At 40.5% G+C, this 55,992-nt stretch overlaps 1 protein-coding gene across 1 annotated transcript; it reads left to right on the top strand.

Moving 5' to 3' along the window:
• Window positions 1-799: 799 nt before the first annotated feature.
• On the top strand, window positions 800-55,460 carry LOC132540963 (uncharacterized). The gene is made up of 4 exons (XM_060200796.1): window positions 800-854; window positions 4,905-5,297; window positions 41,140-41,181; window positions 53,983-55,460. Exons 1-4 carry the CDS (start codon window positions 800-802, stop codon window positions 54,117-54,119), a joined length of 627 nt encoding a protein of 208 aa, XP_060056779.1. The 3' UTR covers window positions 54,120-55,460.
• The last annotated feature ends 532 nt before the right edge of the window (window positions 55,461-55,992 follow it).

Raw genomic sequence — 55,992 nt, 5'->3', positions numbered from 1 at the left:
ACCATCCCTTCATTTCTGGGGTCTTGGGTCTCATCACTCCACGAAAATGCCTTGTTGGGGGGCCTCTGGACTTCCTGTAACCCAAGCTAAGGTGGCAACTCTGCTCTCCCAGAACTGGCAGCCCCTGATCACACCTTCTCAGTTCTTCTCTCTCGGTTTTTTTTTCAGATTTCCTTTATAGTTCGTTGTGGGGGGGGGGAGGGTGAGGAAGAGGAACGCTTTTCTACAGGGCATTTGCCTCTGCACATCTTGGGGGGTTCAGAACCCCACTTTTTTTACTCTGTAGTATCCTTTCCCTTGAGACCAAGGAAGCTCCACCTGTGTATCTACTTGCCTGACTTCCCAAAACTGCTAAAAACAAACAAAAAACAAATAACCCAACAAGTTTCTGCCACCCCATCTTCACTTAACCTGAGCTCCCAAACATATGCCTTTCATTCACCCTTTCCCTTATTTTTCTTTACAGAATTTCACTCTATGAGTCTATCTGTTGGGTATGTCTCTTAATGTGGCTCATGCACTTCCCTTGAAAGAGAGAATAAGGCCACCAGTGCACATAGTTGTCCCTCCCCAGAAACGGCTGGGTCTGTGCTCTGAAAGTGTGGTCCCTCAGCCAGCAGCCTCATCCTTTCGTGGGACTGGATTTTCTGTCCGTGCCCCACTTCAAGAAAAACAAATTTTGATACTCTGAGTAGGACCCTGTCATGTTTAAACAAGTCTTCCAGGGTTTTATGGTTAGATAACCACTGGCTCAGCTCAAGGTCAGCTGCCCCAGTACTCTCAGCTGGTTTAAAGAATCATGTGCAGTTGGTGTTTAGCACAAATTAGCTTCTTTGAACAAGGAGAGTTCAGTGGTAAGAGCATATGCATTGTATGTATGAAGTCCTGGGTCCCATCTCCAGCTTCTTTTGTAGCTGGAAATCCCCTGAGGAAACATCAGAATGAGGGCTGAAGCAATGTAAAAACAAATGTGTGTGAATAGACACAAATCAGTGTAGTGAATAAGGATTGCTTATTCTTTTTTTTTTTTTTAAGATTGATATTATTTATTAATGAGAGAGAAACACCCAAGCATCACTGGCACATGTGATGTCAGGAATTGAACAAGAGACTGCTCGTTTCAGAGTCCAGTGTTTTATTCAATGCATAACTTGTTGCATCACAAGGCTTACTTTTTCATTGAATACTTTATTGCCTCTTATGAATCTGTAACATGTGTTCTACTTATTCTAATAGTAGACAAAATATCCTCAAAACAAACAGAACTTGATGGGGAGCATTCTATTTCCCTAGGCAGCCTGACTGGTTCCTTCAGTTTGGACCCTGGAATAGTGACTAGAGAACACTGTCCCCTGCTGATTGTTTCTTTGCAGGAGCCCAGGGTCTTCTCTGATTCTCCCTTCTGTTGGTCTCTCTACCCTTATTCTTCCTCAGCATGCTCAGTATGGCTCCTCTCAGTTCCAGTTTGGCCCCAGGACCTTTGCGCATGCTGTTCTTGCACCAGAAACCCTCCATTTCTGTCCAGGTGATGCACTCCAACTCATCCTTTCCATATTATTTTAATGTTCCTTATCCCAAAAATCTTCCATCAGTATTCCAATCCTAATGAGCCCTGCCACACTTGTCAAAACATCAGGAGAACCTTGGTATCTTCCCACTGTAGCATTTATGTGCAATTGTGGGTCTGAGTGTTTGCTTTGATTAGTTCTGAGATAGCGTCTAAAATTATAAAAACCTTTACAAGCATCTCAGTTTGTCTACTGCCATCAGTTATGGTCTAACCCAAATTTGTGCTGAGAAAGAAAGATCAATTAATTAAAATCAAACATCAAACCAAGCAAACACATGGTAGCATGTAGAGGCTGGGGTCCTGCCCAAATTCAGCCTCCCTGATTCTGTGTTTCTTCCCCTATTACATAGGTCCCTCAGTCCAGCCAGGTGGTCAGGTCTTCCTGAAAGTCACATGATGAAAAGCCAGGTGTTCCTTTGTTATTTACCCAGGAGACTTGGGACTCTGCTATTCAGGTGCTGAGGTTGGTTTAGGCCGTTTTTTGTAAATGTCTGATTTCCTATCCTGCTGGAAGTTTGTTTATAGTCTTTTCCTAACAATTTCTTCTTCCTTAAAATGTAGAGGTACAAGTCAAAACAAAATCTTTCTCCCTAACAATTACTTCTTCCTTTCCTGTTCTGTTATAGTACTTTGTTCTTAGCTGTATCTTGGTCTGGTCTATGGCCTCAGGATTCCTGAGATTATGCCTCCTTACATTCCTTTCTAGCTTTTCTGTTGTAACTCCTGCTGCTGGTGAGAGAGTCTTTTCTCAGTTGTCTTTCTGAGCCTAACTATTTGTAAACTGGGGGAGTGTGCTAACTTCTTGGGACTTGGGGGGCCAGTGTAGTGTAGAGATTGGTCCCATTGTTACTGGAACCTGTATGTTTATGACAGTGGCTGGGGTTTCAGAAGGGTGGTAACTAGGACTTTGAACCACTCTTTTAAAAATCTTAGGTTTAGGGAGTTGACACAATGGTAATGCACATGTCTTGCATACAGGAGGTCCCAGGTTTGATCCTTGGCACCAACAACAGCCAGAGTTAAAAAACAAAACAAACAACAACAAAAAAACACTCCCCATTTGTAACAGTTCCCATTTACTGGGTCAGACTTAGAATAATTGCCTTGCATGCACTGCTTTAATTTTCTTAATAATTCTATGAGGTAGAAACTATCATTATTGTCTTTCCCCACTCAGAAGCCTGGACTTTGTGGTTCAGGACTAGCAAGCTCGAATCAGTTATTAAGTAGAAAAATCGGTTGTGGATAAGCATTGGACTGTCAAGCATGAGGTCCCAAGTTCGATCCCTGGCTGCACATGTACCAGAGTGATGTCTGTTTTTTTTCTCCCTCCTCCTATCTTTCTCATTAAACATAAACATTTAAAAAAAAATTACATAAAACTATCATCATTAAAAAGTCTGTTGTGTTTTATTCATTCTTTTACCCTTTTGGCAATTATTTATCATCTACTACATCCAGGTCCTGGAATCAGCAGTTGGGGCTATAATGGTGACAGTAAGAATAAAGGGATTTAACTAGTCAGGTAGGCCTGTTGGGAGGATATTACAGCAGAGCTGGAGCCTGAAGGATGAGGAATCTAATTCAAAGGTTGAACATTTGGCTGAGTTCTTGTTGCCTTTGAAGGTTAACCTAGAATCTCCATCCTCTGAAGTCTGGGAGATTTCTGCAGTGTCACTTAGTCCCTAGGGAAGGCAGTACTTCCAGAAGCTATTGACAGAAAGGGAAGTTTTGGCTTCAGGAAGGCCACTAGAGACATTTTAGAAGCTAGAACTGAGTATATAGATGGGAAGACCCATCTCTCCTCTTCTACACCCCCACCCCCAACACACACTCTTTGGCCAGGAGAATTATAGTGGGAAACAATTACATAAGTTTTCAGAGCCCTAGGGAACACAGAGGGGGATCTCGATGTTCCCTGGTGGGAGATATTAGGGAAATTGTCCTTGCAATGAGAATAGGATCTTAAGAGATGAACAGAAGTCTGGGAGCGGGGTGGGTGAAATCAGTGGCAATCCAGCCAAGGGTTAGGTTCTGGTGTCTGGTCAAGAGATCGGATATCTCCATGACTGCTGGGTGGTGACTTCATCAGTGTGTGACAGGGACAATATTAGAGTCACCCCAGAAAGCGGGTGTGTGATCTAGACAACATAGTGTCAGTGGAAATCTCAGAACGGTGTAAGGCACAGAGGAAGAGAGCATCAGAGGATTAATCGATGTCAGTAATGAACCTTCAAGCGGAGGGAAGCTTTATAGTGTTTGGGCACCAAGGGCCAGGGAAAGAGTGAGATGAGAAATGTGGGTAGGGAGCAAATTAGATAGGAATTCCAAACCAGTTTGAGGAGCAGGCAGAGGATTGGTGAGGTGGGGAATGACTAGCCAGCCAGGAAACTGCTGCACGAAAAAAAGCAAAGCTCCAGTGTTCTTTGTCTTCAAACAGGCAAGGTAGGGCTCCGACTCAGGCAGCAGTTGAATGAATCCTTTCCGGAAGGGTTACTGAAGGACACCTGGGAGGCCCCGAGGCTGGAGAACGCGCGCCACCTCGTGGCCACAGGAGTTGGATTCTGCCAGCTGTAGCGGATATTTTGCAAAACCCGGGATTTTGCCCCGGGAAACTGAGGCGGGAAGAGAGCAGGGTGTGGCTGAAGATTTACCAATTGAACTTCGCCCTTATTTTAACTTCATTTTCGATAAGGGGACTGAGAAGGGAAAATACACCAGAGTGGATAAGGAGCCGTTTGTAAATGAGGTATCAAAACCACGGGGATCTAGAATCTGAAGGTTTCTTTACCTTTAAAGAATGGCTTGGAGTTTAGATTGCCATTCGGTTCTTTGGGCGGGGAGGGGGGGGGTGAAGATAATGAAAAAAAAGGAAGGTAAACTCTAGTTTTTCCCGCCCACCCGGAGGTACAGGCTTTAATGAATGCTCCGGAAAGCAGAGTTTTATAGATTCCATTTGCATACGAACGCAGTCACCTCGAGTTAAACTCCGGTCCTTTAATCTCGGGTCCAATTTGTCCCGAAGCCGCAAAGGAAGACCCTCGTGAATACCTCCAGGCTCCGCCCCCTCCAGCCCCGCCCCCAGGGCTGGACTTCATTGCACGTGCTCCTCCGGCTCGCCTGCTAGCCAGCCCCCTGGGAAGACCCACTGTCGGGTTGGGGGGGATACAAGGACTCGTGAGGGATGTTTACCAGGGATCACTCACAGTAGCGACAAAGTCCCGAGTCAATTTTTATTACTTCTTGTTGGAAGAATTTTTTCCGCAGGATTCGTGACATTGACAGGGCCTTGCCTTGCCCTTCCCAGGGCGACTTTTTCTTTTCTTCCCTGCAGTTGGTGCGGTCCTACGTGCCCGGCCTCTCCAGGTGGACTCAGATTCCCAGCATGCCTCGCTGGGCCGTGCGTGGCTGCGGCGCGTGACGTCGGGGAGGGAGCTGGCCAGTGCTGAGGGGGCGCGGCGCGGAGGGGCGCGGAGCCGGCGGCTCGGGGCCCTGAGAGCGCGGCGCCCGGGAGCCCGCCGGCCGCTGACAGCCCCCACTCCCCCCAGCGAACTGCGACGACCACGACGGCTAGGGTGCGGGTCATGGCGGAGCAGGGAACCCAGCGCAGGCCCTGAGCAGCACCGCATGGAGCGGGACGAACGGCCGCCCAGCGGAGGGGGAGGCGGCGGGGGCTCGGCGGGGTTCCTGGAGCCGCCCGCCGCGCTCCCTCCGCCGCCGCGCAACGGTGGGTGAGGGGCTTGCGGAGCCCGGGCCGGGCCGGAACGGGTCTCCTGTTCTCCACGCCAGGACGCCCGCTCCTCTCAGCCGCAGGGTCCCAGGAGCGTGGACGCGCCCCCTGCCCCGTCCCTCGCCCCGGACCTTTATTTCCCCCTCCTCCCCTCCCCCTCCGGCCTCCCCTCCCCCCGTTCCCTCTGCGGGAATCCCCCTACCCCCACCCGGGTTCTCTGCGCGGACCCCCCAGGCCTCCCTTCCGCCCCCTGCACCCCTTCTGCTCTCCCTCAGCTCCCAGCCTCCCCTGTCCTTCCCCACCCGGGGTCCCCTTGAGGAGCCTTTTCCCCGGAAGGGTTCTTGCTGCCCGGTGCCCTCCGGTTCCCCCTGAACCCCGCCTCCTTCGGGCGCTGTCCCGTGGGGTCTCCGAGGGGGGCGCCCCGTGTGCGCCCCACGCCACACCCGGTGCCCGGGTTCTCCGCCTTTCGCCTTCCCCGGCCGGCCCCGCGCTCCCCGCAGCCCCGCAGCACGCCCCGCAGCACACCCCACCCCCCGGAGCTGCCCCTTCCGTGCTCAGCACCCCGCTTTGCTTGGGGTTGGGGGGGCGACCACTTTGTGCCGGCACAGGCCGCCCGCCTCCTCCCTCCTCCCTCCTCCCGCCCGTCCCGGTGCTCCACCCGGACCCGGGGCCGGAGAATCACCTGGCGCGGCCCTTCACCCCCCCTCGCCCGCCGCCCCCCGCGGCCGGACGCGTCCTCGGGTTTCTCTTGGGATGGCTCGCCCCCTCCCCTGAGGGATGTTTTATTTGTATCTGTTTGATATTTCCCCTCCTCGGTGTTTGCGGCGGAATGTTTTTATTGGTAACGTGTAGGGAGCTTTTGTGAGGTCGTAAAAGGTGAACTTTTGAACTTGGAAAGCGCCCTGGAGCAATTAGCGCAGGCGATAGCCCCGGGAGGCCTGCATTACAAAGGGTGCTCGTCCAGGCAGGCAAACGCTCCTGTGGCAAACCCCATTTATTTATTTATTTGCCCTGCCTTCCACCTTTCACATCTCCTCATTTCCGAATAAAGGGCCGGCTTTTCGGAGATCGCTACCTCCTCCCCTCTGTGCGCCATAAACTCGCTATTCTCTGAAAAACGTAGGGACGAGCAGTGTCTAACAAGTAACAGATTTCAGATTGAATACAAACACCCGGGACAGTTAGGAGGCACTAAAAATTAATTGCTTCAGCAAGAAGTTTCTCAGTCAGGACAGTGACCTGGCAGGTGTAGGGAAAGGAACCTGAAAATATGTCATTGAGGCGCCCCCGTGCTGAATGAATTGTGGAAGGGGAGAGACCTGCGGATGGATGGACCAGCGCTTTAAATGTATTTATTAACCTATCAAACATTTACTGCCAGTTCAGTAGATTTTTTTTTTTTTAAATATACTAATCAAGGGAAAAGTCTGCCGGGAAGAGAGCCTGGTTAACTTCAGTTGATGTTTGCTGACCAAGTAGAGATGTATTTTTTAAAGCTCTTGTCCTTTTTAAAGATGTCTGTGATGCGGGTATCTAGGTGGTTGGCAGTCTCGAGGGATGCCTTTGTAGACTAATTTCTGAATGTGAACATGTTTGAGATCAATAAAATCCCGTTTCACAAAGGAGTCTGGAATGCAGTTAGGGTAGAAGGAGACAGTATCATACGAACAAAGGATTTCTTTATGGCTTTTGACTTTTTAAGCTTTTAAAGTGGAGATTTGGCTTGGTATTAATATGTGAACGTAGTAAATCATGGTCTAAGATTTACCATGCTTATTGTATACTCAACCCTAGATCTGTTTGAGAACCTGGATAAGTGTATTTTCATGATGTATGAATACTTCCTCTACCCACCTGTCTATAGATGAGTTTTTACTTTGTTATACTTGAGAATATTGTAAGGGAAGTCTTAAGAACTGCATTTGCAGTTATTTTTTCACTGGTTACATTTTAAAGAACTCACTTGTAATTTTAACTCCTAATCAAATTTCCCACTTACGGTCTCATTTGCTCAGTTGGTTGCAATCATTTAAACGAACATTGTCAGGGCTCAGATACTTTTGTTGATTCAATTTAGTTGCTACAAGGTTTTTTTTTTTTTTTTTTTTCTGGTTGTTGAAAATAAAGTTGGATTTTTGGCAATTGGATGATCTTCAAACAAAATAGGAAATATTCAACTGTTGTGGGGTATTTTATTTTTAAGTGTAAAAACACTAAGCATTGTGTACTGTTCCGTAGTTTATGTTCATTGTAACTTTATCATGTTTACAGAAGAATTACCAACACTCCCTCACCCCTCGAATTTTTGTCTTTGGGCTACTGGAGACATTTATTTTCTTTTACACTTCCTAATATTTTCCCCCCAAAAGTAATGAAACTTCTTGAGTTCTAAGCTGGAGAAATAAATTCTGCTGATTTCCATACCAGCAACTGATTTCCATTCCTGGTGAAATATTTGTAATAGATAGGTAGCTATTAGGTAGGAGGTCTTTTGATTTGCATCGTGGAGAAAAAAGCTGGAGATAGTTTTAGAAATGTTTTTTTCTGCTGAAAACATCATTGATCCTGAATTTACAGTCCTTTAAATGTTTTTATTATTCTATCAGAACAAGAGTTCCTAGCCTTTTGATGCACCCTTCCTGGAATTCCCTGTGCTGACTTCACAGATATTTTTCAGTCGTTGCTTGTATTTTTTCATAACAAACATGAGCTCTCATTCAGTGATAAGAGGATTGCTCCTGTTTGAGGTTCCAAAGAAATATAAATGAGTTAAGGAAGCGTATGCTAAATATTTCATTTGTTCTTTTTAAGAGTCAAGGAAAGACAAGTACTTCAAGTAAAGGAAGGTTGTAAGCCATTATCAGTGATTAAAAACATTTTATAGAAACAAATTTTAAAGGAGGAAATGGAAGGTTCACAAAGCAACATGTTTTTTCCCTGCAATGACTGCCATTCAGATGTTGATCTATGAAAATTAGTATTTATCCCCCACAACAATTTGGCTTTTCAGTTCTGAGACTTTAAGTTATTTCTGAGTCACCTCAATTTACTTCCTTTTTTTTTTAAAAAAAATGCATGCTGTAGTGCTGTTCTATGGTACAAACAAAACTCACTTTTAAAGTAGGTTCTGTGACCTTCAAAGAAAATTGAAAGAGGAATAGTGATAAAGATTCAGTGGGGATTTGGGCAGCAAAGATGTGAGATAACTGTATTTCCAATTCTAGATTTGCCATTAATCAATTTCTTAGATTTTTTGGTTTATGTAGTCAAAAGATGATCATTACATGCATTCTAGTCTGCAGATCATTGTGAATTCCCTAGCAAAAAAGTTGTTTGGGCTTGTGTAGCACTTAAAAGGTAGATAGATGGTCAGGGAGGAAAGGTAATGAAAAATAATGGTAAACGTAGTTAAAAAAAAAAAAAGTATTTCCACATTCTTAACATTCCCCCCCCCCCCCCCCCCGGGAGTTGTAGGGGCAAATAGAAAATAGATCAAAATACCTGGTTTCAGTTAATGGAGGATGTCGATTAAAATTGACAAATCTACAGCGTTACTGGTATTTCTGTTGAAGTTGACTTTAAATTGCTAATGATGCTTATTTTTTGAGGGTCTGGGATTGAGTTCCATCCTTTATTAAGACGCTACTTTGCTTTTTGTAACTTTGTACTTTGCTTTTTGTAACTGATTTGTGTTGATTAAATTGGTTCTTCATTAATTGTATTCAGAGGGCAGCTTCTGGCTTAAGAATTTTCAGTCTGCACAGTGCTGCCTTCTCTGTTACAATACTATTTTCAGCAGAGGCCTTGCCATAGTGCTGTTTCTTCCCTACCCTGCCACACACACATTTTGAAGCAGACCACAGGAGCTTCCTCCAGTGCTGTGCAGTAGGTTTGAACTAGGATAACTTTGTATGACAAGGCAGGAGTGCTATCTGGGTAAGCTATTTTGCTGGCTTTTTTTTTTTTTTAAACTTTTGGTGTTGATGTTTTTTCATGTGCATTTCAGCTATTGATAATTATATAATTAGCTTTAAAGTTAGAATTAGGAAGATGCCTTTTAGAGTAAAATTTTCATGTCCTGGGAGGTTCTTTGGTGGATAAAGCCTTGGATTTAAAGCATGTTATCCTGAGTTCAAACTCCTGGTGTTGGCATGTTGCCAGAGTGATGCATTGATTCTTTTCCTCACTTTCTTAGAAATAAATCTTTAAGATAAATTTTACAGTGTTGGTCATATCTATTCTTTGAAAGTAGGACTGCATGAGCAGTTATTTTGTGTGAATCAGTCCTTTCATAGCTCACAGTCAGAAAAATCCAAGTTCTGAATAAAAAACAAAAAACAGTTTGCATTTCATCAAGGGATTAGTGTCCTTGACACAATTTTAAAGAGATGGCTACTGAATGTACTCATACAGTAGTGATTTAATATGCCTGACCCTTGAATTAAAAACTGTAAGTTGTAAAAGGAAATATTTCCTTCCAGACTTTTTAAAAATTTTATTCTTAAGGGTATATGGAGATCTTTGATAACTAGGGTTCAGAAATGCTGGACTTAAGAAAAGTCAGAAAGAAATACTGAGCAGGTTATTCTTGGTGTCGTTCTTTATTTTTGGTGTCTTCAGTCCTAGGTTTAGTTTCACATTTTGCTCAGCTTATTTTAAAAATTGAAAACATCTCTGAATGGAACTGGTATATACAATTTTGTAGAATCAAACCCAGTCTGTTTTTCAACATTTGCGTCTTTTAAGAATCAAACAGATAATAGAACTGTCTACTGAGATGTTAAATCTGCTTTTCAGTATGGTTTTGAAGTGACTATAATAGAGAACTTTATTTGAAAGAATAAGTATTTCTTTATTCTTTCTTCCCATACCTGCTATTAAACACCTTGCATAGGATAGCTTCTCAAGGAAACAAATTTTTTTTTCTTGGTTTTGATTATTTAAATAAGATTTTACTATGTAACCTGGTAATTCTAATTAACAGTTGAGCTAATAAGGATTTCCTCAGCTGGTTGCTGGGGAGCTGGGGATCTGAATTGCTCCCCACCCCCCCAGCTGCACCAGATCTTTTGATCCCTAAGCTACAGTGGTTGTCATTTGAGAAAGCAAACTGAGAGAAAAGTCGGGAAAACAGGCTCCTTTGGAATTCTTCTTCTTAAAAACTTTTTTAAAGGCATAATTGAATCTTGAAAACTTGAAGAGCTCAAACTGACCAAAATATAAAACTCCTGGGTTTTGTTTGAAAAAATGTCTTTAAAAAATGTTAGAATGTTTTAATATTGGCAGTCACTATTTCAGAAGAGAGTTTAATTAGATTCACAGGCATGTATATGTTTTGAATTTTTTTTTTTGAGGAGTGTGAGGAAAACAAAAGCCCACTTTTATACAATGAAAAAAATTCAAGGTAGTTTATGGTTTCTGGCAGTAGTATGTGATAAGTTGAAATATAAACCCACAAATTCTTAGTCATGTACTAAATAAACCCTGCAGTTAATATTAAGAATTAACTTTCAAAATTGTCTTGAAATGATGAGGTCTTTGTATCTTAGTTGCAAATTGTAAACTCTTCAATTTGTTTACATCAGAGAAGCTACTCAAGCATAAACCACAGATGGCAGTAGCAGCATATCTTTATTTTCTAGAGCAACTCTTGCCTTTAAGTTGGTGTCATTTGTGTGGGCAGTGCTGATAAGTCAGATGGCAGGTGTAATGTTTCCAAAACCAACTCCCTAGGCAGCAAAATGTAATATATTTGGGAAACATATCCAGGCATTAGATTTGAAGATATACTCTGTGGGTGGTTTGAACCAGAATAATGACGTTGCTTTTATTGTGATGAATTATAAAGAGAATTTGGTAATAGTGATAGGAGGAATTGAGCAATAAAGTATGACACATTGGAACTGTAGAGGTAGTATAAAAAGGTAGAGGTAGCATTAGCAAGGATGGTACCTATCACAAATACTTATTTGAGCAACTTTTTATATTTGGCGATTATCTGTAATTAAAATATAACCTGGCCTGTCAAAATACCTCAGTTGGATAGTGCTCTTAATTTTGTCATGGGCATGATTCAGGTTTAAGCCCACTGCTGCCTGCCTCCCCCCCCCCCCCCCCCCCCACACACACACACTTACAGAAGAAGCTTTGGTCCTGTGGAGTGTGTGTTCTCCCCACACTCCCTCACCCCCCCCCCCACCCCCACCCCCGTTTTCTGTCTGAAAAAGTTGACCTGGAGTGGGGAAGCTACAGTGATGACCAGAGTGGGGGGATATAAAAGTTACGCAATTATTTTTTTTCTGTAACAAGGAAAAAAGAACAGGACACTTCTGTGAAAGCTTACTTTTCATCCTGCTTTATCATCTTACCTTATTTTTATGAATGATTAATGTAGTATGCAATTGAACTGTGTTTTCTGTCAGATTTACCTGTTGATTCCTTGAATTTAAGTTTTTAAACATTTATTCCCTTTTGTTGCCCTTGTTTTATTGTTGTAGTTAGTATTGTTGTCATTGTTGTTGGCTAGGACAGAGAGAAATGAAGAGAGGAGGGGAAGACAGAGGGGAAGAAAGATAGACACCTGCAGACCTGCTTCACTGCTTGTGACTCCCCCGAAGGTGGGGAGCTGAGGCTCCAACTCAGATCCTTAAACTGATACTTGTGCTTTATGCCACGTGTGCTTAACTCACTGCACTACTGCTCAACTCTGATTTCTTGAATTTATTACTGTAGTATCTAAACCAGTGACTTAAACATTTTAATTTTTTCCCTTTGTTGCCCTTGTTTATAGTCTTTGTTGTTGTTGTTATTATTATTGCTGTTGTGGTTGTTGGATAGGACAGAGAAATGGAGAGAGGAGGGAAAGACAGGGAGAGAAAGATAGATACTTGCAGACCTGCTTCACCGCCTGTGAAGCAAACTCCCTGCAAGTGGGGAGCCGGAGTCTCAAACCGGGATTCTTTTTCTTTTTGTTATATTGTTGTTGATGATATCGTTGTTAGATAGGACAGAGAGAAATGGAGAGAGAGAGAAAGATAGACAACTGCAGACCTACTTCACCGCCTTATTCTGGTCTCATTCCTTATTCTGGTTCTTGTGCTTTGCGCCACGTGCGCTTAACCTGCTGTGCTATGGCCCTGCTCCTTTTTTTTTTTTTAAACCAGAGCACTGTTCAGCTCTGGTTTATGGTGGTGCGGGGGATTGAACCTGGGACTTCGGAGCCTCAGGCATCAGAGTCTGTTTGCGTAACCATTATGCTATCTACCCTCCGCTCTCAAACCAGGATTCTTATGCAGGTCCTTGAGCTTTGCACTTAACCCACTGCACCACTGCCTGGCCCCCCAACCAGTGACTTAAAAAAAAGTTTATTAGTGACTTTATTGATTTACAGAATTATAACAGGTGTATAATTCTGCACCATTCCCACCACCAGAGTTCTGTATCCCCATTCTCTCCAGTGGAAACTTCAGTAGTTCTCCCAAAGTTGAAGACATGGGTTTACTAATCTTTACTTATATACATTTGCCTCTTCCCCCTACCCCCCATGGTCCTGTTTGCTCTTCCTTTCCTATTATTTTATCCTCATTCCTTTTCATTCTAAATATGATGGTCTCTTAGTGTCTTTAAGTCTGGTTTAATTCTGTTTGGGACCTTCTGAGCTTCTTGAAGTTTTATGTCTTTTATGTTGTCTAAAGTTAGGAAGTTCTCAACTATTATGTCCTGTAGAATGCTTCCTTTCCCTCCCTTTCTTCCTCTGGCAAGCCAATAATCCGTATATTACTTATTTTGAAGTCATCCCATATGTCTCTGTTATCAGTATCTCTTAGTCTTTTTTTTTTTTTTAGTATTTATTTATTCTCTTTTGTTGCCCTTGTTTTATTGTTAGTATTGTTGTTGTTGGATAGGACAGAGAAATGGAGAGAGTAGGGGAAGAGAGGGGTAGAGAAAGATAGACACCTGTAGACCTGCTTCACTGACTGTGAATCGACTTCACTGCAGGTGGGGAGCTGGGGGCTCAGCCGGGATTCTTAACCTGCTGTGCTACTTCCTGACTCCCCTCTCTTAGTCTTTTTTAAGATCCTCTTAGTTTTCTCTAATTCATCCTCAGTCTTGCGGATTGCTTTCTGCCTCACTTATTCTATTCTCTCTTCCTCCTGTTTTCTGTAGCTCAGCTATTTTCCTACCCTGTTGTAATACTGTATTAGTTTGTTCAGCTAGTTGTGCTCTTAGCTCAGCTATTTCAGCTCTCAGCTCTCTAATTATTACAAGATAGTGTTTTTTTTTCTCATTTGCTGTTTTTTTTTTTTTTTTTTTTTTGCCTATAGGGTTATTTCAGGGGTCCGATGCCTGCACTACGGAATCCATTGCTCCTGGAGGCCATTTTCCCCACTTTTGTTGCCTCTTATTGTTATTGCCATTGCTATTGTTGTTGCTGATAGGACAGAGAAATCGAGAGAGGGGAAGAGAAGGATAAACACCTGCAGACCTGCTTCTCCACTTGTGAAGCAGCCCTCCTGCAGGTGGAGAGCCGTGGCTTGAACCGGCATCCTTATATGCCAGTCCATATGCTTCGCTCCAGTGTGCTTAACCTGCTGCGCTATCACCAGCCCCCCTCATTTGCTGTTTCTCCCATTTCTGATGATCTTACTTTCAAACTCTTTACTCACTCCTGTGACTAATAACTCAATTAGTTTTTGGATCTTGCCCTTAAAACCCTTTGGGGGGTGTGTATGTCGGCTTTTGTCCTGGTTTATTTCTCCAGTGTTTCTTCTTGGTTTAACCCTTGTATGTGTTGTTATGAGGTCCCTCTCTCAGTACTATTCAGTCCACTAATCATACTTGCCTGAATTGACTTGTGTTTAAGTAAATTAACAGTTGTTTCAATGTTGTCTCAATCTTTGAGGTGAAGCAAGGTAGCTGTTAGACCCTCTTTTGTTCTTTATCTTCCCTGTAGGCTATGGGAGCCTGTGGACTGCTTAACTATAAATAGATTTTTTAGTTTATAATCACTCACTCCTGACCAAGAGATAAAACAGGGTGGGGGAGAGATAGCACAGTGGTTATGCAAAGAGACTCCATGACTCAAGGGTCCAAAGCCCAAGGCCTAATTCAGCTTCTTTGACAGCAACCAGAGCCAAGCACTCCTTGGCCCTGTGAGTTTCTAAACAAATCTTGTATGTACTCCATGGATTCTGAGGCAGTTATTCAGGGAGTCTCTGAATTCATGGGAAGAACAATATGGAAAGGCTTCCACTCTACAGCCCTACTTCCTGACCACTGGGAGTATGCCTTCTGAGTTCCTCAATCAGGTCTCTGCCCCCAATGTCAGCATAGGGCCTCCCCACTGCTCCAGTCTCCAAAGGACAGTAGCAATGGAAATTCACAGTTGGATTTGGTGAGTCTTAGGAGATCCTCTCCTGTCAGCAGTTTAGAAAACTCAAGATTGGAGGTGCTGCCCCACCAGGCAAACTGCCGGACTGTTAACAGGCCCCTCTCATCCACGAGTCACACGCGTTTGCACTCACCCGTGACTTGGTGGGTTCCCAAAGTATTGAGTCTTGTGTGCTCAGGTGATTTTCTTTGTTATTCTTAGTTGAGTAGGGAGAGGAGACACAGCTGCTGCTCTTCTGTAGCCCCACCTCTCATCTACACATCTATTACTATGTCTAAATGTCCTTCCTTTTTGCCTCCTTTCTCTTCCAGGTCCTGAAGTTGAAGTTCAGAGCCCAGCCCTCTGTGGTCATCTTCCCTTAACATTTCTCCCCCTTTGGGAGTATGGGCTGAAAATTCTTTCTGGGGTGCAGAAGGTGGGAGTTCTCACTTCTGTAATTGCTTTGCTGGACATGAGCATTGGCAGGTTGATCCATATTCCCAGTTTGTATTTTTCCCCAGTGGGTCAGGGCTCTGGAGAGGTGAGGTTCTGGCACACATTTGTGAGGTCAGCTGCCCAGGGAAGTCAGGATGGAATCATAATAGCATCTACAATTTGGTTGCTGAAAGGCAGTAAGATAAAAAGCAGGATAAAGTGTTCAATAAACAGGAACCAAAAAGTAGGAATAGAGCAGATGAGAATATAACCTTAGGGTGGAAAGATGCTGTGAGTCTAATTTAGGTATATTACTAGGGTATACCAGTGATTTTTTTTTTTTTTTCCAAAGTGTGATCCACCAACTTCTAGAGGCACCTGGAGAGCTTTTTAGAAAGTTCTTGAGGTCAAAGCTATTTATTTTTTTAAATTTCTTTATTATCTTTATTTATTGGATAGAGACTGCCAGAAATCGAGAGAGAATGGTGGGAGAGAGACACCTACAGCACTGCTTCCCCACTTGTGAAGCTCCGCAGGTGGGGACTGGGGACTCGAACCTGGGTCCTTGTTCATTGTAATGTGCGCTCAACCAGGTGCACCACCACCCAGCTCCGGTCAAAGCTATTTCTATAGTAATACTGACATTATTTGCTTTTTTTCTCTTTTTCCCACTGCGTTGACTTTTGCACTAATACTACAGAAACAATGCTGAATATCAGCTGTTGACTTCAAACTAGAACCATGCTAGTTTGAGTACAGTAGTCACTGTGAGCTTCACTTCCATGCTCTTATGTTAAAACAACAAACAGTCCCCATTTAAGAATGCCCTGAATGTAGCAGTAAAGATGATCAATTTTATTAAATCTCATCCATTGAGCCCATGTATGTGTTTTTGATATTTTATTTTAAAATATATATTTTTATTTTGACTTAGAAAAACAAGAACATTGCTCAGCTCTGGCTTATGGTGGAATTGGGAATTGTATCTGGGACCTTGGAGTCTCAGGCATGAAAGTTTTAAGTTTCACACTTAACCTTTTGAAGAAACCTCACTCACTGAGCTTTGGTGTAGTGTCATAGAAAAATAGCCCTGCTTTTAGTAAGGTAGTACTGCTTGAGGCCAGACTTCTGCATATATTTCAACCAAAACAATATATCACAGGCAGGGGCGATAGCGTAATGCTTATGCAAAAAGTATCTCATACTCAGGGTCCCAGGTTTAATCCCATACTACCATAAGCCAGAGCTGAAGAGTACTCTGGTTAAACAAGAACAAAAAAATCTGAATATTATATCACAGCATACTGAATTCAGAAGCACATCAGAGACTCTAGCTCCCAGAAGTCAGATGATAGACTCAAAAATATAGAACAGTGCTACCTAGCTTCCTGATTTGCTTTTAAAAATACGTTTTACATAAAAGTATGTTGACATAGGCTTATTGTTTTTTTTTTTTTTTTTTTGTCAACCACTGGGGCTTCACTGCTCTGGGCTGATATTTTCAGATAAAAATGTACAGAGGGAGTGAGAAAGATACTAAGGCACAGTGAGTTTCTATGGCAAATTGCAGGGCCAGGCTTGAACTTGGGTCTTGTACATGGCAAAGCTGGTACCCTTCCTAGGTGAGCTATCTTACTCTAGGTTTATTACTATTTTTAAATGAGTTAATAGGAGCCAGATGGTGGTGTGCCTGTAATAGCTTGAATTCTCTGGCCTCCACTTGTGAGGGCACTAGGGAAAGCTTTATGAGCAGTGGAGTGGTATTGCAAAGGTCTCAGTCTCTAACTCCCCTACTTCCCCTCCCAGTCTCTCAAAGAAAAAGTGGCCATACAGTGGATACAGTGGTGGAGTCCTGCAGGCACTGAGCCCCAGTGATAGCCTTGCTGACAAAAATACTTGTGTGTGCTTGGACACTTGTGTGTGTGTGTGTGTGTGTGTGTGTGTGTATTATATATAAACTTAAAATTTGAGCTTGGAGGTGGTGCACCTGCTTGAGTACATACTTTATGTATAAGGACCCAGGTTCAAGCTCCTGGTCCCTACCTGCAGGTATTTCCACCACAATCAGTGGAGCAGCATTGCAGGTGTCTTTCCTCATCTCTCTCTTCCTCATTCTCTATCAAAATAAAAACAAGAAAAGTGTCTTTGGGAGTGGTGCAGTTATAAAGGCATTAAATTCCAGTAATACCTTCTGGTGGTAAAAGTAACAAAAACTTGAGTTTTAGATTTAAAAAATTTTAAAAAATATTATTTATTCTCTTTATTACTTTTGTTGTTTTATTGTTGTAGTAGTAGTTATTGTTGGATAGGACAGAGAAATGGAGAGGGGAAGACAGGGGGAGAGAAAGATAAACACCTGCAGACCAGCTTTACCACTTGTGAAGTGACTCCCCTGCAGGTGGGGAGCCAGGGGCTCGAACCAGGATCCTTACTCTATACTTGTGCTTTGCGGTGCTACCGCCCGACTCCATATATATATATATATATATATATATATATATATATATATATATATATATATTTAATTTACCCTTTTGTTGCCCTTGTTCTTTTGTAGTTGTAGTTATTGTTGATGATGATGTTGTCATTGTTGGATAGGACAGAGAGAAATTGAGAGGAGGGGAAGATGGGGAGAGAAAGACAGACACCTGCAGAACTGCTTCACTGCCTGTGAAGTGACTTCCCCTGCAGGTGGGGAGCCGGGGGCTCAAACCGGGATCCTTACACGGATCCTTGTGCTTTGCAACAACGTGCGCTTAACCCGCTGTGCTGCTGCCCGACTCCCCTCCCTAGATATTTTTTACTATTAATTTTTTTGTCTCTAGGGTTATTGCTGGGGCTCGGTGCCTGCACTACGAATCCACTGCTCCTAGAGGCAATTTTTTCTCTTTTGTTGCCCTTGTTGTTTGTTGTTGTTATTACTATTGTTACTGCTGTCATTGTTGATGGATAGGACAGAAATTGAGAGAGGAGGGGAAGACAGGGAGAGAAAGATAGACACCTGCAGACCTCTTCACTGTCTGTGAAGTGACCCCCCTGCAGGTGGGGAGCCAGGGGCTCGAACCAGGATCCCCATGCCAGTCCTTGTGCTTTGCTGTGCTACCACCCACTCCCCCTTTTTACTTTATAATACAGCAAATATCAATAGATATGACCTTTATAGACATTAGCTCTTTTGGGTCCTTAGTAACTTCTAACTACAGAAGAGGTCTAAAGACCACTCATGGGTGAGGGAGACAGCATAATGATTATGCAAAAAGTCTTTCATATGAGAGACTCTAGAAGTCCTATGTTCAATCCCCAGCATTACCATAAGTCAGAATAGAGCAATGCTGGGGGCAGGGGGAAGACCACTCAGATCAAAACATGTGAGAGCACTTGTTCTAAATTACTGTGTAAATTAACATGTAAGAAAATAATGATGTGTTTGGCCTGGGAGGTGGCACAGTGGGTAAAGTGTTGGACCCTAAAGCATGAGGTTCGAGTTTGACACAGGCATTGCATATCTCAGAGTGATACTCTGAATCTCTTCCCCCCCTCCACTGATTACATCATTGGTATTTAATACTTGCTTTGAACTTCCCTCCTTCCCTTTTTCCTCTGCTGGATTGTGGCCATGTCACTATGCCACTGCTCTCCAAGGTTTTCCCCACTCCCCCTTTTCAATTTCAGATAGAAAATGACAGGACAAGAGATTGGAGAGGCACCATAGTACCATTCACTTTTTGTAGGCCTTTCCCTTGGTGTCATGTATGATGCTCCCATGTAGCCTCCAGGCTTGTTCATGGTGAAGTGTTGCTCTATTAGGTGAGCCATCTCTTGAATCCTTACCTAGGATTTTTCTTTTCCTCATCCATAATGGGACTTACCTTTTATTGAAAATGATTCATTCCATTTAAACTTTCTTGGCTCATGACTACATGTAATAAGTTGAAGTACACCTTCGGTATTACCTTAAACTTGATTTTAATGATCTCTCTTTTTTTGCCTTCAGGGATATCACTGGGGCTCCCACTGCTCCTGGCAGCCATTTCTTCCATTATTGTTGCAGTTGTTGGATAGGACAGAGAGAGATTGGGAGAGGAGGGGAGAGAAAGTGACTCCCCTGCAGGTGGGGAGTTGGGCTTGAGAGGTGTTCCTGCGCTTCACACTATGTGCAATATAATGAGAAAGAGAGAATGAGAGTATCACTCTGGCACATGCAGCGTAGGACTTTACACTCTAAAGTCCACTTCCTGGGCTGTGAATCCTGTTGTCTTGGTGGCAGAAATTTTCCAGTAGAACCTATTTTGAGGGGCCTGGTGATGGCTCACCTGATAAAATGCACACAATCCATTGTACAAGTACGGACTCTGGAAGTTCTTGGTCCCCAATCACAGATGGGAAGCTTTACCAGGGGTGAAGCAGAGTTGCAGGCTGGTTTTTTTCCCCTTCCCTCTCAATTTCTGTATCAGAGAGACAAGACAGACAGACATGGTGGCCCCACAGATAACCCTGGTGGCAGGCAATTCAAAAGAAAATAATCCCAGACCACAGGTTTGCCATTGTGGAAATAAATCTGACAACACAGATGTAATTTCTCCATAAGAGTCACTGCTATACAAATAACGAAGTATTTATGAGCTATAAATCATATCTTGAAGAAGTTTTCATGGGTCAGGGAGATAGCAAAATGGCTATGCAAAAAACTTTCATACTCCAGGCATCACCATAAACCAGAGCTGAGCAGTGCTGTGAGCCCCCCCTGCCCCTCAAATACAAACAAAACCATCCAGACTTCCTTGCTTTCAGTTGACATGTTTGGCTTTTGATTTTGACATTGTCATTTTATTTTAGTTTGCCTTCGAATGTTTTTCCTTGAAGGAAATGGTAATAAAGTCTGTGTAGTAAAGTATCTTTTGAGTATAGGAATACTCTCCCCTAGTAACATTTTAGTGTACGTCAATTTCTGTGTTAAAGTATTGGGTTTGTGGTCCGGGAGGTGGTGCAGTGGATAAAGCATTGGACTCTCAAGCATGAGGTCCTAAGTTTGATCCCCGGCAGCACATGTACCAGAGTGATGTCTGGTTCTTTATCTCTTTTCCTACCATTCTCATTGATAAATAAAATATTTTTAAAAAATTGTGATTTACTCCTCAGGCTAGTTGCTAGATAGATACCATTCTGTAGTGAGCTTGCCAGCCATGTCATATGTACATAACAAAAAGAAGTTATTGAATCAGAACTTCAGCTAAAGTTCCGGTGATGGAAAGAACAGAGATATTTGGACTTAGTTTCTGAGAGTTATATAGTTATCTTGAGCTTGGAGTTGAATGTAATGCGACTTCTAAAGCATTTCTGAGAGGATTGCAGCTTAGTTATAAGATACTTTTTTAGTGTTTGCATTAAAAATATATATTTTAAATACTTGCACTTCCAAATGAGGGGAAGAAAGTGGAGTTTAACTCAGGTCTTCTCATACATGTGTAGTATGTGCACTACCACATACTCAGCCCTAATGGTCAGACTTCATTTTATATCTCAGATTAAAAATTTTAAATGCACTGTCCGTCAATTGAGTTAAATCACTTTAATTGCTAAACTTAATAACAAACAGATTTGATTTTTTTTTTTTCTCCTTCCATATACTTCTCTTGGTCAGTTTCCCCGTCAGGAAACTTCCTTTCATGCTTTTCTCCAAAACGCCTTTTTAGCAGGATAATAAACCACCTGGGGTAAACCCCTACTGGCATCTATTTAGAATGCTTTGTTTTTTGAAAGTAGCTGTTAGTACTTAGCCTGGGAAGAAGGATTTTGGTTAGATGATGTGAGGGAAAGAACTTCCTGGAGTGTAGTAGGACAAAGATCAGTTACGAGATTTCGTTGCTTTTCTGGGCTTCAGTGTTCTCATTTAATATATTGCATACCATAAAATATTTCCAGATCACTTTATCCTCGTAATCCTTTGAGGTAGCTGTTCTATTACCTCTAGTTTTACAGATAGGAAAACTGAGTCCCACAGGGTTAAACCCCAGATTTTCCAGTTAATTACAGCATTAATAATTGCTCTCCTAGGTTGAGCCTCCTCCCTCACCCACTGTTAAAACATTTATGAAATTGACTAGAGGGATGTTAGGTTTAATGATAGGGTCTGTAAATTGCCGAGTGTAGAGTCTGCCCCAATGCAACGCATGTGAATCCAGGCCATTCATAATTATTCAGGTGAGGACTCAACTCCGTATAGAGTATCATAAAGACTATCTTTCATTTATCAAGTGACACCACAACTCTGGCTATTGGTGGTGCAGGAGACTGAGCCTGGACCTCTTGCATGCAAGTCCTGTATACTGCTGCTGGCCCTCAAAGACTCTGCAAATCTTTTCTTTCATGTTGGTTTAAAAAAAAGCCAGTCAGAAAATCAGGCAATTTTGGTGAATCCAAGGGGTACTAAGGAAAAGGGGTTTGAATTGTTCTGGGCAGGAATACCATATCTTAACTTTCTGTATCAACTGTACTAAACAAAAAATACCTCATGGTTATTGGATTAATGAAGAGTTGGACCAGAAATTTGTTACTTTCTTTTATCAGAATTCTTAAGGATTTACCAAAGGAAATTGCAAAACCTCTGAGTATAAGTCCTTTGCTAATAGTTGCAGAATACTTAGAATATAAGGCAAGGGAATATGCTTCACAGTTATTTTTAGAAAATTAAGCCAGTGTCTAGGTCAGTGTGTTGAAGTTAATCCAAGATTTTATAGGAGTGTATGAAACTAGATGATAGTTTCTTTTTAGAAATGTTGCACTCCTAATTAAAGTGACATACGTATAACATACACATAGACCAGGTTAAGATAATTTGGACAATAAACTCCTGTTGGCTCCACTGCATTGGAGTATGTAGGAAAAAGGTGGCCTTTAACCTTTAATACCTTTTATTTCTGCCATACAAGTCTACATGCAAAAGAACCAATCAAAGAAGGTTGACATGATCATTTGAAAAGGAGATATAAGAGCCAGTTTTTCTAAAGTCTGTAGAATAAAGCAAAATAAGAAATGTGGCTAATGTGGATTAACAGGTTAGGTAGCAATGTGATTTTCATAGAAAAGGATTTGTAAGAGGATGCTCAAACGCATATTTGTGAAGAGGCCCAGGTGATAATAGTGGATGGCCTAGGTCTTGCTTGAGTTTTGGTTCTAGCTGTTATGAAGGCATGTCCCAGTAGATCCACCTATAAAATACAGGAACTAAAAGTATTCAGTAGATAATCCACGAAGGGATTTTCCATCTTTATGAGGGGATGAATTAGGTAAAAAAGGAAGTTGCAATTTAGGAATGTCCTGGCTAAAGCCAACGACTCTGGCATACTTACAGGGTGATTTTTGATTTCTGATAGTATTCAGTCGTTCTTCTAAGAATGTTTACATTTACCATTCTGTTTCCCTGTTTTTGATTTTAGAACACCTAACTGCTTGAAAGTCTGTAGGACCACATAATATCCATGTAACTTTTATCTATTCACCTACTTTATAGAAATACTTGAAATTAGTGTTCTTATGTTATATAAAATTTTAACTTATAATTAAGTGTAGTTTTGTCTTTTTAACATGACTTGAATATAGGACCTCTCCATGCACATTTTCCCATTTGTAAGTATAGCTTCATTCATGTAAGTATAGTTTAATACATAGTTTAATACTTAGTTTAATACATAGTTTAATAGTTTAAGCTATACTTAGTTTAATTTCAGAATTTTCCCTTTTATAATCTTTCCTGCAAAACTCATTCATATTAATGTTTCTGCATTTGACAATGTGAATTCTTTAAGGAAAATTGCAAAACCTTCAGTGCTGTTGGTCTGTAAAAAAGAAAGAAAAAGAAAAAGGACTCAGCAGGAAAGGGGCTGTAATCATGGGGGGAAGGGTGAGGTTGGGGGGGGGAAGCTAGCAAGGGAGCTGTAGTTGAAATATTCATCAATCATTTTACTGGCACCAGGAAACCAATCAGCCTTTTAGAAGAGATGACTTAATCAATCACCTAATGTGGAAAATTAGAATTGCTTTTCTTTAAAAAAAAAAAAATTCCCTTACTTGCTGAAAGATCAAATCAGAAAGATAGTTGGGTTGATCAGAATTCAGAATTGAGTACTACTGTGATGAAGAAATGCATTTAACGCTTAAAACTCAAATTTCACATCTGCTGAAGAATATTTCACTGTAAGTTTACTTTTCATAAGGTGTGCCTGGTAGCAGAGATGTTACTCAGCATTCATGGGCAAATATGAAGTGTGTTAAATGCTTTAAATTTATTCTCTTAAACTAGTTTCAGGAGCAGTGTGAATGGGAGAATGGGACTCCTGACTGTATATACAGTGTTCCCAAGGCCTAGTGTGGGAAGTAATTTAGAGCATTGTTTCTAGGGATGCATCCAGGAGAACACAGTTGGAAGTGCTTGCATATAAACAAAAGCAGGCTGGATTTAATCTGTATTTAGATTTTAAATAGTGTTCTTTCTGAGCTTTTTGTTTAAATGGCCTGTGGTGCTTAAGTGTGTGAATGGCTTTAAAAATTAGAAATATGTGCCCTCTGTAGAAATAGGGAAAATTACCTGTACCCTTTGCTCCAAGCAACTTTTGTTACCATTTTCATATTTATTCTTTTAAGCTGTCTGCTTGATTTGACTATACAGTATATATAATGCTTTTTGCTTAATTTAAGCTTTATTTATCTTTATTAAGGTTTATTTATGAGAGAGAGGGAGGAAGTGTTACTTTGGCACATGCAGTGCTGGGGAATGAACTCCAGACATCATGCTTGAGATTCCAATGCTTTATCTACTGCACCACTTCTTGGGCCACAGTTTTGAATTTTTTGTTATAAACAGACATTCGACATGGATTTCTTAAAAAAAAAAATTAATAGCTGTATTATGTAGCCCATTGTATTTTTATTATAAATTATACGCTTAAATTTAAGTATATTTATTTTGGATAGACAGAAATTGAGAAGGGGGAGATAGGAAGAGGCACTGATTCACCACTTTTGAAGATTCCCTCCTGCAGGTGGGGTACCAAGGTCTTGAATGGTGCTTGTGCACTATATGTACATTCAGCCAGGTGTGCTACCTACCAGCTGGCCCCAGCCCATTGTATTTTATTGTTGAACATTTAGATAGTTTTTAGTTTCCTACAGTTAAAACAATACCACACAGATCATCTTGTGCTTTCTTTTATTATGTGTGTGTGTGTGTGTATTATTTGGGGGGGGATGTTTTTAAATATGCAACTTCACAAACAACTCATTTTAATTCATCTACGACATACTTTATATGGGACAGGGAGATAACTCACATGGCATAGTGCACACTTACCGTGAAGGGAGGTGAATTAACTAACTGTATGGTGTAAAGGAAGTTTCACTGGTAGTGAAACAGTGTTGTGGTCTCTTCTCTTCTTCCTCCTCCCCTCTGTATCTCTCTTCCTTTCTGTCACCCTTCCTTTATGTCTCCTTTTCTTCACCTCCTCTTAAACATTTTTTTTTAAAATCAGGAGCCATGGTATTATCCAGGTGCAGAACCTCAATGAAGAACTGATTGGAAAAGAAAAAAGATGGCCTTTTATATTTCTACAGCCATCAACCATGCTCCATGCTTATTTTTATTTAAATAATTGTTGATTGAGTTAGAATTGAGATACTGTCCTGGGCTGTTTGTACTTATCTTACTACTTTCGAGTCATTCCCAACACAGTTTTTCCCCTGAAGCTTAGATTATTTGGCACCAGGCCTCCCTACATTGTCTTCTGCCCCCAATGCAACCCCAGTCCTTCTAGTCTAGTCTGAGCAGTACTTAGTGACACTTCTGAAATTGCCTTTTCTTTTTCTCGTGGTATGGACTTGACTGTACCACTACGGAAGGAAAAAACAAACATATATATGGGAGGGGGTTCCAAAACACCAGATCTTTTCCCAGTGCTGTGAGGCCATTCCAGTTTCCATCTAGCACATGGCGAAGCAGTCAGTATCCCAGGTGAACTGTCTATCTCACTGGCCTTTTTCTTACAGAGAAACAATAGCCGCCTTTAGTCTAAAAACTTCAGGAGGATGAATTGGTGCATATATCTCCTAATAGAACTACAACCCCCTTTTCAAGGTATTGAATATATCTTGAAACTTACAACTGCATTTGATTATAAATTAGATGCATAGAGAAAGAAGTCAAACTTGGATTTTTTTTAAATGTTCATCTGCATCAACTCCTGGAACTGATTCTGCTTAGGGTTGATAGTAAACGAATCCAAATAAATGTTAAGCTCTATTTAAAAAAAATTTTTTTTAATTTTATTTATTTATTCCCTTTTGTTGCCCTTATTGTTTTATTGTTGTTGTCGTTGTTGGATAGGACAGAGAGAAATGGAGAGAGGAGGGGAAGACAGAGAGGAGGAGAGAAAGATAGACACCTGCAGACCTGCTTCACCGCCTGTGAAGCGTCTCCCCTGCAGGTGGGGAGCCGGGTTTCGAACCGGGATCCTTATGCCGGTCCTTGTGCTTTGCGCCACCTGCGCTTAACCCGCTGCGCTACAGCCTGACTTCCAATGTTAAGCTCTTTTGAAAGACATAGTTTTTAACAGGGCTGGTTAGCTTCCCAAAATATTTGTCTAAGTTTTAAATTAAAACAAATTAAACTTGCTGATGTTAAAATTAAAGATTAATCTAGTAATATTTAAAGTTTGTCAGTCGGACATAAACAAATATTTGGCGATCTTTTGCTCTGCTTCTTCATGCTCATCACTGATGGTTGAAGAGCTTACAATTTGCTGAGACTATACACATACGTGTAATTATTTTAAATACCAAAGCACTATTCAGTTCTGGTGCTGGGTATGGAATCCCAGTCATTGGAACCTCAGTCATTGCATTTCTTTCTAATAAGAAAGTGAATAAGGCCTTCAACTATACCACTTGGAAACTCCCTCAAATCTTGATTCAGTATTTAACCTTGAAATGACCTTAAATCTAACTGAGCAATCATAAAAGTTGTCTAGAGGATGACAAAGTAAATGACTTGGGGCTGGGGGTGGGGTGTTCTTTCAGGTCCTGGTGGAGGTGGACCTAGACTGGGGGTGAGAGTGTTTTGCAGAAAAGTTTTACAAATGTACCAACAACTGTATCCATTGTAAACCATTAATACCCCCAATTACATATGCATAACATTTGTATTATATATAACGCATTATAGATATATGCACTATCTTGAGGGCAGATGAAATATCTCACTTGGATATTGTGTTGCTTTGCCATGTGCATAGCCCAGATTCAAGCCTGACCACCACCACATTGAAGGAAGTTTTGGTACTGTGGTTTCTTTCACACACATACTGTCTCTGTGCCTCTATTTTAAAAACAAAAAACCTTCCTTGAATTAAATTTGTAACTTTTCTTGATTTCCAAAGAAGTTAGGTAGAATCACATTTTTTTTTTTTCACAGAAAACATTGCCATTTATTACCAAGTTTGTATTCTAGAATTATGTACAAATATTCAAACAGAATAAAATGTTATTGTATTTCTACTGCTTAGCAGTTCCTCATGCGAGACCCCTTCCTAGAATCACATTCTATTAGCTAGAACATTACTGGTAGTAACTGGGTGTGCATTGAAGATCAGAAATGAAGCAACTAGTAAAGTACATAAGATAAACTTGGAATGGACGTAACATTTAGTTGACATCTCTTTGTTGAACAATACATACTGGAATGGTTGGCTTATGATACGGTTGCATTTTTCTTTTTTTTATTTTTTATTTAAGAAAGGATTAATTAACAAAACCATAGGGTAGGAGGGGTACAACCCCACACAATTCCCACCGCCCAATCTCCATATCCCACCCCCTCCCTCGATAGCTTTCCCATTCTCTATCCCTCTGGGAGCATGGACCCAGGGTCATTGTGGGTTGCAGAAGGTAGAAGGTCTGGCTTCTGTCATTGCTTCCCCGCTGAACATGGGCGTTGACTGGTCGGTCCATACTCCCAGTCTGCCTCTCTCTTTCCCTAGTAGGGTGGGTCTCTGGGGAAGCTGAGCTCCAGGACATATTGGTGGGGTCTTCAATCCAGGGAAGTCTGGCCGGCATCCTGATGACACCTGGAACCTGGTGACTGAAAAGAGAGTTAACATACAAAGCCAAACAAATTGTTGAGCAATCATGGACCCAAAGCTTGGAAAAGTGGAGAGGAAGTATTAGGGAGGTATTCACTGCAAACTCTAGTGTACTTCTGCTTTCTTACTTTGGAGCCATACTCCAAACTCAGTCAATTTCTGCTTTGCGTTTCTACTTCTTTTTTTTTTTTTTTTACATGCATAACATTCCCCAGATTCCCATTTAACAATACAACCCCCACTATTTCATTCATCATTTTTCATGGACCTGTATTCTCCCCACCCAGGTTGCATTTTTCAAAGTGTTTGAGGTATTTGGATTTCCTGGAAAGATCTTTTTTCCATCTTAACACTAAAGAAATTTTTGGATCCAGCTGGGAATCAAAATAAGTGTTAATTACCTTTTAAAAGTAATAATCTAATCAATTGTGGAACTTTTTTAGTAAAAGTTTGATTATACTTAGTATAAAAGTAAAAATGTTGTGGTCCAGGAGGTGGCGCAGTGGCTAAGGCACTAGACTCTCAAGCATTAGGTCCTGAGTTCAATCCCTGGCAGCACATGTACCAGAGTGATGTCTGGTTCTTTCTCTCTCTCCCCTATCTTTCTCATAAATAAATAAATAAATAAATAAAATCTTTTTAAAAAAAAGTAAAAATGTTTTTAGAAATCATTTTTTATAGCTGTAATACCTTTATTTAAAAAATGACTGTAAGGATGGATTTATTTATCTCTTTTCTTTTTCCCTCCAATGTTACCACTGGGGCTCAGTGCCTGCACTACCAATCCACTGCTCCTGGAGGCCCTTCTTTTTTTCATTTTATTGGATAGGACAGAGAAATTGAGAGGGGGAGGAGGAGATAAAGTGTAGAGACAGAAGGACACCTGCAGACCTGCTTCACTTATGAAGTGACCTCCCTGCGGGTTGTGGGTCCTTCCGCTTCGTACTATGTGTGTATAACACAGGGTGTCAATGCCCGGCCCCCAAGAGTGGATTTCATAGGTACACAATTTTGCCCTGTATCGTAAAACCTATGATATACTCTGTTTGTCAAAAAGGACAGAATATAGTTTTGAATCACTCTTAACTTACTGATAAAAGGAAACTTGAAATTGTTGCGATAAGACCAGTTTTATTATGTGTCAATAGATGAAAAAAAAAAAACTGGTTTCCTAGCATCATAGATGTGAGTTGACCCTGGAGAGTATGGCAGTAAAGCACATAGTTGGGCCAAGCACTAATTAATACTTTATATTAGATGTTTAGTATTGTTTCAGTTTTTATATTTATTTGTATACTTTGATCAAGATAATTGATTGTAAAACTATGTGCCTAGGTTTCTTCTTAATCTCTATAGTTAAAATATAATTTTGGTAAATTTAGAGAAGTCAAAGAAAAGTTTAAGATGTCTTTATAGTTTCTTCAACAAATACTTTACGCAGGGATAAAAATGAAACATACAAATTGTGTATCTTACACCCAGCTTCTAGAATTAACTAAGCACTAGATAGAAACTATATAGAAGGGGAGTTGGGCGGTAGCGCAGTGGGTTAAGCGCAGGTGGCTCAAAGCGCAAGGACCAGCATAAGGATCCCGATTTGAGCCCCCAGCTCCCCACCTGCAGGGGAGTTGCTTCACAGGCAGTGAGGCAGGTCTGCAGGTGTCTTGTCTTTCTCTTTCCCTCTCTGTCTTCCCTTCCTCGCTCCATTTCTCTCTGTCCTATCCAACAACATCAATAACTACAACAATAAAACAAGGCCAACTAAAGGGAATGAACAAGTAAATATAAAAAAAATTTAAAAAACTAGATAGAGGGAGATTTGAGTTCCTTAAAATAAAATTCTGTTGTATAGTAGTTAGATAAAACATAAAAGACTTCAGAAGCAGCCTAATTAAAAAAATCTTTACAGGGGCCCAGGCGGTTGTGTACCAGGTCAAGCACACATAGTGTGAAGCACAGGGACCTGTGCAAGGATCCTGGTTTGAGCCCCACCTGTGGGGAGTTGGGGGTGGGGTCACTTCACAAGCAGTGAAGCAGGTCTGCAGGTGTCTTTCTCTCCCCCTTTCGTCTTATCTTCCCCATCTCTCAATTTCTATCCAACAACAAAAAAAAAAAAAAAGAAAAGAAAAGAAAAAAAGGCTGCCAGGAGCAGTAGATTGGTAGTGCAGGCACTGATCCCCAGTGATAACCCTGAAGGCAAAAAAAAAAAAAAAAAATTCTTACATGCATATTACATTAGGGTTAAATTTTACTGGAAGTTGGGGGGAAGGTAAGATGGGGAGAGAAGAGGAAAAATTATAGAAGGGGGGAAAAAAAGGGAAGAGTAGAACTACTTCATAGATATATTTGGAGAATTTAGACAATACACATAAAGTTTTATGAAAACACAATGAACTGTAGTAAATAACAATTCAGTTGGTACTTTAACTGTAGACTATAATTGGGCAATAAATAGCAAGTGATCAAGTCTAGTTTATGGACCACCTAGTGACTTCCTACCCCTTACAGTGTTGTTGAATTTACCCCAATGAAATGCCTTCTTTTAGCTTCTTCGTCATGACATTGCTCTGTCTTCTTGATACCCTTTGGAGTCTGACTTCTCAGTGATTGAAGATATAGCTAGCTCACTTGGATAGTGTGGCTGCTTTGTCATGTGCTTAATCCAGGTTCTAGTCTGGCCCCCACACTGCATTGAAGTAAGCTTCTGTGCTGTGGTTTTTTCCCATACCTGTTCCCATCTCTGAGGGTGTGTATAGGGGAGAAATAAAGATAGATCTCTTTTCTAAAGCACTTTTATTCCCAGTCAGTTGTAACTAGAATTATGAGGCTTAGGAGACTTGACTGCAGCTTGACTACAGTTTTATAAGGATAAAAAGCAAGGCCAGGTCCCAGGAGGTTCCTGGTGAGAAGTATCACAACCAGAGCACATGCTCCTGTCTCTAATACACACAGGAAGCCCCCCCACCAACTCTCTGGAGGTCTTTAAATGGGCTTACTGGTAATATCTTTTAAAAAGGGAAAGTAAGAATTGGCTTTTGAATGTGTAATGTGTGCTAGGCACTGTACTGAACTAATGTAATTCCTTCTACAACTTTTCATTGATCACTGATAATGTTCCTATATTACAGATGAGTTAACTGAGGTTTAGAGTTGCAAATAACCACTATTGGCATTTTTCAAACTAGTCTTTTTTGTGTTACCATTATATGATTTTGAATATATTATATTTAATTTTAAAATATGCAGAATAGCTTAATAATTGATCAATTCCAGATTTATTCCATATTCCTAGCCTGTCTCCCTAGTGGGACAGAACTCTGGGGAAGCGGGGCTCTAGGACACATTGGTGGGGTCATCTGCCCAGAGAAGTCCGGTTGGCATCATGGTAGCATCTGTAACCTGGTGGCTGAAAAAAGAGTTAACATAGAGAGCCAAACAAATTGACTAATCATAAACATTGCAGATGAAGATTTTGGGGGTCTCTGTTTTGGAAATAGCTAGTAGGTCTATTTCAGGTATATTCCAAAGTGCTCATGACTATACTAGTTTTTTCCTGAGCCTGGCATCTGATATGTAGGTGGACCCACGTTATTATCTGGGGAGATGTCATGGCTGGAGAAAGGGCTAGATAAAGCTGGATCAGGGAAGAGAGTAGCTCCTAAATATGGGAAAGGTATATAAATACTGTTGACATTGATTTGATCTGGGGCCCATATTCAGTATAGGATCCTATGTAACCTCTGCATCCCTGTAGGTCTGAGCTCACATTCTGTGGTCATGAGTAGGAACGTTGCAAGCTGCCTCAATTACAGGGTCCATCTTCCTCAGGTAACAGAGTATGTTATCCAACCTCCCTTCAGAGGATGGAACATTCTCTACCATTTTTCATCCACATTGAGGGTAAAGTTCTATGGGGATCTTCAAAGGGGTCCATTATGTTGTTCCTGATGGAGATGACCAGTGACAGTGGAGAGAGGGATCTGTTAGAGGTCTAGGCTCATCATGTCTGTGTGGGAATCCCTGACTAGGGCCCCAGGTGACTGCGTGGCCTGGTAGTGACTAAAGAGTCATTGTTAAAGTATGCCAGTCTCTTGCCCTTATTCAGCTTTTGTAGTCCTTACTTTGATAAGGTTAGCTTTGGAGTGACTGAGGGAAGTGTACTAGGAAGTAGGAGAGGAGGGTATCTAGGTCTAAGTAGAAACTATTTCATTAGCAACTTTATGGTGTCATTTTAGGTCTTTCTACTTGCTTGCTTCATTTATTGACACACTGCAAACTATTGTGCACTTTGCTTTCAGGCATATATTTTTACCTAATTTATATGAGTTATTAATATGAGAAAAATATTTGGTTCTAAATTAATTTTTTCCCCCTAAGGATTTATTTCACTAGAGAACGAAAGCATCACTTTGGCATATGTGATACTGGGGAATGAGCTTGGGACTGCATTCTTATAAGTCCAGACAGGGTCACATCCTGACCACCACTCTCAACTTTTTTTTTTTAAGAAACGTTCTCTACTTAAAAAGGAATAATGATAACTTTTATCAGAAATCATAATGTGCATCTTCATAAAATGCACATATAGAGGTAGATATAAGGAGTCTTCTCTTTGAAATGATTTTCCTACTTTGTGTCTACTTCGTATTAAGCATATTTTTAAGTATTTACAATATGTTGAGTATTACAATTTGATTTACTAATAAAATTGTGAAATGCCTAATTAGTTTCTGAGCCCAGGGGCCAGGCTGAATAGCATATGCAGGATAAAATTCCTTTAATTGATATTTATTTCTTTGGCTCTCTCTGAGGTTTTACTGCTCTAGCTGTCAGAAAGACAAGGCTGAACTCTGATGGAGCACCCTGTAGAGCACAAGTGCTGCTAGCACTCAGGAGGACCTGGATTCCAGCTTCTAGTCCCCTAGAAGCTGAAGCTTTGTGAGCAGTGCTGCATGTTTCTCCCCCCACCCCCAGTTTCTTTGTCTTAAAAAAAAAAAAAGTCTGGGAGTGGTGGAGTTATTGTCATGCAGATAGTAAATCCTAGTGACAGTCCTGATGGGAAAAAAAAAAACCCTACAACACCAAAGCTTCCTTTAGGGCACTGGGGGTTGGGCCAAGCTTACTGCATAGTGCAGTGCACTGTCCAGTGAGCTATTTTGCCCGCCCTAGTTGATACTTTAATAGAATTTTTCTAATACTTGGCATAATCAAGAACATAGTTTGTCATGTTTTTAAAACTTATTTTTATTTTATTTTTTTCATAACTCATTATTTTGGAACAATTTGAGCCCAGGATTTTAACTCAGAATTTAGCAGAGGGTAAGATTTAAGCTGTGAGCTTGAAATTTTATTGCATAACTAATACGGGCTCTGTCTAGAATTTTATCATTTAAATTATAAATCATAAGCAAACATTCTATGTTGCTCAGAGCATATATTGGACCATTTGTGTTCTGTTAAAAGTTTATTTGCTAGGACAGAGAAATTGAGAGAGGGGTGGGGTAGATAGGGAGAGAGGCAGATACACCTGCAGACCTGCTTCACCTCTCGTGAAGCTTCTCTGTAGGTGGGGAGCTGGAGCTTGAACTTGGCTCCTTGTGAATGGTAATGTGATAGATTTTTTTTTTCTTGTTTAAATTTATTTCATGAGAGGCTAGAGCAGCACTATGGCATATGGGGTGCCAAGGATCAAACTTAGGGCCCCCTAGCATAGGACTTTTGAATAAACCAGGAAATCTAATTTTCAGATAGTAAGTTCTTCTTCTAGCGTTTGCCCTTCTTCCATAGCCAGTCAACAGCGTCAGGTTGAGCCTGATGTCAAGTTTCGAGACCTCCTTTGAATCTGGAGAGATGGCAGTCGTTGACTATGTGGGTCATAGTCTGTCTGGAGCCGCAGGGGCAGTTCGGGTCGTCTCTGGCTCCCCAGCGATGGAACATAGCGGCGCACCGGCCATGGCCTGTTCGATAGCGATTGAGGAGGGCCCAATCATAACGTGCTAGGTCAAGGCCGGGTTGACGCTTGCAGGGGTCTGTGATGAGGTGTTTGTTCTTTACCTCAGCTGACTGCCAACTCTGTTTCCAAGAGTCTGGAACAGAGAAGTTCAGTGAGGGTGTAGGGGACCAGATTGGGTGACGAGACGTCAAGTGTTGGACAGGGTGGGCAAAGAGATCTGCGTATATTGGCAGGTCCGGTCGAGCGTAGACGTGGGAAATGAACTTAGATGATGCCGCATCCCGACAAATATCTGGCGGGGCGATGTTGCTAAGAACTGGCAGCCATGGAACCGGGGTGGAACGGATGGTTCCAGAAATTATCCTTATGGAGGAATATAATTTGGAATCGACCAAGTGGACATGGGGGCTACGGAACCATACTGGGGCATAGTATTCTGCAGTGGAATAGCATAATGCCAGAGATGATGATCGTAGTGTGGAAGCGCTCGCTCCCCATGGGGAACTGGCCAGTCTTGCAATGTTGTTATTCCTCGCGCCCACCTTTGCTGCAGTTTTTATGAGATGTTCGTGAAATGACAGGGTGCGATCGAGAGTAACGCCAAGATAGACTGGCTGGGCTTCATGCCGGATTCTCGTATCGTCAAGCTGCACATTAAGCTCATGCGAGGCCGAGGCATGGTGTAGATGGAAAACAGATGATACCGTTATCAGTAAGTTATCAGGGAGAACATTCAGTATAGTCTAGGACTCGAGTGGTGAGAGGACTTGAGCTGTCTATGTGGAGATTTTTTTTTTTTTTTTGACTTATTTATGAGAAAGATGGAGAAAGAAAAAGAACCAGACATCACTCTGGCACATGTGCTGTCGGGGATCGAATTCGGGACCTCATGCTTGAGAGTCCAAAGCTTTATCGCTGAGCCACCTCCCACCACTGTTTGGTGATTTGAGGGAGAATGAAAATGCCCTGGTGATTGGTTAGATTGAATGAGGTGGAAATTTTGGTAAGGTGAGGGTTGGTGACACTTGTACTACAGGAAAAGCAGATTTCAAGAGAAATAATAATAAATTCAATTTACTTTACTGGATTTTTTCTTTACTGAGGAAGAGAAAACTGCCCTACAATCTCATGGGGTGGTGGAGATCAAATTCAGGGCCTCATGCATGGAAGGTAGGTGGTGTTTGGCCTCTCACCTGGATGCTCACTTGATGGAGCTTACAGGACATCCTGGTATTGATAGTAGGCATCTGGATAGATGTGTCTTGTTCAGAAGAACAGTTTCATCTGGAATTGTAAGTTTGGGAGTGTTGAGTTGGAAAGTATAGGTGAAAATGTGTGGGAAGACCACTCAATCTAGGATCTGGTAGTAGTTGTACCAAGTGCGCTTAACCTGCTGCCCAGCTCCCACAGATGGTGGTAGTTGTGTTGGTATAGACCTTTCTAATTTACTAAAGACTATCAGACAGGACCTATGTAATAAAATTTTTAAAAATATTTATTTTCCATTTTGTTGCCCATTTTTTATTGTTGTTGTTATTGATGTCATCTTTGTTAGATAGGACAGAGAGAAATGGAGAGAGGAGGGGAAGACGGGGTAAGAGAAAGACACCTGCAGATCTGCTTCACTGCTTGTGAAGCAACTCCCTTGAAGGTGGGGAGCCGGGGGCTTGAACCAGGATCCTTATGCAGGTCCTTGTGCTTCGTGCCACGTGCGCTTAACCCACTGCACTACCGCCCAACTCCCCCTATGTAATTTTTATCTGTTAGGTTATAACCACCTCTGGGAAAGATACTAACAGTAAGGACATCTAAAAGATATGTATATGTAGCTTACTGAATGTTATTGACATTTACATTCTCCTTTTCCTTCCTGACTAGCCTCATTCAAGTGCCACTTTTGCCATCAAGTCTTTTCTAGTTCCCCCATAGGAAGAAATAAAATGCTATTTAACCACTGCTATTTGTTTCTCCCTTAGGACATTTAACTTAGCAATTCCTTTTATTCTGTTTTCTTTCTTCCTTCTTTCTCTTTCCCCTTTTCTATCTCTCCTTCCTTCCTTCCTTCCTTCCTTCCTTCCTTCCTTCCTTCCTTCCTTCCTTCATCAGAGCATAAGAATCTAGGGCTAGTGAGCTGTTATTGATCTTTGTGTCTCATGTTAATTTAGCAATGTGCTGCATACATTGGAAAGACTTGTTAGATTTAATTTTGGGAACAAAGTTTACTCTTAAGTCTCCACTGCACACTCCTTTAAGTCTGTTTGTAGAGTATCTTTTGTATTTATGTAGTGCTGTAAACCTTTATTGGTTGTTGATCTATTTGACTTCAAGTTAAAGTAGTTCTTAAAAATGTTCTTTTGGGATTTTTCATAGATAAGGTTAATAGCTTTGCTTCACATTTGACAGATCATTTGGTGAAAGGTTAAAGGCCTTTGTCCTTGCTATCATACATTGACTTTCCGGTGCTGGGAGTTGAGACATGGTTCTGAGCCTTATACAGTAATGACTGACTACAGTCACAAAGATTATTTTCAAGAATTGTGTCCTCCTTCCCTCAGTCCTTCAGGCCTCTTCTCTGACCATTTCCATATAAATCCTGTGCATTACTACTGTGATGCATTCCCCACCCAGAAGTAATTAAAAAAAAATCATTTAGTGAATGTCTGGTAAGCAACTATAGCAAGCTATATTTGGTATGGTTGACTTTTAGAGAGCTTAGACAAGTTACTTTGCTGTTAGGATTTTTTAGTCTATGGTCTTTGATAGAAACAATATATTTTCAGTCAAAAGTAGCATGAAGGGGGAAAGTCAGCCATAATGTCCAGTGGAACTTATGGATAATCGCTGGGGGAGGAAATAGACCCGTGTCTTTTCTCACATACACACTTATGTTGAGTTCATTTTGAGAATAAAATTTTGTCATTTTAAAATGTGGTATTTTCTCCCCATAAACTCTTAGTGATGTGTTATAAGCTCTTGTTAATTAGGTATACTATGAATTCTTCATATTTGCATTTTTTAGCTTACTATTTTGTGTTATTTCTGACCCATTTTTTCCTAGGGTAAGTTTTCAGGATTGATTTATAAAGGACAAACATCTTCAGAGCCCTTCACGCACCTGTATTGTTTCATTTTCACATAGGCGTTTACAAAGAGAATTAAGGGAGAGGTCCGTTCTGAGGCATTTCTTTGGTTGCATTTGCTCTTCACTAACGGTTTTCTCTTAACAGAACTGGTGTCTACTGTTCCAACAGACCGTCTCAAAGATGGTATGGAGCACTTTCTGAGATGACCTCGAAAATTCTGACCAAGAAAAAATTGTGTTCAGACAAACTTCTTGGTCTGTAAGATTTTTGTCATGAAGTTAGTCTTTGAAATGACAAACCAAAACATGTCTTGATTCTCTCTACTCCTGCTGGGAGCGGTTTTATGATTTTTTCAAAGAAGCTAGTTCTAATTTATTCATTCATTTAAAGTTTTATACTTGGATCTGGTTGGTAATGTATTCTAGCAGTTTCTGCTTTGGATTTCTTGGTTATGTAGATTTGTAAGTGGATTCAGGTAGGGTGGTAGTATTGGCTTTATGAATTCTGAGGCCCTATTTTTGTAGGAGTGTCAGAGTTCTGTGAAATAAAGTCAAAGTCCTTACTTGTCTGGCTATTGCAAAGCAGGCACCCTGTATAAAAATAGATTTTATTAGCCAAATGGATCTGGCTAGTAGTTCTCTCAGGGACTGGCTCTTTTCATGGAACACCTAAAGACTGAAACCACAGTAGCTAGTTTCAGTAAGAATTCATGTAAACTATCAAGCCAGTGCCAGCATATAGCAAAGATTATTTTATACTTTGTCTTGTATTTTGAAATTTCTTTAACCTCCAGGCTGAAAGAATTATCAGCAATCCTCTTTGTTACTCCAGTGAACCAGGAATTTTAAATGAAAAAGAGGCTCATTAGTACTCTGTTTTCTGAGAAATGCTTGTACTGTATTTCCATAGAAACACTAATGACCTCTGACTCATCAAACCGAATTGCTTTCCTAAACTGTTTTCACTTTCTGGTGCTGTAGCCTTGATACTGTTGTTGTTCTAAAAATACTGTTATTCTAAAAAAATGGTTTAAATTTGAAATGTCATAATCTTGGGTTGTCTTTTCTGCCTTTACTTTGGTTTCAAGGCTGTGATTATAGAGCTAGCAGCCTGAAAAGCTGTACAAAAAATGGTGTAAGTTGATCAGATGGAAGTTATTAATGTTTCCATAGAAATATAGACACTTTGGGGAGTCGGGTGGTAGTGCAATGGGTTAGGCGCACATGGTGCAAAGCACAAGGGCCGGCGTAAGGATCCCGGTTTGAGGCCCTGGCTCCCCACCTGCAGAAGGTTGCTTTGCAAGTGGTGAAGCAGGTCTGCAGGTGTCTATCTTTCTCTCCTCTCTTCCCCTCCTCTCTCCATTTCTCTCTGTCCTATCCAACAGTAACAGCTATGACAACAAGAACTACTACAACAAGGGCAACAAAATGGGAAAAATAGCCACCAGGAGGAGTGGATTTGTAGTGCAGGCACCAAGCCCCAGCAATAACCCTGGAGGCAATAAATAAATAAATAAATTAATTAATTAAAAAAGAAATATAATAGACACTTATAAGTGGCATTTAAACTGAGCAAATATGTGGGTACAATAGGTTATATAAATGAGAATCCTTGACTTACCCTCTCTGCATTCTTCCCCCTCACCCTCCGCCCCTAAGATTTCACATTAAGAAATGACATTCAGTAAAGGGCATTGTTTTTGTTGCAATTTTAAAAATGTGACCTTGACATTTGTAGGCGGAGAAAGGGAAATAGGACTTGAAGCCCTGCCAGCCCGCTTTTGCTCTGTGTGTTTACTGTGCTATATCCCTGCACTCAAAAGCATTTATTATTTTCTGGAGTATAGCCTGTCAGGTTGTCTGTGACAAACAAAAGCTAATGCCCCGAGTGGCACCCCACTCACTGGATAGAAAAGAGAGAGGCAGATGTGGATTCAATGCTCAGCCAATCCAATGAAAAGTATTTCTATATCTGAGACTAGCTTGCTGGTTGCAAGCAAATGCTTGTTGCTCACCTCATTCACTCCTCCCATTCCTTCTTAGCTTCCTGTCAAGCCATTTGTTGTACTGAAAGGATCCTGGAGTGACTGGGGAAATAAAACTAAACTGGTAGAGCATTGGCTTGTCATGCCTAACCCTGGCATCAGCATGTATTGGAATGATGCTTTGGCTTCTCTCTCTTACATATAATAAAGTAAATCTTAAGGAGCGTAGAAGATAGAATTGAAGAAGGACCCTGAAAAATAGGACTAGATTATAGAATTTACATGGTTGTTGACTGCCACCACAGAGCTGCTTTTTAAAATTTTTTTATTTTAAAGATTTATATTCATGAGAGCAAAGGAGGGGGAAAGAACTGGAAATAACTAGAGCACATGGGATACCAAGTATCGAACCAGGGATCTCATGCTTCAGAGTCCAACATTTTATCCACTGAGCTACTTCCCAAGTCTGTCATGTCTTCTGTCTCTCGTCCTCCCCACCTCCCTCTTCCTTTTACCAGAGCACTGCTCAGCTCTGGCTTAGGGTGGTTGAACCTGGGACTTTAGAGTATCAAGCACAAAAGCTGTTTTGCATTTCCCCAGCTCTGTCTTTGTGCTTTTTATACTTAGTTTCCTGACTCAAATTTTGGTGCTATGATATATACTCAAGAGTTGGGATGGTATCGACAAAATTCCATAGTGTAGATGTGTATTTCCTTTCTTCAGCGACTCTGTTGCCTATATGATGTATGGCAGTTAAAGCCCTTTATATGATATGGCCCTGGTCGGGTGCTGCTCCTTCCTGTTCAGTAACCAACCAATATTGTTTCCTTCCTTTGTTTTACGCCCACGCCCCCCCCCCCCCCCAGGGTTATCATTGCAACTTGGTGCCTACACAGTCCACTTCTCCTAGCTGCTGTTCTTTTTTTCTTTTAGTTAATATGGTAGAGAGAAATAGAGAGAGGAGGAGATAGAGATAATACCTGTAGCACTGCTTCACTTCTGCTGGTGGGATATGAGGGCTTGTGTGTGCCTAACTGGATTTGCCCCTGCCCACCCCCTCAGTGTTTCTTAAATAACTTGTCTGGTGAATATCCCTGTTACATGCTTCTGGGCCCATGGATGCTGTTTCTGTTGTCACTAATGTTGATCTCAGCAAGAAAAAGTAAAACTATTTTTCTTAGAATTTACTGTTTTGACAAGAAATTGTGGCATTATGATTTAGTATCACTTTTTTTCCCCCCGTCTTTCAGAGTTTTCTCTGGGGCTTGGCACATGGAATATTCAACTATGCAATGACTTTCTGGGTAGATAGGTAGCTAGCTAGATAGAAGGTTTTGTTAATTAATCCTTTCTTAAATAAAAAAAAAAAAAAGAATAGGAAAGCTATCACGGAAAAAAAAAAAAAGAAAGCTGGATCAGGGAAGAGAGTAGCTCCCAAATATGGGAAAGGTGTATAAATATTGTTGATTGCCCCATCGATTTGATGTGATCTGTGGCCCATATTCAGCTTAGGAGCCTATGTGACCTGTCAGCATCCCTATAGATGTTCTGTGGTTATGAGTAGGAATGTTTCAAGCTGCCACAATATCAGGACCCAGCTTCCTCAGGTTCCCAAAAAAAAAAAAAAAAAAGATAGAAGGTGAGTGAGAAACAGGAGAGACACTATACCATCATTCTACTGTCAGTGACACTTTCTTTGTGAAGGTGTTCTCATGTGCTGGTTAGGGACTTGAATCAGGGTCTTTGTGCATGACAAAGTGTACACTCTGCTGGATCCCCTTTCTACCTGAACTATCTCCTTGACTCTGAGGTATTGTTTTAACACAAATAGCATACTCATTAATTGAAATAATAGCTCCCATTTGTGTGTGTAGATAAAATTCTTCAATATCTGTGAAAATTACCTTGTTATTTGCTGTAAGTTCTTTTCCTTTGTTCCTGCTTTCTTTCCTTCATTTTCTTTTCTTTTGTTCTTTTTTTTTTTCTTTTAAGTAGACATAATAGTCAAGGGATTGTAACTTGGCTATGCAATTTTATTTCAATTAACATTGTCAAGGTTATCTACTTACTCTGTTCATTGAGTATTCTGCTATGAGCCAGAGACCATGCTAAGTAATCATTTTATGTCAGTATCTCACTTAATCCTCATTACAACTCTGGTGTTAACCTTTTTTTTTTTTTTTTTTTTTTTTGCTACCAGGGTTATTGTTGGGTTTGGTCTCTGCAGGATGAATCCACTGCTCCCAGTGTGTGCCCCTTCCCTCCCTCCCTTTCCATTTTTATTTTTTTCTGTGTGAAATAATTGTGAGACAGGGGTGAGGTAGAGAGACACCTGCAGCACTGCTGCACTGACTCACTGTGGGGGTCTGGGGGCTTGAATTTGGGTCCTTTTGCATGGTCGTGTGTGTGCACTCTACTAGCTATACACCACCACCTGACGACTGGTTGCTATTCATTTTATATTAAAATGATGAAATGGGGACCCAGAGTCAGATATACAGTAGTTAAATGTAATCTGTGATTCAAGGGAGTCAGGCGGTAGTGTAGCGGGTTAAACGCACATGGCATAAAGCACAAGGACTGGAGTGAGGACCCTGGTTCGAGCCCCTGGCTCCCTACCTGCAGGGGAGTCGCTTCACAGGCGGTGAAGCAGTTCTCTTTCTCTCTCCCTCTCTGTCTTCCCCATCTCTCTGTCCTATCCAACAACAGCAATAATAACTACAACAATAAAACAAGAGCAACAAAAAGAATAAATAAATATTAAAAAAATAAATATGTGATTCAAATTCATGTTTGATTTCTGGGTCTGGGTTTATTGCTTTTTCATATTTGGGATCACCTTGGAGTACTTCATGAATCATAATCTTCCTATTGTTTTCCCTTTAGGTTTTTGTCAGGATGAACTGGCAGAACTCGACTCAGGCACTAGTAAGTTCTAATGTTTTGTAAGAAGGGTGTATGTATGCATGCGGGCCTGTGGAGGGGTGAGGTGGGGCTTTCAGATATATAAACTTGAGATGTCATTGACAGGTTTTACTCTGAAACTTTATTCCACTTTATTCTTTTTTTAAAGTTTCAAAAATGTGGTGCTTAGTGAATACAAGACTTTGGACATGTGTGGTACTGCTGAGTAGACCTTTGTCCCTGTATTTTTATTTCATATATAGTATGAGAGAGGGGGAGAGAGGGAATAGGGTTTGTGGGGAAGAATAACAACACTACTCTGTCATCCATGAAGTGTCTTCTATGGTGCTCTAGCTTGAGCTCAGGGCTTCTTGCATGGAACCTAGTGATCTGTCTGCTGCTCTTAAATTTCATTTGCTTTTATGAGTGGTAGGAAATAAGGACCTTATACACATGTGTGGTGTTGTTGAGTGGCCATCTAGGCCCTGTTTGCTATTTGTTGGGAGAAACTAAGCCCCACGGAGCTTATCCTACCCATGGAGCCCCCACGGTACCTTCCATGGTACTCTCCTGTGCCAGGACTCAAATTCAGGGCTTCAGAAGATGTACTCTACTGGATGAGCTACCTTCTGGCCCTCATTTTTAAATTTAAAAACATTAGCTGAGATTTAGTTATTTAGTAACAGTACTGTTCAATTCTGGCTTCTGGTGGCACTGAAGGTTGAGTCTGGGACCTCCAAGTCTCAGGCAAGAAGGTCTGTTATGTAAACCACATTGCACTCTTCTCTGTTTACTTTTTCATTACGTCTGTGGGGAGTGAATGGAGGGCATTTGCACATCTGTGATAATGCAAGTGACTTCATTGTTCAATTTTTAAAAATAAAAAGTCTGTATACTCTGGAGAGAGTGGGAGACACACCAAAGCACCATTTCATTTGTGGAGTTTCTTTTGTTGTAGTCTATAATGTTCCTTTGTGGTGCTGGGGTTCAAATCTGGGGCCTCAGCTGTAAGGTAAGTTATATGCTCTACCCACTGAACTGTCTGCCACCTCGTTTCACTTTAATGGGTGTAACAATGAGAAGGGCATTTTGTAGGTTCTAGTTCTACTCTCTGTTTCTTCTAATATTATTTAGTAGCCAGGATCTAGCCATTTTATAGATAGTTGGATAGCTGGCAACTGGTTTCTTTCTTTTACCAGACCACTGCTCAGCTCTAGTTTATGGTGGTGTAGAGGGTTGAACCTGGGACTTTGTAGCCTCAGGCATGAGTCTCTTTGCATAGCCATTATACAGTCTAGACCAGAAACTATAAAATCCCAGTTTTTCTCTCACCTTAATTGGAACCTGAAGGAAAAGCTTTCAGTATGATGAGTCAGGAAGAGAGGAATGAATACTGGTTGACCTCACATGTAGGTGAAACTCAGGTGACAGCCAGAAAGGGGAGTACAAAGGGTGAAATTTGTACTGGGGGTGGAGTGTTTCACCAAAATAAGGCACTCTCTAGAGAAAGAATGGAAAGGGGGGGGGTTTGGAGAGGATTGGGTCCTAGGTCAGGGGTGAAAGTGTGTTGGCAGATGACCATGATGCAGAGCTGGGAAATGGTACCTATGCGTAGACAATAGTGCTGTAAACCATTAACTCCACAATAAAATGGAAAAAGAAAAAAATACAACATACTACGAATAGCCAATATACGTAGGATTTATTTTGCTACAATACTGAAAGAACAAATAAGTTAAAATGGGAACCCAGGAGATGATCTTGAGTTTTTTTAAGTTTTAATACATTGGAGTCATAGAGCTGGCTTTCCATTACCAGTGTGCTGTTAAGTGGTAGTTTACCTCACCTTCCTGGTTAATATTTACTTACTGAGTGTGTGGGCTTACACGTATTTTCCTCACATCATGTATTTATCTATAAACATTCTTGTTTGTTCAACTAATAGCTATTGTGAGACAAAATCAGTCCCATAGACACCAGTGGGAGAAACAAAACAAAACAAAAACCTCTTGATTATTCTTAGAGTTCTGAATCTGTTTTGTAAGGCCAGCCAGAAAAATCACCTAGTGTGCTTCTTTTGCCATGCATATGGCCCATGTTGGACACAGGCTCCTACCTAACTGTCAGAAATGACCCTCCTGTGGTCATCTTTTCCTCTCTCCCTACCTTCCTTCATCTTTTTTCTGTATGAAAAGTGGGTCTGGAGTAGGGAAACCCCAGCAAAGAATATATAGGGTTAAACTCTATGGCTCAGTATCTATAAGTGAATGTACTGTTTTCTCTTTGTCCTTGTGAATGATTTAGGAGGAAAAAAGGTAAATTCTTGAGCCATTGTCCTTTTTTTGAAGCATTTTTGAATACTGGCCTAGACATTAAACTTAGCTATAAATTTTGGACAGAACTATGCATAAAACACCATGTAATTAAGAACACGGTTAGCTATTAAGTGTCCTTCCTGTTCCACAGCCAGTTCTTATCTAGGTACAAATATATAAGCAAAAAAGAAAAAACCAGAACAAAATAAGTCCTGCCTTCAAATGTATGCAGTCTACTAAAAGTATTTCTTTGTCTGGAGTTCTTTGATTTACTAATAAAATTGATGGGGGGGGGGAACCAGAGCATCACTGGCACATGTGTTTTAGGGGACCTCATGCTTGTAGTTTCAACAGTTTATGTATTATGCCACCTCCTGAGCCACAAAAAACAAACAAAAAAAACCTGCCTAAGCCTCTAATTTAGCACATATTAACCAAACTTTCCATTTCTGAAGTTAATAACAGTTGAAAATAGCTCTTGCTCACCTTCTAGAAAAGGTAAGTCTTGATACGCAAATTGTTAGTCATTTTTTTTTTTTCTGGGCCAAGTACTTTTAATTCATTGAAGGTTTCTGCATAGAATTCTGTAGGGGTTGGGGTGAGCTCACTTGTTACAATGTGCAAAGTCCCTGCAAGGAGTGAAGCAGCACTATAGGTCTCGGTGTCTCTCTCTCTCTCTCTCTCTCTCTCTCTCTGTCAGCCCCATCCCTGTTGATTTCTCTGTTGCTGTCTTTAAAAAAAACAAAAAAAACAAAAAAAAACAAAAACTAGCTGGATAAGGTGATTTGTAGACAGATCTACCATGAAAATGAATTGATAAGTCATAATTTTATATATTAGTATAGAATGGGAGTCACCTGAAAAATCACATTTATTTTATTTTTTAAAAATACCTATTTCATTATTCATTTACTTTTTTATATATAATTTTTAAAAATATTTATTTATTCCCTTTTGTTGCCCTTGTTGTTTTATTGTTGTAGTTATTATTATTGTTGTCGTCGTTGTTGGATAGGACAGAGAGAAATGGAGAGAGGAGGGGAAGACAGAGAGGAGGAGAGAAAGATAGACACCTGCAGACCTGCTTCACCGCCTGTGAAGCGACTCCCCTGCAGGTGGGGAGCTGGGGTTCAAACTGGGATCCTTATGCCGGTCCTTGTGCTTTGCGCCACCTGCGCTTAACCCGCTGCGCTACAGCCCGACTCCCTCATTTACTTTTAAATGAAAGAGAAAGACCAGAGCACTGCTAAACTCTGGTTTATGGTGATGTTGGGGATTGAACCTGGGACTTCAGAGTTGCAGGCATGTAAAAGTGTATTTATAACTATTATAATGTCTCCCCAGCCCCCATGTTTATTTTAAAAAATACATTTGCTTATGCTACCAGTATTTTCAATGATCTTACATTATCTTGTAAAGCTAGGTTTTATTCTCTTTGAAGAAATGATTAATGTAATCAGCAAAAATAAAAAAAAATGTTTTGGGGTGGGGGGTACATAGCATAATGGTTATGCAAAGAGATTTTCATGCCTGAGGCTCCCAGGTCCCAGGTTCAATCCCCCACACCACCATAAACCAGAGCTGAGCAGTGCTCTGGTTAAAAAGGGGGGGGGGAGGGGGAAGGCAATTGTGCAGCGGGTTAAGTGTATGTGATGCAAAAGTTCAGGGACACTGTAAGAACCCCAGTTCCAGCCCCAGGCTCCCCACTGGCAGGGGGCTTGCTTCACAAGCTGTGAAGCAGGTGTGCAAGTGTATGTCATTCTCTCTCCTGTCTTCCCCATCTTATTTCTGTCCTATACAACAACGACAGAAGTAACAACAATAATAACAGTAAACAACAAGGACAACAAGAGGGGGAAAAACAGCTTCCAGGAGCAGTGGATTTGCAATGCAGGCACTGAGCCCCAACAATAATCTTGGGGGTAAAAAAGGAAAAATTATATATATTTGTATGATCTGTAACAATCCTGAGGTTCAAATAAGCATGCTTTTTCTGTCAACTGGTAGGAAACTTCAAGACAGACAGCCTATGTGTGTTGTGTTAATTTTGGTTGTTGATACTACAAATTACATGTTTTTTGACTGGGAAAGAATAATATTTGCCATGGTAATATCTCAAGACTTGCATGTTAGGTTGAACAGTAGTGGTTCACTCATCTTTGGAATTTAGAGACCCCAGTGTCTCCTCACTCTCTCCCCCTTCTCCCACTTTCAATTAGGGAAAGTCAGCTCATACCTTATACTTACTTATTTTGGAATATGAAATACCGTTGTTGATTTCTCATTATTTAGCAGAGTGGTCATAGACGGCAAGTTTAAGACGTGATGTGTTGGAACTAGATGACAACTGTTCATCCATTTGTGTGTGTGTGTGATTATAGTAGGTTATAAGATTGTAAAATTAGTGTGTGGTTCCACACCATACCCACCACCACAGTTCTGTATCCCTGCTCTCCTGCCTCTAAAAGATAGCCACTGTAGTTTTCACAAGTCTTTTTAAAAAAAAAATATTTATTTTATTTATTTATTCCATTTTGTTGCCCTTGTTGTTGTTGTTGTCGTCGTTGTTGGATAGGACAGAGAGAAATGGAGAGAGGAGGGGAAGACAGGGGGGGGAGAGAAAGATAGACACCTGCAGACCTGCTTCACCGCCTGTGAAGCGACTCCCCCTGCAGGGGAGTCAGGGCTCGAACCAGGATCCTTGAGCCACGCCGATCCTTGTGCTTTGTGCCACGTGAGCTTAACCCGCTGTGCTACAGCCCGACTCTGTTTTCACAAGTCTTAGAAACAGTTTGCTTGCTTCTATTTTTTTTCCTCCAGGTTCTCAAGTTCTTGTGTTCTCAAAATTCCACACATGAGTGAAACCATCTGGTAGTTGTCTTTCATCTCTTTACTAATTTCGCTAAGCATAATTACCTCCAGTTCCATCCATTTTGTTTCAGTATTGTCTTTTTTGATTGCATAGTTGTATTCTAAGGAATATATATCCCATAACTTTTTAAGCTAGTCATCTGTCAGTGGGCATTTAGGCTGCTTCTGCTCTTTAGCTATTGTGAATGATGCAGCTATGAACATAGGGGTGCATATGTCCCTTTGAATTAGTGTTTCATTGTCCTTTGGATAAATGCCTTTTAAATTAAATTAAATTAAAAATGCCTTTGGATAAATTGCTGGATCTTAAGGTAATTTCATATTTATTTAAGGACTCTCCATATAGTCTTCCAAAAGGGCTACATTTTTTTTTTTTAATAAGTTCTGTGATAGAACAGATGATCAGGCATGCTTAGAATATGGGTAGCTAAAGAAAACTTGATACTCTGGTTGCCTTCCTATGATTCTTGTACTTCCTGGAGTCCAATGTTATGGCACAGGTTCAGGCTAAGTTCATTTCTACAAGAAGTATCTCTGTACTCTACCCATTAGCATAAGCTAGGGACAAGGGCAATGAAAGTTCAAGAGAAGTTCAAAACATCACAACCTTTCTGTGCTTGTTTCCAAATAGCCCTATTTGGCCCCGCTCCCCAAGTTTTTTTCTCAGCTATCATGTTTACCATGTAGTTGTAAAAATCAAGAGAACAAGGACTGACTTGATTCAAGGGAAGTTAGAAAATAGAAGTCATTGTTGCTTAAAACAGGAGAAATAATTGATTTATGTTTGGGGGCCAATTAGGCTATAAAACAGGAACAGTAAAGGGACCTGTGACTTCAGGACAGCTACTTGAGATTTCTGTCCCATACACAAGGGGCTCCATGATGATTACAAAAAAAAAAAAAAGACTAAGCTTTCTTGGCTAAATTAATTCCTTTCATGCCACTCATGGATTGTAAATGGCACATAATACAGGACAACAATTGATTGGCCAGTAGTGGGTTAAAGGGTAAAAAGGTGAATAAAGAACAACTGTTCATTCTCCTCAAACATTAAAACTCTTGTCCCGTATCTATTTCAGCAACGCCATTCCAGAGCGTTGGCCCTTTAAATAGCTAAATTATATTTCTTTTCTTGTAAAATAATCTAATAGAGAATAAGCATTGATGAAAATTTAAAATACTCATTTTTAATTTGAAGATGTACATTCAGGTTTGTGCTGTTGTTTAATGTTCAAATGGTATTTTCCTAAGGAAAACAACTAAATACTTAAAGTTGAACAGAATCTTTTTAGCTGTCTTTACCAAAGGGCTTGAGGATCTTGGTACAGCTTGATTAAAATAAGCAAGATACTTTTGTTTAAATTGGTAGTAGAGTAATGCATGTTAATTATGGAAAACTCTAAGCACCCCTAACCCCACCATGTGAAAATACTATTTCTTTTTTTAAAAAATATATTTTCCCTTTTGTTGCCCTTGTTTTTTATTGTTGTTGTTGTTATTAATGTCGTCATTGTTGGATAGGACAGAGAAATAGAGAGAGGAAGTAAAGACGGGAGAGAAAGACAGACACCTGCAGACCTGCTTCACCGCCTGTGAAGCGACTCCCCTGCAGGTGGGGATCTGGGGCTCCTACCAGTATCCTTAAGCTGGTCCTTGGCGCTTAGTGCCACTTGAGCTTAACCTGCTGCACTACTGCCCGATTCCCCCCCCCCACATCATTACTTATTTTAAATTATTCAAAATCTTATTTTAAATTCTGTCTTTTATTTCATTTCTTACGTAATCAGAAATTGTGATACACACACACGTGCAAATGCAAAACCAGAACATTCTGATAGTGTCCTACTATCATTACATTGGGAGCATTGTCCCAAGTCATGACACACTCAGATATTCTTATTTTTTCTTTTTGATTTCCCTCCAGGGTTATTGCTGGGCTCGGTGCCTGCACCATGAATCCACCGCTCCTGGAGACCCCTTTTGTTGCCTTTGTTGTTCTAGCCTTGCTGTGGTTATTATTATTGCCATTATTGATGTTCTTTGCTGTTGGACAGGACAGAGAAAAATGGAGAGAGGAGGGGAAGACAGGGAGAGAAAGATAGACACCTGCAGACCTGCTCCACCGCCTGTGAAGCAACTTCCCTGCAGGTGGAGGGCCGGGGGCTCGAACCGGGATCCTTACGCCGGTCCCTGCGCTTTGTGCCACATGTGCTTAACCCACCGCGCCACTGCCTGACCACCACACTCAGATATTCTTAATGGCAGGATACTCTTTCATATCTTTAACCATTTTTTTCTTGTTAAACATTTCTATTGTCTGTAGGTTTTTTTTTTTTTTTTCCACTGTAGATAATGTCACAGGGAACTTTTTTAATAAAAAAAATTAATGCAGCGCAGGACATCAAGCCCAGGGCTCACACATGGGCAGGCGTGCTCTTTACTCACTTTACTCCCAGTTTCATTTACCTTTTTTACTTCATTTGAAATGGTCCCACAAGCTTTCTGAATTAGAACCATAGACTCTGATTTAAATCAGTTTGGGTTTTATGATCATGGTTAATTTATCTAATCTTTTTGTACCTTAGTGTTCTGATCTATAAAATGGGACAATTAAAGTTTATTCTAGGAAGTTGGGTGGTAGCGCTATGAGTTAAGCATTAGTGGCGCGAAGTGCAAGGACCTGGCACAAAGATCCTGGTTTGAGCCCCCCAGCTCCCCACCTGCAGGGGGGTTGCTTCACAAGCAGGTCTGCAGGTGTCTATCTTTCTCTCCCCCTCTCTGGCTCCCATCCTCTCCCGATTTCTCTCTGTCCTATCCAACAACAGCATCTGTTACAACAACAATAATAACCACAACAATGATAAAAACAAGGGCAATAAAAGGGGAAAAATAGCCTCCAGGAGCAGTGGATTTGGAGCCCCAACAATAACCCTGGAGGCAAAAAAGAAAAAAAGTTTTATTTTAGGGCTGGCAAAATAGCTCACTTGCGTAGTGCACTATTTTGCCGAATGTATAACTCAGGTTCTGACCTGACTCACCACATTCGGTACTATGGCTTTTGTCTCTTTGTCTCTTTTTTTTTTTTTTTTTACTTTTTTTTTTTATTTTTTGTATTTTTTCTTTGTCTCTTTCTAACTTGTGTTCTTTCTGGAAAAAAAAAAAAAAAAAAAAGCTCAGAGACGACCGAAACCAAAAAAATTTCCCCCAAAAAACCTTTGTTCTACTTTACAAGATGATTTTGTGGGTTAAATGATACAATATATATTTAGAATAATATTTGAGGGTGGAGAGATTGTGGTCGCCACTTTAGAAATGTTGCATCTCAGATACTTATGTCTTGGATTTAGTTTATTTAGTTTATTGCCTAGAGCCTCACTCATACACAATTTTATGTCTCTAGGACCCTTTTTCATTTGACGAGAAAGTGAGAGAAGACATAATAATGGAGTTTACTTCAGTCCACAACACCTTTCATGTATGCTAGGGCTGGAACCTAGGCTCTTTGCATGTCAAGAGAGGTGCCCTGCCCAGTGAGCTATCTTCCTATCTTTTACTTGGATTTAAAAATACTTGTGTATGTATTTTTTGCTGCTGGATGAACTTAGGTATTTGAACATTTTCTTTTCCTCTACCCGCTTGCCTATCTGAGCAAAACCCTGGTTTGTGGTAGTGCTGGGAATTGAACCTGGGACCATTGGTGCCTCAGGTATGATAGTCTTCTTAGATAACCATTATGCTGTCCCCCCAGACCATATCAACATTTCAAGAGACTCAAAATTATAAATCTTTGTTTTCTCATGCCATAGTGGTGTATGCCCATCAACCATCCATGTACAATGGCAAAATGAGCAGGCAAGATAAAAAAACAGCTTCAAGACAAGACAGCTTGAGAGCACTGCTGTTCTGATTTTGCATCTGTCACATGTTTTGGGTCTGAAGAACTTTGTGCAAGTCCCTTAAGGGGCAAAAAAAAATATATGTCACAAGTACCTGTAGATTCTTAGCTATAAACTAGAGATCAAAGAAGTAAAGAAAATCAGTGTTTTGGGGTACTTATATATTAAGTTCATAGTATATATTCAATGAAAAGAATTATAAAATTGTTGGGTTTTAAACTTGATTTATAATACCTACCCTATTGTTCTTTTTTAGTAAAATATTTTATTAAAATATTTTTTAATGAAAGTATGACACACGCCTAGACCGTATCATTGTTTTGCTCTGGTTTATGGTGGTGTTGGGGATTAAACCCTGTTTGTGGGAGCCTCTGGTTTGAAAGTCTTTAGCATAATGCAAACCATTATGCTTCTTTCAGCCTCTCTTCCTCTCTTCCTCTCTCCTCTCCAGTCCATTGTACTTTTCACTTCCTTTTTTTTTTTTTTTTTTTCCTTCCCTCTGATGTATGTGCCCCAAACCAAGACTCTGTTCCTGGCCTCTCAGGACTCTAGTCAGAAGACAGAACACTTGATTTATGACTTTTATTACTACTACCACTGCTACACATAATAAAAATAACTAAGCCTTGTTATACATTAAGTGTTTTACCTCCATTTCTAAAGTATTCATTAAGCCTGTTTAAAAAGAAACTACCATGGGGATAAGGTGGTGGTGCATCTGGTAGAGCACACAAATTATGCTCAGTGCGCAAGGACCCATGTTCAAGTCCCTGTTTCCCACTTGCAAGGGGAAAGCTTCACGATTGGTGAAGTAGTGCTGCAGGTATCTTCCCGTTCTCTTCCTTTCTTCCCTTTATGTCTTAATTTCTCTCTATCAAAAAAAATAAAATACTTAAAATATATTTTAAGAAACTGCTTTTTATTTTTAAAATGTTTATCTTGGGAGTCGGCGGTAGCGCAGTGGGTTAAGCGCACGTGGGTTAAGCGCATGTGGTGCAAAGTGCAAGGACCAGCGTAAGGATCCTGGTTCGAGCCCCCGGCTCCCCATCTGCAGGGGAGTTGCTTCACAGGCAGTGAAGCAGGTCTGCAGGTGTCTATCTTTCTCTCCCCCTCACTGTCTTCCCCTCCTCGCTCCATTTCTCTGTCCTATCCAACAATGACAACATCAGTAACAACAACTACCACAACAATAAAAAAGGCAACAAAAGGGAAAATAAATAAATGAATGAATATTTAAAAAAATTGAAAAAATGTTTATCTTACCAGAGTACTGCTCAGCTCTGACTAACCTTATAGTAGTGCTGGGGATTGAACCTGGGACCTCAAGAGGCCCAGACATAAAAGTAATTTGCATAACAGTTATATTGTCTTCCCACTCTTGAAAGTACCACTGTTTTCCAGATGAGAACTCTGAGGCCTGGAGAAGTTAAATATATTATCCCAAAGTACATTGTGGAAGTTTGTGGAAGTGTCAGACTTCAGCACCTCAGCTTTAACTAATCTCCTCTATCTTCCTCTCTGTGACAGGTCTTAAATGCTGATGGAAGACTTTAAGGCCCTCTAATGATTTATAACATATAATTACAGGCCTTCTGTGCACAGAAAGATAAAGGCAATATTCTTAGTGTCATTTGGGTTCCTTTGTATATATTACAATGATTTTGGACACAAAGTAGAGTAATTCACTGTGGAGTAAGTTCCCAATGAGATTTCTTTTGTGATTCATGTTCAGGATTATTCCACTTTTTGTAGAACAGGTTCTTTCCTGAAACAAATGATGGGAGGTATGTAAGCTTCCATTGTTTTCCTTCTTATGTCACCTTTCTTCCACACCATTCTGTTAATGATTGAGATATTTCACATTCATAACAGTTCTCAGAACCCACTTCCAAAGCTTCAGCTGAAATCTGCTAGATCACTGATAGATCAGGGCTCTTGAATGAGGCCTTTTGCCAGGGAGTTCCCTTCTGATAAGGATTCTTTTGAACCATGTGGGGGTGGGATGAGATTCAGCTTTGGGTTGAGCTCTCATTCCCTTGACCTCTGCCCCTATTTCAGAGTTTATACTGACTTGGTAGGGACTCCCTATGGAGTCAAGAGTTTAGGACTTGTTTACAATTGATGAAAAGATAGTTGTATTCAAAGGCTGTTGTTGGATCCTGGATGGTCAGGGATCTCTGCCATTATCTCTGATGGGTGCAGGGAATGCTTGAACATCTGGGTCTGGAGATTTGTAAAGAGTGAATGAGAAGAAACTAAAGCTAGATAGGCAGCTGGGATTGTTTTTTTTTCCATGAGTATTACAGCAGTGTTTTGAGGGCAGAGAAAGACTCACACAGACTCATCCTAGGCTCTTTGAGGTTTGTCATGGACCCATATGTCCTCCATCTGTTTGTCTCCTGCCAATCTTCTGTAAGCATTTAAGTTTACAACTGCTACATGTGTTACCACTAATTTAATATGATTTTAATGGTTAGTGATTAGTAGTTATAAGATTTCAGAGACAGTTTCACACTGTGCATATATAACTCCATCACCATCAAAAGTTCCTGAGCAACTTCCTTCCCTCTGATAACCACCATAGTTTTCATAAAGTCAAGACAGTCTGTTTACTTTGCAGGTTCTTGTGCATTTAATAATACATGTTAAAACTAAAATATGTTTGGATTTTTTTGCAGACTTATTAGTTTAAAGTTTAAAATGGTTAACAATTTATGTCTATGTACTTATAAGAAGTGACACATATGCAAAATGTGTATTCACAGATACTTGGAAACAAAGTTTGAGTAGTTAAATACAGCTTGTAGATTTATCTGTGTAATGGAATGCTATAGTCACTAAAGAGAAGACAGATTTCTAGTCAGGAGGTGCAATGAATGAGAACTGTTCATATGTTTAGGTCTAGGAATTATTCGGTAGATAATGTGTCAAATTTTTTATGAAATTGCTGGTTTTCCAAAGTATTTTCCGTATATATTTGAGTAGTCTGCGTCATTGTAAGCATTTGGTGATACTGACTTTTTGATTTTAGTTATTCAGGGGACCAAGTGGTGGAACACCTGGTTGAGTGCACAAAGACCTGGGTTTCAGCCCCCCTCCCTACTTGCAAGGGAGAAGCTTAGTGGGTGGTGAAGCAGATCTGCAGATCCCTATCTTTCCTTTTTCCTCAGTTTTCTTCCTCCCCTCTGAATTTCTCTGTCCTATCCAATAAAATACAAAGAAGAAGAAGAAGGAAAAAAAAAAGGAAATAATGGCTGCTGGGAGTAGCAGATTCATAGTACAACACTGAACCCCAGGGGTAACCCTGGTAGCAATTAAAACAGTTGGGGTGCAGTGGCGCACCTGGTTAAGCACACATATTACCATGCGGTAAGATCCTGGCTTGAGTCCTGTTCCCACCCCAACCCCCACAGGGAGAAGCTTTACAAGCGGTGAAGTTGGTCTGCAGGTGTCTGTCTTTCTCTGCCTATCTTCCCCTTCCTCTTAATTAAAAAGATATTATCTTTATTAGATAATATTTTTATCTTTATAGACAGCCAGAAATCAAGAGGGAAGGGATAATAATAGAGGGATAGAGACAGAGAGACACCTGCAGCACTGCTTCACCACTTGTGAAGCTTTCCCCTTGCAGGTGGGCACCTAGTGCTTGAACCCAAGTCCATGTGCATTGTCACATATGCATATGCACTCAACCAGGCACCACCACCTAGCCCCTCTTATTTTCTATCTGTCCTGTCAAATAGGAAAAGAAATGAGAAAGAAAGGGGAAGAAAGAAAAGGAAGAAAGAGAAAGAAAAGGAAGAAAGGAAGGAAGGAAAGAAAGGAATATATGACTGCCAGGAGCAGTGGATTTGTCATGCAGGCACCAAGTCCCAACTAATAAATCTAGTACAATTAAAAGAAAAACTTTTAATCTTTTTACTATTTTGTTCAGTTTTGGATTTGGATATGTCTATTATGGTAGAAGATCTTCACCACATGTATGTGTTGTGGATATTCCCAGTCTTTAACTTTCTGTTAACTTGTCAATGTATTTTTTGACAAGACTTTGTAGTTTTTTGAATTCCAGTTTATTTTATATTTCATAATTAGTGCTTTCTGTTGCCCTGTCTAAAATATCATGACTTAACCAGTGCATGCAAAGGTAGTCTGATTCTTCACTTGAAATTTTATGGCTTTAGTTTTTATATTTATGTCTATAACTTAACTAATTTCTTTTTGTATGGTATGAGATTTAAATGAACTTTTTTATGTGAATGTACATTTGTTGCCATGTTGTTTGTTGAAAATACTTCTCACTGAAATTTTTGTTACTTGTTAAAATAACTTGATCTTTATATACGTTTAATTAAAGAAAATAGTCAATCTATCAGTAATTCAACATTTATTATTGTTTTGCAATAAATATATTGAAATCAGGGACTATCAGTCCTCTAGTTGCCGCCTTTTCTAAGAGGATTTGACTATTCTCGGTTTTTACTTGGTTTTTATTTACTTACTAATTTAAGGATCAGACTGTAAATTTTACCCACAAAAAGCCTGTTGATTTTGACTATTGTATTGACTAACAATTTGGGGATAACTGTTTTCTTAGAATTGTCTTCTAATCTGAAATCTATCTTTGATTAGGAGTCTATGATTTTTCTTAGCCAATGTTTTTCAGACACTAGTGTGGAAATCTCATACTTTAAATTTACCACAAAGTATTATATTTTCTAATGATATTGTAAATGACATTAGTATATTTTTAATTTTCCAGATGTTTGTTGCTAGTATGTAGAAGTAACATTGATTTTTGTATTTGTATCATACATCATTGTTAAATTAGTTTACTAGTTATAGTAACTTTTAAAAATAAAAAATTTAGAACTTTTTATATGTATACCTGTGAATAAAGACATTCTTATTCTTTTTGTTGTTCATGACTTTTATCTTTTTAGCTCATTTACTTTCTTCGACTAAGATTGCCATCCAGTCCAATGTTAAAAAAAGATGGTGAGAGTGATAGTCTTGTGTTTTGATCTTGGGGCAAAGAAAAAATTTACTATTTCATTATCAAACATGATGCTAGCTATAAGTTCTTCTTAAAAGTTGTGGTCAAGTATATTTTATCTTAACCATTTATGTGTACAGTTTAATGCCAGAAAGTATGTTCATATTGTTAGGCAATTATTGGGTTGCTGGAAAAGTCATGACATATTTTTCTATGTAAAATTGTGACTTTACTCACAATCACATATTATGTCTGTCTGCAGAAATCTTTTTTTTATTTTCCTTATAAACAAGAAAATTGTACCCAGTAATGGTATCTCCCAACCATGGCAACCATCACTCTTTGAATTTGACTACTCTTAAGTATCACATATAGACAGAATCATTTATAGTATTTATCCTTTCATGCCTGACTTTTTCCACTTAGCATATCGCTATATATATTTTAAATCTTTTAATGGGGAAGGGGAGAAGAGAGAACCAGAGCACCACTCTGGGACTGTGATGCTGGGGGTCAAACTTGGGGACCTCATGTTTGCATCTGTGATACTTCATCCACTGCACTCTTGGGCTTCTAGCATACTGATTCCCTCCCTCCCTCCCTCCCTTCCTTCCTTCCTTCCTTCCTTCCTTCCTTCCTTCCTTCCTTCCTTCCTTCCGCACTGATCAGCTTTGGCTTATGGTTAGTCATGCAGGGGATTGAACCTGGGACCTAACAATGCTAGTTTGTAGTGAGGGTAAGGTCCTGAAGAGACCCACAG

Source organism: Erinaceus europaeus, chromosome 10 (genome assembly GCF_950295315.1).
Source record: "Erinaceus europaeus chromosome 10, mEriEur2.1, whole genome shotgun sequence".
NCBI classification, from domain to species: domain Eukaryota; kingdom Metazoa; phylum Chordata; class Mammalia; order Eulipotyphla; family Erinaceidae; genus Erinaceus; species Erinaceus europaeus.
The sequence above is the reverse complement of the archived record's forward strand: the minus strand, read 5'-3'. Positions and strand labels throughout refer to the sequence as shown.

Bases quoted from the DNA above. Each gene is read 5' to 3' on its own strand.
- LOC132540963 (XM_060200796.1), top strand. From the start codon at position 800: ATGTGCAGTTGGTGTTTAGCACAAATTAGCTTCTTTGAACAAGGAGAG. The intron at 855-4,904 runs GTAAGAGCATAT...TCTTCCCTGCAG, and splicing joins TGAACAAGGAGAGTTCAGTG to TTGGTGCGGTCCTACGTGCC. The intron at 5,298-41,139 runs GTGGGTGAGGGG...TTTTCCCTTTAG, and splicing joins CCCTCCGCCGCCGCGCAACG to GTTTTTGTCAGGATGAACTG.